This window comes from Solanum dulcamara, chromosome 4 (assembly GCF_947179165.1).
Source record: "Solanum dulcamara chromosome 4, daSolDulc1.2, whole genome shotgun sequence".
Classification (NCBI taxonomy): domain Eukaryota; kingdom Viridiplantae; phylum Streptophyta; class Magnoliopsida; order Solanales; family Solanaceae; genus Solanum; species Solanum dulcamara.
The window spans coordinates 3,742,283-3,806,499 of NC_077240.1; the positions used below are offsets into that span (position 1 = coordinate 3,742,283).

Genomic DNA, 64,217 nt, shown 5'->3' on the forward strand with positions numbered 1-64,217 from the left:
TATACTTATATTAATTATAGATAAAATATTTCTTATGTATTGTTTAGTTTAGTGTATTAAAAATAGCATGCATTGCATAAAAATATTTATTTAAAAAAATATCCTCAATAATTATGGTGAAAAAGTGTAAAAAAAAAATGAGAGGTAATTGGGTCTTTAATCATGTTTATGCATGCATTAAAACTCTTGCATTACTAATACCTACAAATTCATAGTATTAGTAATACACAATATAGTGTATAACTGATGCAAACATTTATTATACATAACATGAAAAAATATACCAAATAAGATACTATTAATACACTAAATTAATACATATATTAATTTTATTAATATACTGTACCAAACAACCCCTTAATATATTATTTTATGTTATAAATTAACTAACTTGACAATTTTATAAAGGAAGAAGAACAAGAGAATAATATAGAAAGTATTAATAGAAAGAGTAGTAATATAGAGAGAGTAATAGTAATTCTCTTCTTTTATATGTTTTGTGTGTTTTTACAAGAGAATCCTTGTATGCTTCAGGCACTTTGAACCCTTCGAGAATTTTCATAAAAATGTCGTGGTCCAATGAGCCATTAAGTGCATTTCAAGCTTTTCATGAACTGCCAAATTCATTAGATACCTGAAAGTAATTGCATCCACCACAGGGGAATATGTTTCCATATAGTCAATGTCAGGTCTTTGCGAAAAACCTTGGGCTACAAGTCGTGCTTTATATCTTACGACTTCACCCTTTTCATTTCGTTTACGCACAAAAACCCATTTGTGCCCTACTGGCTTGACACCTTCAGGTGTTCGAACTATTGATCCGAAAACTTCACGTTTTTCAAGTGAAGTTAACTCTGCTTGAATTGCATCCTTCCATCTTGGCCAATCATTTCTCTGTCTGCATTCATCGACAGATTTTGGTTCAAGATCCTTATCTTGTTGCATTATTTCAATGGCAACATTATAAGCAAAAATATTATCGACCACAATATCATTTCGATTCCACCGTTTTCCTGTCGAGACATAACTTATTGAGATTTCTTCATTCTCATTATTTTCAGGTACTTGAACCTCCTCGGTGGTATCACCATTTGTTGTGTCTCTGGGCTCTACTTGAGCACTCGCCTCAGAATTATGATCATCTTGATCATTTATTCCTTTCCTTTTTCGAGGATTTTTATCTTTGGAACCAAATGGTCTTCCACGTTTTAAGCGTGGTCTAGACTCATTTGCCTGAACAAGTTGTCCTACCGGGACATCAACTCGAACTTGAGCATTAGCAGCTGGGATATGCGATTTAGTAACCCGTGAAAGGTTAGTAAATGCATCTGGCAGTTGATTTGCAATATTCTGCAAATAAATCATCTTTTGAACTTCTTGCTCACATTGATTTGTTCGAGGATCTAAATGAGATAGTGACAATAAATTCCAATCTATCTCATTTTTCAACTGCTTATGTTCTCCCCCTAATGTTGGGTATACTGATTCATCAAAATGACAATCAGCGAATTTTGCCGTAAATAAATCTCCAGTCATAGGTTCCAGATATTTTATAATTGAAGGAGATTCATACCCAACATATATTCCCAACCTTCTTTGGGGACCCATCTTTGTGCGGTGCGGTGGAGCAATTGGGACATATACCGCACACCCAAATATTCTAAGATAGGATATATTTGGCTCCCTTCCAAACGCCAACTGTAATGGGGAAAATTCATGATAATTTGTTGGCCTTATGCGCACAAGTGCTGCTGCATGCAAAATAGCATGCCCTCATACTGAAATAGGAAGTTTTGTCCTCATTAGCAATGGTCTAGCTATCAATTGGAGGCGTTTAATCAATGATTCTGCTAGACCATTTTGAGTATGTACATGAGCGACCGGATGCTCAACTTTTATTCCAACCGACATACAATAATCATTAAATGATTGAGATGTGAATTCACCAGCATTATCAAGACGAATTGTCTTTATTGCATAATCTGGAAATTGTGCTCTTAACCTTATAATTTGAGCTAACAATCTCGCAAAAACCATGTTGCGAGTTGATAATAAGCACACATGTGACCATCTTGTAGATGCATCTATCAAGATCATATAATATTTAAATGGTCCACATGAAGGGTGAATTGGCCCACATATATCACCCTGTATACGTTCCAGAAATGCAGGGGATTCAATCCCAACCTTAGTTGCTGATGGTTTGATAATCAGTTTTCCTTGGGAACAAGCAACACAAGAGAATTCCTTAGATTGAAGAATTTTCTGATTCTTCAAAGTGTGTCCATGAGAATTCTCAATAATTTTGCGCATCATATTATAACCGGGATGACCCAACCGATCATGCCAAATGATAAAATCATTAGAATCAGTAAACCTTTTGTTTACAATGGCATGTGATTCAACAGTACCAATATTTGTATGGTACAACCCAGAAGAAAGTGCAGGTAATTTTTCGTGCACAATTTTCTTCTCCATATTTATTGTAGTAATATAAAGGTATTCAACCTTTCCTTCATTTGCAGTCTCAATATGATAGCCATTTTGGCGAATAACCTTGAAACTTAACCAGTTTCTTTGAGACTTACTACAATATAATGCATTATGAATTACCAATATCGTTCCTCCAGGTAGTAATAAGGCTGCTTTTCCAGAGCCTTCAATTAATTTTGTACTACCAGATATTGTATTGACATAGGCCTTTTTCATAATCAAATGACAAAAATATTTCTTTTCTTTTAATATCGTATGAGTTGTGGCACTATCCAAAATGCACATATCTCCATTATTCATCTTGAATCCAATTGAAGACTGATAAATTTATGTATCTTCATAAAATAAAAATGCATTGTAAGAAATAAAATAAGTAACAATTTTGCTAGAAAAACATAAGTCCCTTTTTTTTTAAAAGTTAAATTATGGTAATTTAGAATTTAAAAAATTATATGATTCAATTATGATGAATGTTACAATAATTTAGTTTATGGAATTATATACTTATTAACCTTAAATAAATATTATACACAAGTATTAAAAACAAATATAAAATATTATAAAACATTAATATAATATTATTCATCATGTATAGATAATTTGTTTATTGACAAAAATAATACAATCATTATATATTATTAATGTCTAAAACATTAACAAGAATAAACAATTAGTATAATGACATTAAATAAGGCGAATATTATTTTTAGTAACAATATGATATTAAGATTAAATAATAGCACACTAATAGTAATTAATTACAACATTGTAAAATAGCACAATGTAATAAACAATATACAATTATCATAAAAATGTGACCTTGGTTATTATTTTTTTTCTTCTAATACATAAACGTAAAAACACAATAATTCGAAGTACATGATAACATATTGAAAAACATGAAATTAAACATCAATTAAGATCCTTAAAAAAATCTTCAACCTCCAAATGAGTAATATCATTGAGGTCATTAAAATCATCATCCCTTAAGGCCAGATTTGCTTCAATATTATCATTATTCAAAGGCCTTGCCTCAATATTATTTTCGAACGTCAAGTGTGACTCTATCCGAGCATTAGAAGAAGAGGCACCACCTCTATTTGCCTTTCTTTTAAAAGAATTTTGATAAAGTCTTACAAAATGCTCAGGCGTTCGACATTCATTTTTCGAGTGGCCTTTCATGCCACAACGATGACAGTTACTTTTTGAAGGGCCATTTTGAGAACTGATATTGTTCTCTCTTTTATGTTGACCACCACCTCGACGATTATGAAATCGTCTTCTGTCATTGCCACGTCCACGCACATTATTGTGGCCATAAATTTTATTTTTTCTTCTTTCAAATTGGCCATGTGCCTTTACCATATTTACCTCCGGTAACGGAGCAGTTCCAGTGGGACGGGCTTCATGATTTTTCATTAAAAGAGCATTATGTTGTTCAGCCACCAGAAGGCATGATATCAATTCAGAGTATTTTTTAAAACCCTTTTCACGGTATTGCTGCTGTAATATTACATTAGAGGCATGAAAAGTAGTTAGTGTCTTTTCTAACATGTCCTCATCATTTATAGTTTCCCCACATAATTTTAATTGGGAAGTTATTCTAAATACAACAGAATTATACTCAATTACGGTTTTAAAATCTTGAAACCGTAAGTGCATCCACTCATAACGAGCCCTTGGCAATACCGTTGCCCTGAGGTGGTCATACCTCCCTTTTAAGTCTTTCCACAATTCAAGTGGATCTTTCACTGTCAAGTATTCCATTTTTAGGCTTTCATCTAGATGATGACGAAGGAAAATCATAGCCTTTGCTTTATCCTGACTTGATGCTGTATTTCCTTCAATTATAGCATCACCAAGACCCTTAGCGGTAAGGTGAATTTCAGCATCAAGTACCCATGACAAATAATTTTTACCAGAAATATCAAGTGCCACAAATTCCAATTTTGACAAGTTTGACATGATGAAAATTAATTTGAAAGTAACAAAGATAACTTAAAAATTAAATTTCTTTAGTAGATATACCTGATATAGAAGTTAATTTTCTGAAAAATTAGAGCTTCGTGCTGATAACGTGTTATAAATTAACTAACTTGACAATTTTATAAAGGAAGAAGAACAAGAGAATAATATAGAAAGTATTAATAGAGAGAGTAGTAATATAGAGAGAGTAATAGTAATTCTCTTCTTTTATATGTTTTGTGTGTTTTTATATTGAAGTTTAAGGCTATATTTATAGTCATATTTACAAGTGGAGGAAAATATTAGTGGGCAATTTACCCACTTAAAAAGTAAATGGACTATCCACCATTTTAAGTGGACAACCATTTTACTTGGTTGATAATATTTTAGACCTACTCCAATAGTTCAAACAATTTATACATTTTCTCATTAATTTGACACACATATCCATCCTTCATTTGCTTGGGGCAATGCATAATTAGTTTTTTTTTGTACTGAAAATATCTAAGCAATATTTTTTAAAATAAAAAATTCGCGACGTTATCCGATTAACGTCACCCAAATTCTTGTATACACATTCCGGCCGGCGACTAGAGCACAATCTCCGGCTACCAAAATCCAAATTTTTACACAGTTACAATGAAGTCCATATCTCCATTGTTCTCAGTTCCCACTGCCAAGTCTCCGATTTTCAACTTCAGTCCTATTTCCCATAGACTTTCGTCTGTCAAATTTGCAGTTCCTCCGCAGAGAAATTCATCAGCTATGCAAAAACCCTCAGCTAAAACCCTCTCTGCAACTCCTACATTAGACCCCATAACTACTACTGCCGCTTCCGCATCTCCCAAAAAGGTGGAGAGTCTCATTCTTTCTGTTCAGTTTGTTTTGTTTATTTATTTGCTTCGTATGTATGATTAAAGAGGAAAGTTGCGTTACGAACTAGAAAAAAACACTAGTGCAGTAGAAATACATGCAAGAATATAAGTTAATTGATTGATTGACATTAAATAGTGAGGTTCATTGAGTTTTGCTTTTTCTTTTCATTTTTTGAGGTGTTTATAGGTTCTTGTGCCAATTGGGTTTGGCACAGAAGAAATGGAAGCAGTAATATTGGCTGATGTTCTGCGCCGGGCTGGTGCAGAGGTAACAGTGGCATCAGTAGAGCAGCAGTTGGCGGTTGAAGCATATGGAGGCACTAGGCTAGTTGCTGATACTTTCATCTCTGCTTGTTCCGCCGAAACATTTGATCTTGTTGCATTGCCGGTTAGTATCAGCTTTCCTTAGTATATTTGATATCATCTGATCTTTAATGAAATATCTGTTACAAACTGTGAAGATTTATCTGAAATGCATTTTCTGAAAGTCAGTATACTGGCTCCACTACTTCTTTTACTACCATCTAGATTTCATTGTAGTAATGTCCCTTCCCCATATAGTGAAATGAGTTAGTTGAGGCTGCATTGTTACAATTGATGTATGAACTTGGAACTGATTCAACTGTGAAAGATGTGCCAGCACAGGGATACAATGATTCAATGATTAATAGGCTTCACACTGTTCTATTGATGCATTTTCGTCCTTGTAGAGACTTTTCTTGCTCTACGTAGACTTCGTATCTTGTATCTCTAATTTAACTTCAGTCTTTGATAATGTAGCTTACAGTTATTTCATCATATTTTTATCTCTGTGTCAATGTCATAGGTGGAAATTTAATAACTGATGTATAGATTTGATATAGGGAGGCATGCCAGGTTCTGCTCGTTTAAGAGACTGCGAAGTTCTCCAGAAGATCACAAGCAGGCAAGCTGAGGAGAAGCGACTTTATGGTGCCATATGTGCTGCTCCAGCAGTCACTCTTTTGCCTTGGGGTCTTCTCAAGAGGAAACAGGTGACTGTTGCATTTAGTTTATAGAGTTTGCTTTCTGCACAGTGTCTATGTTCCTGGTTTGGTTAATTGATGTAGTGTCCGTCAAGACCACTTGTCATCCTGCATTTATAGACAAAATTTCTTCCTTCCGGGCGGTGAAAACTAACACGCAAGTCTCTGGAGAGCTAACAACAAGTCGTGGTCCTGGCACTTCATTTGAGTTTGCCATATGTTTAGTGGAGCAGCTGTTTGGCGAACCGGTTGCCAGAGAAATTGGAGAACTCTTGGTGAGTGAATGAATTATTGATATTCTTAATTGCTATACTTAACTTCTAGTCTAGACTTCCTCTTCACATAGAATTTGTTTTTAAATCTCAAAGCTGAGCTGACTGGTAATTGGATCATTCGGGGGGTGTTATTTAGTCATCATTCTATCTAGTTCGTATTGGGTTGAGGTACTGGAACCAATTTGATCATGAACTATTGCTAGTTAGGTTCTGAGGATATGTATAACTAAGAGATGCAACTTATTTGTGGTTTCCCCATTGCTTCCAGCATTGACTTGGAGGTGGCAAATGGAGTTCTGTTCTATTTCTAGGATCAAATATGAAAGGAGTGTTAAGAGAAAGTTGTTTCTTGACTCAGTTTACAAGTTCAATTGTACAGGATACAACTTAAGTTCAGAGGGCTTGTGCACAACTTGCAATTGTGAAAAACCTTTTGTGAACACTTCATTCCTATTTTGCCTTTGATTTGGTTGTATCTGACTTGCATCGTTTATCTGATTGGGTTTGTTTGTTAAACTTAAATTGTGCTCATAGAACTTCTGTCCATTTGTGTAGTTAATGAATCCTGCAGGTGAAGACCCAAAGAGACAAGAATTCAATGAAGTTGGATGGTCTTTTGATCGCACCCCCCAAGTAAGCCTGCCTTGTTTTTGCTTTATATAGCTGGAACTTAAACTGTAATTGCAGAATTAATTTCAATAACAATGTACACACCCCTATGAGTTCTTTATCTTGTGGCATAATGTCAAAAACACTGTTTAAGGGTCTTATTTATGAATGTGCATTTTTCTTATTTGGTGCTTATCCAGTCATCGTTCTGGCATAATGATGATGCAAATTCGTGTTTTACGAACAATCCTTCTTTCAAGTAATGCTGTGCTAAAAACATCACAATGTCAGTGGTCATCTTCCGTTGTTAGGAATTCAGGAATTGGTTTCTTTATTCTTTTCTTCCCACCTTGGGTTATCAATTTATTCGTGTTGCCTTGCAGCTCTGATGCTGGTACTGCTCTAGTTGTTACCTTGTAGGTAGAATATGTCTAGCAAGTCACCGTGGTTAATGTGAAACTTATTTTTGACTTTGCGCAAGGTTTGTTGCGAATGTTATCAACCCTAGGGGATATACTCTTTGCACATGGAATTTGTTCTTGATATATATATATATATATATATACGCAGGTGCTTGTCTGACTTGATGAGAGATTGGACTTTTGTCCTAGGATTAATGATGTTTTCGTGTAAATCCGAGACATGTCAATGTTCTCCATCTTCACAATTTTGTAGGTTCTCATTCCAATAGCCAATGGGTCTGAAGAGATTGAAGTAGTTAGCTTGATAGACATTCTAAGACGAGCAAAGGTGAATGTTGTGGTGGCTTCAGTGGAAAAATCAGCACAGGTCTTGGCATCAAGTGGAACAAAAATTATTGCAGACAAGTTGATCAGTGATATTTCTGACTCTGTATATGACTTGATTATCCTCCCGGTGAGGCTAAGTCTTCTCTTTATATTTACCTAGCATTTCCACGAGTTCTCCAAAAAATTTAGGCAAATGTACCTATTACCAACTCATAAATGAGATGATTTTTGTAGGTCCATCACTTGTTTTGATAATTAATTGGTTCTGATTCTTTAGGGAGGAACTGCTGGGGCTGAACGGCTGCACAAGTCAAAAATTCTGAAGAAGTTGCTTAAGGAACAAGAGTCATCTGGAAGAATATTTGGTGCAATCTGCTCTTCACCTGCAGTCTTGCAGAAACAGGGGTTAATAAAGGTATGATGTTACCCATTCAAACGTCTTAATTTTGAGAGAAGAAATTCCATTTACGCTTCCTTCCTTTAACAGGATAAGAAAGCCACTGCACATCCTGCTGTCTTAGACAAGCTCAAATACGGGGTAAATGATGCTCAAGTTGTTATCGATGGTAAACTCATCACAAGCCAGGGACTTGCTACATCAACACAGTTTGCACTGGCTATTGTGAGCAAGCTTTTCGGGCATGCAAGGGCAAGGAGTGTAGCAGAAGGCCTTGTCTATCAGTACCCTAGGAGCTAGAAATGCCAGTCCTGAAACCTTCAGAGTGCCCAAGTATGTAGAAGGGGCAACTCAAATTGATGGATTACATACATACTTCACCGGCGATTACAAGAAAAAGCAAGTTTCTTGTCCTTGATGACTTAGTAGCAGATATAACAAGCTTGAGAATGAGCTTTTCCCAAGTCTACCAAAGGTAGTCGACTCATTCCAATGCATTAGCCAAGTCAGCATTCATCTGCAATCAGGGCAAACTAGGTGGATGTCTCAATACAAGATGGTTTATACGTACCACTTATATCGTTTTCCCCTTTTCTTGACGGGATTAGTCCCAACCTACAATACAGAGTTTCTACTAGATTTTTAACTGGGATTAGGGCATTTACCATCACTCTGCCAGGCATGCATTGGAAAGAGTGATGATCACAGTAATGACGCCAGTTATGGGCAAACTGTTCTTTGCCTCATCTGGACGCTATACATGATTATCGCCATCTAGAGCATACATTAAGAGAAGAGTGTTGCGCTCGTGCGTTGGATGGTGATCTTGGTGCGTACTTGACAATAGATTCTATTATGGATTTGTTTTTGTTTTCATTTCTATGAGGATTCTTACAATCCGGGAGGAATACTAGATTACTGTTCATTTTGTTCATGAGTATTTTGGAGACGAGACGAGGCGAGTTGATTGTTGCAAGAGTAAGAAAGTAGAATTGTTTTGTTCATAGATAGCTTATTATTTTTACAGAGAAAAGCTACCTCCAAATATGTTTCTTTTACTAGCTATGGGACTGATACATCCTACCTGCATAGTGCCTCTCTGACTAAAATGTGTGAAGCAAATTAAAAGTGCACATAAGAGGAAATTCATACAAGCAAATCGTTTATAATGTACATAAATGGACACCATCTAATTCCCACACACAAATTTACCACACATGTGAAGAAGGTAGATCTGAATCAGATCATAAGTAACAATTCCATCCACCTAACTATTCCTAAGCTTGTACTCAGCAATTTTTGCTTCAACTCCTCGTTCTTCTACCAAGGTCCTGTCAGTGTCCTCCTCAAGCATCTTAATTTATATCCACATGGCATATTCCTTTTATCCATTAGCTGCAATTGCACAGAATGGAATGGTTAACAACGAAATCTAGGGACGACACAGGCAACCTACCAGACAGTAGACAACTTAGTTTTTAATCAACATGTTCAAGTCGAGCCTGAAAAAAACTTCTAAATTTATGCATCTTCACAGGTGATACAGATTTCACAAGAATGTGCAATTACTCCATCCACTCAGGCAATTGATGACATAAATATAGCTCGTTTCACGGAAGCTTTACCCATTTTGTTGATTAGTAAGCTGTGTACTACTACTGAAACTAAAAGAATTCCATACCTGATCTTTCTGCTTCTCAATAATTTCAGCCTGCATGAACAATTCAAAAGTGAAAGTTACAACATGAACATTTTACAATGACATTGCAGTAATTTTATAATTTCCGACCATTTGGTACATACCTGTTTCTTCCGCAACTCTTCATTAATCTCTTTAAGCTTTGCAACTTCAGCTTCCAACTCTAAAGTATAGGCCTGTCATATGACAGATAAAGGTGTAACTAAGAAGTACATTCACGATATAAACATTTAACAAATTCAAATTGTTATTCATGGGAAACCAAAGTTTATAAACGTGTTACAAACAACTACTATACTTCCTCTTTCTCACTATCAAATTTCCCCACACTTGTAATAAAGATCCAAAACACTAAAGCTACAACTGAGTGCACGTGCACCTTCCCAAAAGCCAACCACATTCAATGTATTATTTGCTTCGCCAAGTAAATTTACTAAGTTCATGAATGCCTCTCAATCTTTTTCCGGGCTGGTTATTAAGATTATTATCAGCTTGATAAAGCATATAAGAGAGCTGTTTTAAACAGATGTAATAATGTGTGAAAATTTAACAGCCATAGTTAGATCTAAGAGTAATGAAAGAAGATCGTCATCAGGAAGTCTACATTAAACATCAAGATAATGCTGTCAAAATCTTCAGCTCTGTCACTCAAAATAGCATGAGTTGGTTTCATTATACAAAGTTTTTGACTGTCATATTAGTTAGAAATTTAGGGTAAATCCTATGAATGTAATGGTCCTCAAGAATCAGAAGCACAAGAAAATATTGTAAATCATCAGATAATAGCTCAACATGTGAGTTCACCTGCTTCCGAGCCCTTGATCTAGCTGCAGATTCTCTGTTCTTAATCATCCTCCTACGCCTTCGCTCCACAACTTTTTCCAAAGAACTACTGGATCTCCTGCCCCTTCCACCTTCACTAAATGCATAAGGGGAAGGTGAAAGAGACGATGTATCCACATTGCTCCTAGCAACAAAGTCGCTTCCAGGGGATCCTCCTTTTGCTGGCGAAACTCCGTTATGAAAACCTGCCATCCCCATAACTCCTCCTTGAGCCATATTAGTATTTACAGAAGGACTGGACATTCCAACAGCAGGAGCCCTTGTACGAGGGCTAGCCAGGTGACCATTGTTCGATAATTGCATAGGAGATGCAAATGCCACTGTTGTTTGCTTGGGGAAAAGAGGCTGTTGCTGCTGAGGTGGTTGTTGCTGTGAGGCCGTGGCACCAACCACATTCAACATGTTATTGGCTGCAATTTGATTAATCAACAGTCCAGTGTTTTGAGTTGGTTGCTGAAATGCTATGTTCAAACCATTGTTGTTATTCTGTTGACTTAAACCATTGTTAAATGTAATACCATTTGAGTTTGAAGTAGATTGCATATCTTCTCTAACTACACCTGCTTTCACCAAAAACTCCTCCAATGTCATTTCTCCCAAGGTAGATTGCCTCTGCCCAAAGTTCGATTTCCCAGTGTCACTTCCATCTTTGGTACTAATAGTAGTTTCTTTCTGAAAGTCTCTCCATACTTCATCAACAGTTTTCTGACTAAGTGTCCTAGGTAATGTCAAAGAACCTTGCCTCTGTAGATTTCCTACAGGTGCATTCCCATCTCCTCCTCCACCAGTAGAAGATGTCACAGCTTGAGACTCTTCAGCTGTCCAAATGCTTTTTAACAGTTCCTCCATATTTATTGATCCAAAATCTTTTCCAAGTCCACTAAATGTAGTTTGAAGCTCATCAAACGTCAACGAGTATATGGAAGATTGCCTAGCCAAAGGGAAATCACCATTACCCATTGACTCCCCCCCGTTGCTCTCCAGCTGTGGCGTGTCAGCAATGTTATTGAAGTTCATGTAAGATCCCATGGTACTAGAACCCAAAGAGTATTTGAAAATCTGATAAAAAAAATTCATTAGTAAGAATTTTAGCAGTTAAAGTAGATCAGTAGCAGCTGACCATTGGAACCTTTTTCTTCTTTCTTACCTAGCGTTTGACCATACATTTTAAGAGTAAATTTGAAAGATTTATCTTCATAAATTTGTTACGTCATGAATTTTGATCAGATTTTGAATCTTCAAATACTTCAAGTTGAGCCACCTTTTGGATTTTTGTGCTTCCACTCACAAAACTTCAAATAATTTTCAAGTAAATAGCACGTCCAAACAACAACAAAAAACCCAAATTTTAAAAAATGGGATCGGAAAAGGATAGGTAGACCATACACGGACCTTAATCTATGACCAAAAGGAAACTTAAATATATGTGTCAAATCCAAGAAGAAGTACAATTAAACCCATAGCTTCAGGAGACATAATATTCACCAAATTAACAAATAGCAGGACTAATTGAACTGACAAATGTAAAGGCTTTTTTCATAATCGAAAAGAGCAAACGTTAAATTCCATTAGTGTCTCCAAAGAATTGAAATCATTCTTGAGCTATATTGAACCATCATAGATAACTTATATGATAAGACCATATTAATTACAAACTCAAGGATAAACAAATTGTTCTGCTCCACCAACAGAGGACTTTTTTTTTGGGGTTTCCTATCTGGAATCCATTACTCATATTAGAACCTAATCCAGATTCGGGCAGCGTAGAACCCATTCAAGAAATCGCTTCCTACCAAGGATTTTTACATACAACAAAGCTCGAAATCAAAACCTCTGCCTATTGAAGATGCCCACTGGAGGAAAATGCAATCTTTAAGATTTCACTTTACTGTAACCTTTGATTGACTGAAAAAATCATGATCATTATCTGGTTTTAGTTAAAACCCCAGATTAGTTTTAGCTCAATTCAGTATAAAATAGAGATAGTAGCCTAGATCAATTTTTTTTTTACCTGATTCAGTCCAGAAACAGTCTTTCTATACAATGGATCCAAAATTTAACCATCCCCAAAAACTCACAACCAAAAATCATTCAACCCAGTATCATCTATACTTAAAATATACTTTATCAATAATAGAATCTGCATATTAATCCTGTTCAAGTTCATTTAAACACCAAGAAAAATACAAAATATTTGCCCCAAATCCCAATAATACAAAGATTTCAACTTTATTAAATCTAGAAAAAAGATTGATAATTTCTTGAGATGTTGTTAGGATAGAGACAAAAAGAAAATAACAAGTGGAGAGACAATTATACCCTTGTATTTGCAGAGAAGGAAGGGAAGCAACCAGGAGAGAGCAGCAGCGTGTCGTCTCCTTCTTCTTCGCTGATTTAGGGGTTGCTGGAGTCGACAAGTGTCTCTTCTTACACCTTGCTCACCCTTTTAAAGCCCACCTCTTTCTTCATTCTTCCTCATTGATTTTATAGCCTAATTTAATTTATGTGATACATTTTTTAATTTTTTTTTGATGAAATGAATTTATAACTTACGACTTAAAGTATAACATAAGATATAAGTTATATTTTTTGTTATTTGGCTCATATACTTCTTTTTGGCCTTACTCAAATTTTAAAAATTATTTTAACTTAAAATCATCTATAATAAAGTCAATGAGAATAGATTTTAAGTCTATTTCAAAACGTATATCATATTTTATTAAATAAATTAACTTTTTGCATTTTTTTACTTAAAAAATGACTTATTACTGTACAATCTCTAAATTCTTTTAATAGTCAACTCAAACATATTACTCCCGGTATTTTATTTTATGTGACACTTTTTTTAAATTCATTTCAAAACAAATATCATCTTATTATAATTAGAAAAAAAATCTTTAAAATCTTTTTTATCCTTGATAAAATGATTTACAACCACATAAATATTTAAAAATTGTTTAAGACTACAAATTTTAAATTTTATTTTGAAAACACCATGTCAAATTCAAGGTGTCAGATAAAATGGGACGGCCGAGAGTAATTGAGACAAAATTACTACTCTAGCCTTTTAATTTATTTCTAATTACGTGTTGATGTGCGATATTGAAACGTGGACCAATGAGAAAGCTTTGATTGTCGATGTGTATTTGGCGAATGAGATATATCAAACTGGAATACCCTTTCTTCCGCCCCCTAAGGATGGAAGGGGTATACAATGAAAAAAAGGATCGCAAAGAACACCAACGGTGAAAACACTCTGGACTGGGTGCCGTCAATTCATGCTTTTCCGACAAAGAAACAGATGGCGCTTGTTGATTTGTCCTATTACTCCTTTCGTCTAAGCACGAGGGTTAAAATTATATTTTCTGAATTAATTGAGAATTATTATTTTTAATACCTTAAATAAAATTGAAATTATAGATACTACGATAAATTTGGTAGTACTAATTTTCTTAGAAGTTCATATATTTCGTTCATATTTGTATTAATTCATGCTATTTTCATAAAAGGGAAATCCCAAATGTATTTCATACTTCACTTTTGAAAATTGACATATGATTGTTGTCTCTTGGTGACAGACTAGTTTATCATTACAAGATTGATATAACTTGCATACCTGCTTTAAATCATTTTAATAAATTTAACTGTAGGTAAAACCTAATTAGAGCTACAAAGGGAAAGTTAAAATTCGAAGCTTATGGATTTGGACAAATTCTTTTTAAATTATTGGATACTAAGTTAAATAATTTTTATATATTTAATAAATTATTTTAATCAAATTAAAATTCGATTGAATCTGCAAAATCTATACTAGCTCACACACTTCTTTAATTCATGTAGGAGTACATAGAAAATGGGCAGCCAACTGTTTATTTAATTATATTTTTATAATAAGATGGAATGACCTGAGAGACCCTTATACTTGACTCCATTTATCACGTGGATCCTTCTATTCACGATTTTGACAACTGAATACTTAAAGTTATTTTAAAGTTTTATTGGCCAACAACATTAGAGTAATTGATACTCTTCTTGCATTGAATACTAAGAAGTGAATCTGTGAAAAGAAACAACAAATCATAGCATGTGAGGATAAAGAAGAATGTGGTGCCAACACAATATAGTAGATTCGAATCAGGTCATAAATCACAAATATGGTAAAATCTTTTATCTAACGTGCACTAAACTTGTGGCTTCTAGGTAAAACATGACACATTTTCACAGACACTACTGATAAGTTGATAACAAATAACATGGGGTAACTTTTAAAGTTCACAAAGTAAAAGATTTTGTGTCCCTTCGTTCATGATATGTTTTAAAAAGTTTTAATACCTAACCAATATCGGATATTATATTTAGACATTTGAATTAAGTCTTACTTCAATTGGAACACCTCAACTCCTAATAAAATGTTCTAATTAGAAATTCTCACTTCAAAATTTGTAAACGAAAAAAAAAAAGTGTGTATGTTTTCTCATTTGTTTATTAGGTAGTTAAATTAAACACATAAAATCCTAGATGTTTTCTACTTGAGGTTGATGCGTATGATTAAAGAAGATGACATATTTTATGAGGTTAACTAAACTATCTAACAAACGTGCAAAAAAAAAAATTAAATTTAAATTAACAGTATTTAATTGAAAATTTTTATTAAAAATTAAGGTATTCGAATGAAATAATTTAGTTTGAGTATCTAAATGGAATATCCTTACAAATTTACTATGTATTAAACCATTAAAAAAGTCATGCAAAAGTTAACATGGACATGTGGCCATCCACTTAGCTCCTGATCTTCCTAAGAATAAAATACTCAAAATGTGGTTGAGAAATAGGTATTCTCCCATTCCTCTAATTAACAATACAATATTAAATTGGTCTTCCTGTTTATCTCCTCTATATATATAATAAATATAAAATAAAATAAAAACTTGTTAACTCAGAAAGAGATGCCATGCCCTATATTTTTTGTTTTTTATTTTTTTGGAAGGAACTTTGATTTTAGTTGGACTCACGTCTTAAATTCCCACTGGGCCATTTAAATGGGTTAGTTAACAATTGAACTCTTGCAACTACACAGCCTTTGGGCCTAAGCCCTTAATATTCTGTACAGATAGTTTCAGACGCCAATTACCTATTCTTTTATGTTCAAGTAGCAGAAGTACAGTAAAACATGAGGAAATTTCACAAATAGCTATTATAAATATCTTAATTATGCTTTTTAGTTACAGTTTGACTAATTACGATCTGTAGCTGTAGTTTTGTTTGCTATAGGTATTTTCGTTTGTATATTTCGCTTGCCAATATATAAACAGGGTAAGTATATACAAATTCTGTATTAATATATTTAAGAATTTTTCAGAACTCATACAAATCAAAATGTATCAACAAATCATATACAAACATAATAATTCTATATAAATTCTGAATTTATATAGTAATGAATTTTTCATAATTATACAAATCAAATGCATCAACAAATCATATACAAATAGCTAGGGTAAGCATATACAAATTCTGAATTTATGTATACGATTAGGAACCGAATTATATAAATTATGGATTTATACAATTAGGAATCGAATTATACAAATTAAATAACAAAATTAATTAAACTGTAGCCGTGTTTAATAACTGAAACTATAGCTTAAATACACTAAAACCATTAAATAGTTGTCATTTCCCATAATTTTTCCATAAAACATCCACTTCTATGTGTCAATATAACAATTTGATGGAAACTTTGGATCAACATTTAAATTTTAACCTCTTGATTAAAGTGTCATCGACATAAAATAAAAAATAAAAAACACTGTGTAAAAATATTCTAACACATGTCACATATTCTTACTTGTTTTTGTTTCATAATTTACACAAAGACCTATTCAGTAACACATCGTTTCATATTATATACGTACTTTTATTTTAGGGTCTTTAATTTCGTGTTAGGATTTTCATATCATAACTGTGTTTTACATCTTCTCCGGCATGATCCAGTCTTTGGCGGTTGCAACATACAGTGTACAAAGGGTTGTATACTTCCTATCCTTTCTCTATCTACCCAAAAATAGACATCAAAAGCTTTATCATTATTAACCTTACTTGGGATCTTCATTATCGATACACAACGTGTTGAAGAATTAAAATGTCCCCCATCGATGGTTACTGAGATAAGTGGTCTCCTTCCTTTGAAAAATATATTTTTATGTTGTTTTAAAATATGTCTTGAGTCCGTCTTCCAGATTAGGGGGGACTTCGACGATGATGTCACACATCGCATAGGGGCGGTATGGATAAAATGGAGGCTTATTGCCTCTAAAGTCTTGTGTGATAAAAAGGTACCACCTAAACTTAAAGTAAGTTCTACAGAGTGATGATTTGACCGTCCTTGTTATATGGGCAGAGTGTTGGCCAATCAAGAATCTCATTTTCAGAAAATGCATGTTGCGAAGATGAGGATGTTGAGATGGATGTGTGGACATACTAAGAGTGACAAGATTAGGAATGAGCTTATTCGGGAAAAGTGAGAGTGGCATTTGTGGCGGACAAGATGAGGGAAGCGAGATTGAGATGGTTTGGACCTGTGTAGAGAAGGTTCGTCGACGCCTCAGTGAGGAGGTGCGAGAGGCTGGTAGTAGGGGGTACGCGGAGGAGTAGGAATAGACTTAAAAAGTATTGGGAAAATAAAGTTGATTAGACAGAACATGAGGCAACTTAGTATTACCGAGGACATGGTTTTAGATAGGAATAAATGAAGGTCGTGTATTAGGGTAGTAGGGCTAGAGTGTTGTCTTGCCTTGGAAGGTTTAGTGCCTGGTGCAGGACTAGTCTTGCCCTTGTAGTTCTTGCCATATGTTGTTTATTGTATTTTGATTATCACACTGTTTTGTTGTTGTTATTGTTTCACTCTTGTAGACTTTATAGTACTTTTTTTTATTAACCATTATGCTTTCTCCGCTGGTTTTCTTCTTCTTTTATTAAGGATTGATGCACTAGAGCCGAGGGTCTTTCGGAAACAACTTCTCTACCTCCACGAGCTAGTGGTAAGGTCTGTGTACACTATACCCTCTTCAAACCCTACTTCATGAAATTTCACTGAATATATTGTTTTTGTATATATAATTTGTATGTAATTGTTATATTGTTTTATATATTCCTTTTTTGGTGGCTTTGCATGTGGAGTTTCCACATGATTGATTATTGATCGATCATCATATTTATTACTGGAATCTCTTTTGGATTAAGAAAATAAATTTTGGTGTGAATTCCAAACTTAATATATTTACTCATGCACTTAAGCTGGCATTAAGTATTAATTAATTAAATAGGTGTAGTTTGGGCTTATAAATAGGATCCTTGTGAAGGAAAGAAAAATCACACACAAATGCACTAATAGTAATAGCTCGATCGATCTTTGATTATTAGCAAAAAATAATCGAAATGGCTGCGCAATTGCTATCTTCTTCTTCCTTGTGCTCTTTGCCGCCACCACTACTGACGGTACGTAAATTTTGTTCTTTCTTAATTAATTAATAAATATATAGCGTTGTTTATATTATTATTTTTCGAACATGGCTCGTGATCGATGAAATATATATATATATATATATATATGCAGTTATGGGAGCTTGTGGTACCGGATGCAATCATCATTCTAAATGTACTGGCTGATTCACTGCGTGCCAGTGCTGTAGTGCTACGCAATTCGAGCACAATGGATTTCGCGGAAGCTGCACGATTCCTAAGTATGTACCTTGTTGCTTGTGGAAACGAGCCCTGATCGAGTCATATGGACTCATCTATATGCATGCTTTAATTTTTAGTAACAACAAATAAAGTACATATTTGATTTCATGTACTAACTTCCAAGTGTTCCATTGTTGTCTTTGTATTTTGTTCTATGTTACGTACGTACGTTTGGAGTGAAGAAATAATATATAGTTGTGGTATCAAGATTTGTGTCGTTGATTACGTACCTTCTATGACATATGCACTCCTTAACGTTAAATATATGCATAAAGCAAATATAGAGTCTATATATTACTCAAAAGATCACTAGCCAGTAAAGTCACGTTTTCTTTTATTTGTAACAGAAAAAATGAAAAAGAAATTTAGACTTGGAACGTGGCTATTTGATCTGTTACTAGACATATAAATTAGACACTAATTAATTCATAAATAACGGCTGTTTGAGAATAGGGGGGGGGGGTGCTATTGAGCCAATTTGTAACATTGAGGGTCCAATTATTAATGAAGGGTAAATGTTTAAACGGAAAAGGGTCAAAATTACCCCTGAATTTTGAAAAATAGTTTATTTATGCCCTTCGTTCTACTTTAGGGTCAATTATACCCCTACTGTTATACTTTGGGTCAAATATGCCCTTGAGATTAAATCTGTTTTTTTATCTATTTTTTAAAATCAGTTTATTTTATTTTATTTTAAATTTGTTTTTAAAATCTGTTTTTTATATGTTTTTTAAATCCATTTTTAATCTATTTTTAAATCTGCTTTTTAAATTATTTTTAAAAAAAATCTGTGAATGCAAATTTATTTTAAAAACAAATTTAAAATAAAATAAAATAATCATATTGTAAAAAATACATAAAAAAACAGATTTAAAATTTTTTATTTTAAATTTGTTTTTAAAATCTGTTTTTATATGTTTTTTAAATCCATTTTAAATCTATTTTTAAATCTGCTTTTTAAATATATTTTTTTAAAATCTGTGAATGCAAATTTATTTTAAAAACAAATTTAAAATAAAATAAAATAAACATATTGTAAAAAATACATAAAAAAACAGATTTTAAAAAAATAAATTAAAAAGCAGATTTAAAAATAGATAAAAAAACGAAATAGGTTTTTTTAAAAAAAAATATTTTAAAAAAATGGTTTTAAAAATAGATTTAAAAAAAATTAAAAAAACATATTTAAAAGGAAAAATAAGTTGACCACTGAGAAACTGACACCTGGCATTCTGTTATACTCAAGGGCATATTTGGCCCAAAGTATAACGGTAGGGGTATAATTGGCCCTAAAGTAGAACGAAGGGCATAAATAAACTATTTTTCAAATTTCAGGGGTAATTTTGGCCCTTTTCCGATGTTTAAATGTAGATAAAGTTCTAGAGCAATTATTTTTAGAAGCTCTTTTTAAAATAGCTTTTTAAAAAATAATAATTTATTTTTGACTAATTCATTTGAAAAGTATTTTAGATAAGCATATTGTATTTGACTAATCTTTTTTTAAAAATGCTTTTGAGAGTCAAATTATGAAAAAGAACAAGAATTCATGAACTTTTAAAATTAAGATTATTTTATAAAAAGAAATTATTTTAAGTGTTTATAATAAATTATTTTTTTATCATTGAATTAAAATGCACATATTCAAATTTTCAATCAATATTATATATAGATAAATTAAAAAAATTAAATATTGATATAATATTAATATAATAATTTAAATATAATTAAAAATATCAAGCAAAATAAATTTAAAAATCATTCCACAAATTAAATCACCACATACGAAAATTCACCACAAATTAAATAAATATAAGAGATATATTGGTAAATATGTATATATGGCAGGGATAGTTTGGTCTTAAAAAAAATAATTTTCTGCTTCTGCTTCTGCTTCTGCTTCTACTTCTGCTTTTTTCAAGAAGCAGAAATTTTTAGCTTCTTCCTATGAGTAGAAAAACTGTTTCTGCTTCCAATTAAAAATAATTTTACTGATTAGCAAAAATACTTTAATTTTCTCAAAAAATATTTTTATCTTAAAATAAATATTTTTGACCTCTCAACAAATGTCAAACAGGCTCTATGTTTATATTACACAAAAGGTCACTTAACTAGATTTCTCAAACTTTTCAGTTGCCAAATACCTATTTCACCTTCTAAATTATCAACCTTTGTCCTTTTTTAATATTGTAATTCTTATTCTCAGTTTAATCTTGATTATTAACTTATCTATAAATTTTATTTATGAAGTACAAAGGTGAAAAAAGAAATTCAAATATATATATAACGTTGGAATATAAAATAATTGAGCACTTGTTTCAAATATTAATAATATATTACTTTCTTCATTTCAAATTCATGTGGAGATGCTCTGCTGTCTATGAAGTTTGAAAAAAATTACAAGTGAGACGACAATCATTAATTCTAGGGTGAATTTATAGGACAAGTTATGCAGCATGTAAGCTTGTGATTTCTTCGAAAAAATAAAAAATAAATATATAATAGCTATGCCGATCATTATCTTTTTAATGGGTGTGCCAAGTTCAAATATGATAAGTAAAAGTAAATGAAGGAGTATTTATCAATCTAAAAAATTAAGAGAAAATTAATTATTTTTTCTATGTTTATTCTTAACATTAATTTATTTTAGAATTAACAGACACGTAAATGAATAAAGATTAAATGATTTATACAGAAAAATTAGTCAAATTTTATTTATAATAATTTTTTTATTAGAGATTATGCAAGAAAACTATCATGACAGTTAAAAAGGAAGCAAAGGAGTATTAGGGGAGAATATCTTGAGATGTGGAATAATTTTAGGGAAATTGATATGGTACAATTATAGGTAAGAGAATATTATTGTGTATTTAGATAGGAGAGATCTTAAACATAAATATTGGTATTTATGTAGAACTAATTTTTTGAGAGTAGTAGTTATACAATAATTTTAAAAATATTGTATTGGTGTAATTTTTTCTTATTTATATAAGGAAAAAGAATATTTGTACCCCAAAAAAGAGAAATTATTTATAAGTAGCTGTTTTCTTAATTTTATACCCCTTGTTTTTAACTGCTAATTTTGATATCATCGAAGTATATTCTATTCAGTTACTCCTTGATGTAGTGTTTCAGTGAAAAAATTACTCAATTACTTTCAAATATATATATATATATATAAACTCATGCAAGCACGGGGCCAATATATATTATTTTATTTATCTCATTTTATGTGGACACAAATAGAATTAGGAGAGTTAATCAAATTTCTATATAATTTAATTATTATGGTACTTCAAACGTAAATTTTAAATAATATATGTTACTCACTTTGCCGCAATTTATGTCGCACCTATGAAACTTTGAGAGTCAATCAAATTTTCATATGTTTTTTAAATATTTTAAGTTGTTAATTATTGTCATTTATAATACTTTTAACTAATGTAATTGTCAAATAATATACGTTCCCCTTTCTCTCGCGCAGGTGACACATGTGAAAATTTGAGAGTTAATCAAATTTAATATTTTTTTTAAAAAAATATTTTAAATTTGTTAATTAATTATTGTGATTTATAATACTCTTAACGTAATTTTTAAATAATATATGTTATTTCCCTGTTCCAATTTATGTGGCACAGTTGAAATTTTGAAGGTTAATCAAAACGTAATTTCAAATAATATATGTTACTCTCTCTGTCCCAATTTATGTGACACATGTTAAATTTGAGAGTTAATCAAATTTTTAATATGTTTTCAAATATTTTAAATTGTTAGTTATTGTGATATATAGTACTCTTAACGTGATTACGAAATTTTTAAATAACATATTATATTATTATTTTTTCATAATTTTTAAATACATAACATAATATAAAGAAAAGTAAGATAAATAAATTAAAATAAAAGAAATAATAAGTATATAAATAGAAGAAATTAAAGGAGAAACACAAATTTATCAAATGACTGATTGATCCCGAGCTCCTTAACATTCGCTACTATTAAAATGTATATTACTCTAATGATATTAAGAATAAAAAAAACAGTGATTCAATAAATAGAACAAGAAAACATGCAGATAAATAATTTGATCATAGATCCAACTCGAATAAATAATTATGAATCCAATTCGAATAAACAATTGAAAAAATTACCCTTTTACACATATTCTAATACCATATTTACTTATATTCCCTATTATACCAAAAAAATTCCAAAATCTCTCTTTTTCCTTTAACTCTATCTCCCTCACTGATACATCACTCTTCCTCCCTAAATCCTCGCCCTAATTCGCTCCTCTTCATCAGTTTTTGAGATTTTGAATTATGAGTACATCTATTACTCAATTTCAAGGTTCTAACTAAGGTATATTTTAATTTTTCCTTATATGGAATCTCACTTCATCCTCATTCAATTTAATTTCTCCTAAAATTTGTATCGTTTAATTTCTTCTGTAAATCTTTGAAAAATCTTCTAAAATTGATATCATTTGCTTTCTTCTGTAAATCTTTCTGTTTTTGTAACTCATATCTTCAATGATACATATGGAATCTGTTCATGGTCTCAAATAGTCGAATAAAAATCAAGAAATTCTTGTTTCACCTGGTTCTGATTCATCTTGGAAAGGTTACGACGAGGTTAGATTCAAACATCATAACGATCCAGCAGTGATGGATAAGCTACGTGAGAAATTGAAGTCGAAAGCTCCAGTTAAACATGCACCCAAAGAACTAGACAACAAGATTGAAGGAGTTACAACACGCCCTAATCTCCCAAAGGTATGAGTTCAATTAAGTTTTTTTTTAATGAAGTTTTTATGAAGGTTTTTTGATTCTGATACATATCGTTTATGTACCAGCTTATCATGTATCAAGCGCTAACTCTTCTGATACATAGTGTTTTTTTAAATGCCATTTTTTTGGAGATTTACTATTTCTGATACATCGTATTTAAGTGTCAGTTTCTATTGTATCAAATTTTAATGATTCTGATACATCTATATTTATATATCGAATTATAATTTATATAGTCTTACTGCTTCTGATACATCTTCTGTATGTATCAAAATCTCATGTATCAAATATTTTAATGCATATGATACATCGTATTTATGTATAAAGTTCAAGTTGTATTTAACCATTTTTTATGTCAATGCAGGGAATGAAATACGTCATCAAGAAGATCCCGTCCCACCCATTGAGATTCGGCACGACATATAGGGCTAATTTTCTTGATGATTTTGAATCATCGATTAATTGATGAAACACGAATGTTGTTTTGAATTGATGCTCTGTTGTTTTCCTTGGAGTCGATGCTCTATTTTTTGGCTTGAAACTTCATGTACATAATTGTCGCCTTCTTTAACCAATTAATCCCATTAATTAGATCAGTAATTGATTTAAAGAGCCAATTATACCTTATCTCAATCTACTATCCATAAATAGCTGATGTGCATTAACTATTTTACAACTAAAGTTGATGTATCAGATACATAACTTATGTATCAGCAAAACTGAAAAAATAATTGAAAACGACTTCGGTTTGAATTGATGCTCTGTTTTTTCCATTCGAGACGATGCTCTATTTTTTGGCTTGAATCTTCATGAACATAACAATTGTTTTTTTTAACAAATTAATCTCATTAATTAGATCAATAATTCAATTAAAGAATCAATCATACCTTACATTAAGATACTAACCATAAATAGCTGATATGCATTAAATATTCTACAACTAAAGTTAATGTATCAGATACATAACTTATGTATCAGCAAAACTGAAAAAAAAATTGAAATCGAATTTGGTTTGAATTTATGTTCTGTTTTTGGGCTTGAATCTTCATGTATACAACCATTATTTTTTTTAACCAAATTAATCCCATTAATTAGATTAGTAATTGATTTAAATAACTAATCATACCTTATATTAAGATACTATCCATAAATAGATGATCTTCATTAATTATTCTACAGCTAAATTGATGTATCAGATACATAACTAATGTATCAGAAAAATTAAAAAAAAAGGAAAGTCGGATAATTTTGATACAATGAAGGATATATAGTAATTAGACTTTTCCAGAATTTAAATAAAATATACTAAATAATTTGATTATGGATCCAACTCAGGTAAATAGTCCAGTTTGAGTAAATATTTGCCTAAGGGTATTTAATCCCCAAATATCGTGCACGTTTCTTACTTTCTATCTATTTACTTGCTGAGGCGCGTCCACGGAGGATCGGATATGCATTATACTGTAGGAGTTTCCCATTTATAAGAAACTTCAAATCCAAACCAAAAAAGAACAAAAAAGACAATCAAAGAGAATGCTGCGAATTTGGACGACGACGCGGAGATTAGCTTCAGAATGCTCGACTCCATGGCGGATGTACCCGGGTACTCTCATTTCGACCCGAAATAGCTCCATCGGAATCCTCCCAGACACTCTCGACCGGAACTCCGACTCGTATTCTCGAAACTCAAAAGTTATGGATGAACTTGTTTCACAGCTTCATTCTCACATTCTCAAGGTCATTTTACTCTTTTGCTTTCTCACTTATATAGTGCTAAAAGTTTCTACTTACTTCGAGATGTGATTGTTTCAAATTGTGAATTCGTTTTGTGTTGTTAGGTTATGGAAGGAGGAGGATCAGAAGCTGTGAAGACGCATCGGAGTAGGAATAAGCTTCTTCCTAGAGAGAGGATTGATCGCCTTATTGACCCTGGTTCTTCATTCCTTGAGTTTTGTCAGGTTGACATTTTCAACCAATTACAATTTTGATTGCTAGAACTACAACAAAATATCCTGCTTGTGAAATACTTTAACAAGTCAGTTGCACTCATTGATAGGATTCACATGAGCAAAAAAACACTTGCAAATTCGACAAGTTAATATGTTGATATTGTGAATGATATGAAGCTGATTAGTAATCTTATTCATAACTAAATAGGTTGCCTACTTAAGTACTTATAGTGTCATATAGGATGGTATGACATCGAACTAACTTGTCATGTTCATAGTGAAGTAGAAGGCACATAACTTATTACATAACTAAATAGGTTGCCTACTTAAGTACTTATAGTGTTTAAGAGCCTTTTCCAGACTCCTCCATGTGGAGCTTTCCCTTACCTTGTAGAGTTGGATTCGGTGTACCAGTTTTGCAGTTGGTTTTCATTCTTGCTGTTTTTTTTTTATCATGATCTAAGTATAGAAAATTGTGAAAAGAACCAGATGGAAAAACTATTGTTTGCGTGATTATCATCATTCAGATAGTATACTTGATCCAGCTTGTTTCATTCTCAAGTTCTCGTGAGCTGAATCATGGATTTCATAAGATACAAATGGTAATTACATACTGTCTTGAGGAACTAAATACTTAAGTTTATGCAAAATATTTGAGAGTAGATGGCTATATGATTCCTTTCTGATAAATTGGGTACTTGAGAATTCTGCCTGCCCTTCAAGCATAAAAAATACCATTTGTCTTCTGTTTATTGGTCACCGTGATTGGGGCTGAGTATACTTGATTTTGTTTAAATTATATTCATAAAAGTATTCTGATATATATTTTTCTCACTCTAAATCATTATGATAAATTTAGCTTGCGGGTCATGAATTATACCAAGAGTCATTACCTTCTGGTGGGATAGTTATTGGAATTGGAACAATACACAAAAGACTCTGTATGTTGGTGGCAAATGATCCTACAGTCAAAGGTGGAAGTTACTTTCCAATAACTGTCAAGAAACATCTCAGGGCACAAGAGATTGCTGCTCAATGCAAACTACCGTGTATATATCTTGTTGATAGTGGTGGAGCTTTCCTTCCAAAGCAAGCCGAGGTTTTTCCTGACAAAGAAAATTTTGGGAGAATATTTTACAATCAAGCTGTGATGTCCTCTGAAGGTATTCCTCAAATCGCACTGGTGTTAGGTTCTTGTACTGCTGGAGGAGCTTACATTCCTGCAATGGCTGATGAGAGCGTTATGGTCAAAGGGAATGGCACCATATTTTTGGCTGGACCTCCTCTTGTAAAGGTTAGCAGTTAACCTTCTTGTCCTCCATAAAACATTGATATCTAAGAATAATAAATTATTAGAGGTTTTACTATTCAGTTAAATGCCTTCTCTGAGCATAATGTCTATCTGATAGAAAACTTTTATCAGGCAGCAACTGGTGAGGAAGTTTCTGCAGAAGACCTTGGAGGTGCAACTGTACATTGTAAGACATCAGGGGTTTCTGACTACTTTGCCCATGGTAAAATCCCCTCGTGCTACTAAGTTTTCAGATTGTATTTCCATTTTCTGGATTCATACTTTTCATTTATGCCTGTGGTGTCTTCTGCCTATCTTGATGTTTCCTGACACAATGATGGCATCTAATATCCTGTGTTGCAGATGAACTGCATGCACTTGCTATAGGAAGGGATATTGTTAAGAACCTGCATATGGCAGGTGGTCCAGAAGTATCTGGACAAACTAGAGCTGATTATAAAGAACCTTTGTATGATGTGAAAGAACTTCGCGCCATTGCACCAACAGACCTCAAACAACCCTTTGACGTTCGATCAATTATTTCTCGCATTCTTGATGGAAGTGAATTTGATGAATTCAAGAAACTGTATGGCACTGTGAGGCCCTTATATTCCTTAACAAGTCACAGCGGTCTCTCAGTTGTTTTCTATTATTCATTCATTTGTTTTCTGAGCATACTCGTTGATACATACAGACACTTGTGACTGGATTTGGAAGAATTTGTGGACAGCCAGTAGGGATCCTTGGAAACAATGGGATACTGTTTATGGAATCTGCTCAGAAAGGGGCACACTTTATTGAATTATGTACTCAACGTAACATTCCTCTGATCTTCCTTCAAAATATTACTGGATTTATGGTGAGCATTATTTTTTTTCTCCTCCTGTGATATAAGTGTTTGATACAAACTTGCTTTAATCAATTGCTATTGACTTATAATTTGGGGGGTGGGGGGGAAGCAAGTAAACTCAATTCCACCAGCTCTAGTTCCTCTTGACAATTGTTGTATAGTCATATGAAAGACCTACTTATTGATATCCCATAGATGGATTTACGGTACATAATGAAACACTTCATGAAATCTTGCAAGGCCTTAGCAAAATTTGTACAAGGATTCATCCAAATTATCTGTTTCTTTTAAATGACCTTTCACTTTTTATAGCCTGTGTACATCTGAGCCATGTTTCACATGTGATTTGAAAGCCATTACTTCCTAATGAAAGAACAAAAGGAACAGAAAGAGAAAAAAGGACATTAGGCCAAAATAGAGTTAGGCTGACTTAAAATTCTATCAGCATCTTGAAACACATTCAGTTGGTTGGGCGATCAGATGCTATAAGGAGGAGTAAGTGGTTTATGTGGTTTCAGGGGTATTTCTGGTCGGCATCCCACAATGGGTTTTGATGTCTGAAATCTGAATGTGCTTCTTAGCTATGTTTTATTTGAAGATTTTCATTTGGATACAGGCCTGTCTTGAAAATAAGGTTAACATGTTCATTAATTGGTAGGTTGGTTCCAAATCTGAGGCAAGTGGTATTGCCAAAGCTGGAGCTAAAATGGTAATGGCAGTCTCTTGTGCGAAGGTAAGCTTCAACTTAGAAATGTCATAAATTTGGATTTATTTTGGCCTTTGAACTCAAGCTGGCAAAGCATCATCAGAACATTTTGTGGAACTCTAGAATCTTCAGAGCAACTATCCATATTCTATGATTCATTTTAGCAGTAATTTTCTTTGATCATTTAAGCTGTTCTTTTTTAAAGTAATGATTTCAGTCTTATTATTGTGGAATATACTGAAGAAATTAATGTTTCTTGCAATTATATGGAATCAGGTTCCCAAGATCACAGTAGTTATCGGCGGAAGCTTTGGAGCTGGCAATTATGCAATGTGCGGACGTGCATATAGTCCAAATTTCATGTTCTTCTGGCCAAATGCTCGAATATCTGTAATGGGAGGCCCACAGGTATCTCTTCAGTGACACATTGCTTCCAATAAACTCAATATCTATAGTCAGGATGACATTGTTTTACTTTCACTAGTTCAACTTATTTGAACCCAAATGATTTTTGCTAGATGCATTTGATTGTTATGTTCTTTGTGTTGCTCGAATAGTGTGAATAAAAAACTATGCTTATCTGTGAAAGCATTAGCCCCTTTCAAATTCTGAACATGTTGCTATGCCTTGTAATTATTGTTACTTTACTGTGGAATCTTGTAATTCTCATTTTAATCATGGATTAATAAGGCTGCTGGAGTCCTTGCTCAAGTTGAGAGAGCCACCAAGAAAAAGAGGGGAATTCATGTAAGACATTGACACCTATAGTTCTATATGTACATCATTTTGATTGTGTCCAGTAATTGACATGATCGTGTTGCAGTGGACAAAGGAAGAGGAAGAAAAGTTCAAGGCTGAAGTTGTAGAGGCGTATGACAAAGAGGGCAGCCCCTATTATGCCACATCTAGGCTTTGGGATGATGGCATAATTGATCCAGCTGACACGAGGAGAATATTGAGCCTGTGCCTCTCTGCTTCCTTGAATCGTGGACCAGAAGCTACGAAATATGGTGTCTTCAGAATGTAACACTGCAAGCTCTAGCTGAAAAAAGATGTTACTGCCTGAGGGCTGTTGATTTCGTCTCCAACAGCAGAAACTCCAACTGCATAATCAGCTAGGTTACAATTAGACTAAGTTGTGAAAGCAAAGGTAAATTGGTTCCATGCCAAGGACGAGAAACTCAATGATTTACTAAAAAAAATAAAAATGATAGTTGGATTAGGTAGCACTTTAAGTTGAGCATAGTCGATGGAGCTATGTTTCTTCATTATTGTACTTGGTTCAGGGAGCTAATAACTGTGGGTCTGTGGCTGCTGCTAATGTTATTAACTGCATTAAAATGAGACACTTGATACAAAATTGCCTACAATAAACATGGAGAGAAAAGAAGCTTAAATCCCTTCAATTTTCACTTCGTAGTATAATCTTAAAATCGAAGAGACGACCTTAATATTAATACGAAGGACAGTAGCCAGAATTGAATTCAATTAACAAAGTTAATTGAAATCAATTCTCTGTTTAATTTTTTTATTTTTTTCAATTTTGGATAATGATTTTATATATATATTATAAGAAGAGGTTAGGTGGCAATAGATAAAGATGTTTGTATTCCAGGTTTGGTGGGGATATCCACATGACAAGATTGGTGAGTGGTCATTGGCAGTCACTATCAGCGTCCCATAACAAAAACACGTTTTTCGTGACTTCACTCTTAACTTGCCCAATTGCTGCACTCAATCACCTACCGTGCTCTACTCATGCTCCAGTTTAGATAAGAATATTTTCCCACCATAATTTTATTTATTATTTTTTGTAAAATAAATAGTGAAATCTCCACTCTATTAATGTATTTTCGGTTTTTTCAGAATTCTTAGTAGTTTGGCTACGCGATCTTTTCACCTTTTACTAAAAATACACTCTTATCCAACAATAGTGGTCCACTATTAATTTAACATAGGAATTAAAAAAACAGTAAATAATAGATGTAATTTATCAAATCACTCTTATTAAATACATGTCATCTAAACATTGAAAAATAAATAGTATTTAATAGTATGAATAAAATAGACCCATTATGATAAATTATGTATTGATTTTATAAACTAGACAAGTATTGTTGGCCATTTCAATATAATATTGTGAACAAGTAAAGATAAATAGAGAGAATACTTTATTTGACGATCAATGTTTGGCCATAAAAATTCTAATATTAAAAATTTGAAAAACACTCAAATTCTGTTTTTACCTTTTTCCTCTTTTAGAAATTTTCTTTTTCAAATTAACTCCAATTTTTTTATTTTTATAAAATAACCTCTTTTAAATTATATTTCGTATTTTTTAAAAATAAATATGTTTAAATTCTAAATATTTATTGCACAAAAATATGGACAAACACAACTTACCCCAATTTTAAAAATTTTAAATTAAGTGTTTTTTTTTGTTTTCAGGCCTAACGGATTGATTGACTATCTAAATTTTTATCTTATTGATGAGATTTCGATTCCCATTTCCATTTTATAATCCTTTCCCATTCTCTCATCTGAAATGACAAGAAGTAGAATTACAATAAGACACTTTTTTTCGTTCTTTATAACATGTGACACTTTAATCCCCCTCTCAATTTATATGAGTTAGTTAAACTTGACACGAAATTTAAGAAAATAAATAAATAAAATTTGTGGTATAAAATAAATCATAGATATTTGTGTGACTATCATTTAATTAAGGATAAAATGTGTATTTTAAAGTTAAATTGTTACTAACAATAGAAATATATATTTTTTTTAAATTGACTAAAAAGAAAAGTAAGTCATATAAAGTGGGACAGAGAAAATTGTACTATAGCTCGCTTTAGCAAATAAAAATGAAATTTGATGAAAAACTTTATACTAGCATTGCTCTATAAGAATTTGTAATAGTATCGAATTTTAGATTTTTTTTTAATTGAGGACATATATTTGAAGTTATAGTTGGTGTACCTATCACCAATAGAAGAATGAGTGATATATTTTTCTGCGGATCATGGGCTTATCATTTGGTCTTCAATAGCTAGCGAAGGATTCAATTTAGCAACTCAGGTTCGTTTTGCGTTGCATGATCTCGTTGAATTGGATACATATTAATTGTACGAATTATAATTTCAAAAGTGGTTTCAAATTCGCTAATTTAAATTCAACTTTTCTTTTTACATTAGTATACCTACGGTACATTACTTGCTCTTATTACGATGTTAGTAAAATAGGATTTGAAGCACTCATGAAATATTGAAAAACTCCCCATTCATCAAATTCTAAGACTATTTTAAGTGAAATAACTGATTTCATTAACAAATATTTAACTATTCCATCCGAACACACCTTAAATATCAATTTTTTTGGGGGAACTTCCCACAAATTATTGTCTAAATGTCTATTAAATATTTCACATTTAAATCCTCCCACATATATTATTATTTTATCTGTCTTAATTTATATGACATAATTTATTTTTTGAAAGTCAAATGTTTTACATTTGACCATGTATTCAGATAAGAAAATTTTAACTTTTTTGAGATGAAATTTACATATATAAAAACTTTGTAAAAAATACTATAAGTCAAAATAACTAATAAATTTAAAAATAATTAAAAGGCATATAAACAATTTATGATCATAAATTCATTTGAATCTCAAAATTTAAAAAATGTCATATATATTTGAACAGAGGGAGTAATAATTTACAAATAAAACTAGTTCCTAAATTGAGAATATATGGTGATACCTAGCAAATAATTCCCAGCAAAGTCATCCTTTTATTAGAATGAACGTTCACGTTTGGTACACTAGACGGATAAGCAAGAATATCTCATGAATTGAAATATCTTATTCACATATTTTATTTTAGTCCTTTTAGTATAAAAGTCTGTTTGAATTAATTTATTTTAAATATTTTTAAGTTAAAATAAATTTTAAATATTTTTGAAGTATTTAAATAAATTAAAAAGTGTTTATAATGACTTAATTTAAATCACAAGTTATGATTTTTAATTTATGATTTTTGACTTATAAGTAAAAAGCAAAAAATCAATTAAATTATGAGATAAAATAATTTTGAAATTAGGTAATACCCCAAATCAAACATGGCAACATATTAATTTCAAAATTTATCTGGAGATTATTATTATTATTATATCCTTATTTCTACCTGCCAAATGACGAATATATAGAAATTTGGACAGATCTCTCTTGCATTGCCTTTGTTGCAAATGGCTGCGAGTGCGAGCTGTGCTACTCCTTACTCCAACGTTTCGTCTTCTCTCTCAAGCTCTTTCTCTCTGCAATACCGCGAGCTCTGTAACTTGCCATACAAGTGTAAGCGTCACCAGAATGTTCGAATCGGTCTCTCATTTCAGAAAAATAAGGGCTTCGGAACACGGAAAACCTCTTCTCCTTCGTCTCTGCGCGTTTTCTGTCTCCGCGATACCAAAGGTAATATCTCATATTTTATGTGTATTTTTCTGTTGATATGTACTACTTTTATTGAGTATTTTGTGGTTATGCTGGTGAAAATATGAAGGAATTGAGTTTTGATTCGCCGATTTGAAGTTCAAAGTTGTGATTAATGTGCTCATCGATTTTAAAAATTGGTTCGATCTGGTCTAAGAGTAGGTCCTCGGTTTAAATATTAATGTCTAAATCAGAAATATTAGTGGAATATCTCTCGGATCATGATTGTTTGTTTAATTGTTAGAAAGTAGTTCTACATTTGTTTGAACTCCGTTCTCCTTTTTTTTTTGGTTGTCTAAATTGTACGATGCGAAATTCTCAAATTCGTACAGTAGAAATTCGGTAAAATGGAATCATTAGGCTTTCCTGTCAGTGAATCTCCACTTGGTAAGAGATCTGAGAGCAATTATTTCTTCCTCGGTGATGCCGTGATGCACCAAACTTGTGGTAGTGCGTTGAGCCAATGAAGTAGTCAACCTGCTTTTATGTCTAAATTATAGATGGAGCTTTATAAACAGTGATTGTATGAGCTTTTCTACTATCTTCAAGCTTCGTTATGAAAACATCACGGTGCTATAAGTTGTAAGGATGCTTAATCTTAGGTATCTAATGAAACCACAGTTATTAGTGATTTTGTATGAGAATGAGAAATGCAGTTCGGATTGATGTAACTCGCTCTGTTTATTCATTTACTTTATTCTAATCTAAACTTGTTATTCCAATATTGAGAGGGTTACTTCTTGGATACTAGTATTGAGCACTTGCCATTGCCTAGATATGTCTTGGCCTGGTCTAGTTGGCAACAGTTCTTTTCTGGTTTTCTGTTTGTACAGGAGTCAATATTTCTTTGCACATCAATAAATAGTAAATAAATAAAAATATTCTGTTGCAAAAGTTTTTTGACCTCCATCATACAAGAAGTATAGAATAGGAGCTAACCAGAGCTATCTCTTTCTACGTATGAATTGGAATGCTGTATGTTCTCCAGCAATAAAAAAAGAAAGAAAAGAGCTTCATATCATCTAAGGTTCTCCTTTTCCTCTTTCTCCATGTTGTCTATTACATGTGCTATCACTTTGCAGCTCATATCTACCTCTTGTAATTCCACTCCAGCTACACAAAAGGTTCTTCACAATGCCTGGCATATCCAATTGAATGTTACCTGTTCTCCTAGCAGGCTAGTTGGATTAGGTAGAACACATGGGGAACTTTTTGGGGAGTGCAACGTATGTCCTCTTGCTGAAATACTTGCATCACTATTAAATTGTCTCAGGCTGCATGTGCGAATTCAGTAGATTTGAAATCCTTCATATAGAAAGTATCACCAAATGCTATTTTGCAATGTGGAGATAAATATGAGTATCACTAACAGTTTACCCTTGCAAGGTCCAAAACTAATCTGTTTTGTTTATCGTGAATGGATTTCATATGAGACTTGTACTATGCTTTTATGTTTGAGTAAACTCCTAACAGAGAGCAATTAAAAGATCAAATGTTTGAGGTCTAGGTGCATCTTATTTGGAGCTTACGAATCCCTTAACGGGAATACCTAGAGATGTGCTTTTATCAGTCTAATTGTTTCCATTTCAAACTTCTCCATTTCTTTTTGTCTGGTTGAAAAAGATGTGTATGGTTATGAGGCAGTTGAGAATTAAGTACATATGTATCTCTATACTGTTTTTTTGGTCATGGCTACTGCAAATGTCACAGATGCCATGGAAGATTTTTTTTCTGTTCTTTACTCTGTCAGTAGTATTACTCCTTTGTAATTTTTCTACAGCACCTTCTCTTTGCTGGATTATCAATATTACAGCCTTTTAGCTACAAAAACAAGGTGGCAGTCGAGCATATGTTGGTCTCTCTCGTCATTTTTTTACATTATCAGTTATTTCTGTGTGGGCTTCTTTTTCCTTTTTCGGATATGTTTACTTGTTAGTTTTCTTTAAATGCTCTGAATTAGACTCAGTTGCAGGAGTACTTTATCTCTTTGGACGTATTAAAGAGATTTAGTATGTTAAGATCATACTGCAATAATTACTATCTGTAATAAAGAAGTTTGACATAATTATTTGTCACAATGTGATGCGTTTGTCATACTTGCATTACCTATCAAAAAATGTTATGAATTTTTTAAAATATTTATCATAACAAGGAGCAGGAATAATGCTCATATATCATCCGTTCTCTGACTTCTCTCATTTTGCAACCTTTGATTATACTAGAGATATGGATGTCCAAGTATGTTAGGCATTCTGTTGAGTTTTAATATCTTTGAATATGACTGAGTATATTTGTTCAAACAGATTTATAATATGATTAAGTTGTGGATACACTCTTGAAATTTCAAAAACCAATTACACTTAGCCCTCCTCCTTTCTCAAATATAATGAAAATCCTCTACAAATATATACAATTTCTTACTCCTTTATTAATATGTTATTTCACATACAATAGCTGATATAATACACACACATGACACTTCCTTTTTCACCACTGCCAAGTTTTGAAGGCATGTTATGGTGGGTATCTATTGATCCAAGCCTCTAGATATATGTTATAATACCAGTGGATGCTTGAAGATCCTCTAAAATAAGAGAAATCTATTAAGTGTGCAGTATTGTGAGAAAATGTTTTTGTATGACAGATGAAAATCGAAATCATTTAACAACTTTTTCTACATCCACTTTACATTTGCTCAAGAGATCATATTTTTCTCTTAAAGGACTTCTACCAGAAGTAAATAGTCATATAAATTAATGTTATAGGGGTATCTGAAATAATCTAATTTATGATAAAATGTCTACAGGAGCGGAATCAACTAATCTGTGGATTGCAAATTAGTGATTGATATATAAAAGGTCTACAGGAAAATGTTTGCTTGAGAATGCTTCTGTATACTGTGCTAAGTATTTAAATTATATTTTGAGTTCTTTTCATTTGAACTACTGGTGTTTGTATCTTAGGTTGGCGCTTTAGTGTTTTGGATCATTAGTGTGCAGGAAATGCATTCTAAATGGATTCATATATGAAGCATATTTATGGTGGTTTTTTTATCCAAGTTGAATTTTGAAAGTTTATGCTAATACTTGCTTCCTAACTTGCAATGTGCAGCTGCACCTGTCACTGCTAAGTCATGGGAGAAATTGATATTGAGCAGTGATACTCCTGTTCTTGTTGAATTTCATGCCACTTGGTGTGGCCCCTGCCAGATGGTTCACCGGGTAATTGATGAGATTGCAGCTGAGTATTCAGGGAGACTAAAATGCTATGTACTCGATGCAGATAGTGAATCAAAAGTTGCTGAGAACTATGATATCAAGGCTGTCCCTGTGGTCTTACTGTTCAAGAATGGGGAGAAATTTGAGTCTGTTATCGGAACAATGCCCAAGGAGTTCTATGTGGCAGCCATTGAAAGGCTTCTATCTTCATAGATGTGGTTCCCTCCATTAATGAGAACGTCATGGTAGCATATCAAGTTCAAGGCACAAATTGGATAACTCTCTACTTCCATTTAAAAATTCTCTTCCCCACTAGTGCGTTGTAATTGCATTTTCCTTTTCTATGAATCATTGGCTCATTTTCTTCAACATTGACTGCTCTCCATGAAAGCACTTCCTGCTTCTTCACAATGAAATTTGTATAGGGTCGGTGAACTTGTGAATAATGACTACATTAGTTTACTAATGATGTTCTGTTTCCTGACGTGTTTTTGTTGTTGTGACTAGTGACTAGCCTTGAGCTTTCTTGAGATGAATATTAGTAGTAATATTTTGAAATCCTTATAAACGCCTTATGATATGTGTACGTGTATCTCTGCGGCCAGAAACTATGAAGCATTATAGAGCTTCCTACCGAATTGTAGCAGTTGCTTGCCTCGGGGCTTACAACTCTCACGTGGACAAAAAATGGGTGTTCAATTGAAGGAGGATAGAGGAGGTGTTCTTATCCTACTAGTTTTGAACCGTGTACCACTGTAGCTTAGAGCTTTCTTTGTTCTCCCCTAAAAATAAAACTGTAGCACGACGCAGGAAGAGTAATTTGTATCTAGAGAAAGGATTAAATGTGCCCTTATACTAAGCCAAAATGGAGTAATTTCGTACCTTATGTTAAACTTTGGGAATCTTATCCACACTATTAGGATATGGTTTTTGGCTTTTCACTTCCATGGAGCTCATAGCTCGCCCTTACTTAGGTTGCCTTCCTAAGCTAACCTTCTATACCATGTTTTTATATGTCATTAGGAGTAAGTTTGCGTAATCTGCAATCCAAGAAAATAAGTTTTTTTTCACTATTAGAGAAAAAAAAACTTTGTGGATGCATGGGCAACACTGGCCTAATTTGAAATATAATGGAATGTAATTTAAATTTATAGTCAAACGTAGAAGAATAATTTAGAATATTTTTACTTGAAGTACTTAGACACATGATACCTACACAAATACAAGACGATTTGCTAACGGCAAGTGTATAAGTGAATCCAAAGTATAACATATGATAAAATTGACCATTTTTGGAGAATTTCCTTTATGTCTAATATCATTTTAAAGAGCTGTCACTAAATTACCGAATTTTATTTCTTAATCATAGTTAACTTATTGTTACTTTTATCTTGTTTTGTTACTTAACTGTGGTTGAGTCAACAGTCTGTGCTGAATGCTTACTCCAAATAGCACAATTTATTATGATCAATTCATAAAATTGGTGTGATAATATGAGTTATCGTAATTAATTATGATTAAGCAATATCAACATGTATAAAGACTAATATTATGTATTCATTAGATTAACGTTTGAATTAGGTGTGAATAACTTTTTATGAATGCATGTTTAATGACAAATTTTAAAATAATGAAAATTAACTGTAATCACAAACAAATATGATGAAATAACGTTGTGTTTTTTAGAACTTTAGTAGCATATTTTTCGAACATAGAATGTTATGGATCTTTTTGTGATATAGTTGATCATCGAATAGGCTTGAGATAGGCAATATTTGATATTTTGATTTTTTTGTGAATATCTAAGATTTATGAGATATTCGAGAATGAATATTTAATACCTTAATCTCTTTATGAATATTCAGAAATTTATGTATATGCAAAATTCCTTTTCAAGATAATGTGTCCGGTCTGAGTTAGGATGTAGGATAAAGTAATTTTCAAGAAATCGGACTTTAAATTTGAAGATGAATTGGACTGTCTGTAAAATATAAATATATACCATTTAACTTAGCATCAAATGACATATATACCCTTTAATATTGGAGTTATTCAAATAGATACATAAGTTTATAAAAAAATTGAACTAGCGGAGACACGTGCCAACTGCCAACCGAGTCAAAATATGTTAGATGTATTTACAAGCTGAATGTCGGTTTAGTAATATAAACCGCAACAGTAAAGCAGCGGCCCATATTCCAAGTCCAATGTGTGCCTATTTCTCATGAAGAATTTGCAAGTGTAGTGAAGACTCAAAAACAGTGTCTTTGGGGTTTCGTACTGAGAAGAATCAGCATCTCTAATTTGCAGCTTATCGATTCTCTCGTATTCAGGTACTCTCTCCCCTCTCATATACGTATTTGCTAATTATATGTAGGGTTTCCGTATTTGAATTGCATCCCACTTTGTGGGATCTCACCGGATGTGTTGTTATTGTATGCGCAAACACAAAATCATAAAAGAACTCTTTTGGTAACGTTATTTTCTTGGATACCCTTGAATTTAACCATTAGCGAATTCAAAAGCTTCTAGTTATACTTGGGAAAATACTGTTTAATTGTCCGGATTGTTGGAATTACCTTAATAAGAGCCAGGTGGAATCATGAGATTCATATAGTTGATCCGAAACTAGTTTGGGATTGGTGTTTAGTTTATTGTTGGAATTTCTATTTATTCATTTTGTCTTTTGATCAGATCAGTTTTTGCTGCTGCAGGAAAATTTTCTATTTTACTCTGGAAATTCTTCAGTTTTTTGGCTGGCTTTTACTTAGTATTTGATGTTTGGGGAATTCAAGATGGGTCTTTTTTTTTTTCTTTGTAGCACTTTAAAAAAAAAAAACTAATTTTGAAGAAACTTGGGACACCAAAAGCTAGATCTCAAGGCTATATAAATCCATCATTTCAATCAATGGTTCTCATGTGGGTTCCAAGTCCCATAATCCATTATGTACTGAGAACTAGAGAGCCCATTGCTAATCTGTTCTAGCTTTTACATTGCTGAAAATCGTTATTGTTTTTCGTCCTGAGTAAGTTGTGATGACTGCTTGTGAATTTATTATTCTTGAGTCTGCTTCAGTATTAATGAAATGTTTGGAAATACTTCTATTTGGATGGAATGTTGTATTTAGTGATTCATCTAGCTTGTTGGTCCTCGCTCATTTTGTTGGCCATATACAGGTAGCCAGGGACTACACAATCATTAGCTGAAACACTGATGGAGCTTCCTCCTACATCATCTTTTGGATTGTCATCAGAGTCCTTGGAACAAAGTGGGAAGCTGATGGCAAACACAAATGCGAAAGCACTAGCAACTTTCTCCCTGCAAAGCCCAAATTCTTCACAGGGACCGGTGGCAATTCTTTGGGACATTGAGAACTGTCCTGTTCCAAGTGATGTACGCCCTGAGGATGTAGCTAGCAACATCAGAATGACTCTGCGGGTCCATCCTGTGATCAAAGGAGCAGTTACACTGTTTTCTGCCTATGGAGATTTTAATGCTTTCCCGAGACGATTAAGGGAGGGTTGCCAGAGAACTGGTGTTAAACTTATAGATGTCCCCAATGGAAGAAAGGATGCAGCTGACAAGGCCATCTTGGTTGACATGTTTCTTTTTGCTCTTGACAATCCTCCACCCTCGTCCATTATGCTAATATCAGGAGATGTTGATTTTGCTCCTGCACTTCACATTCTTGGTCAACGTGGATACACTGTGATCCTTGTCATTCCTGCAGGGGTTGGTGTTTCGTCTGCTCTATGTAATGCAGGGAGGTTTGTATGGGACTGGCCAAGTGTCGTTCGAGGCGAAGGTTTTGTGCCTCCTGCAAAGGCCTTAATGCCTTGTCGTGGTGGTGTCTCAGACATTACTGGGATTCTAATGGGGTGTTGCCAGATTAATGACAACCCAGATGGTCAGCGTGAAGATGAAGCAATACTGTATAGGGGCCTCTCACAAAGCTACTATAATGCAAGGGAATTCTCAATGATATCACATTCTCTGGCTGAATGTAATACCACTGCAGTTTCCATGCCATGTTATCCTACAGGTATGAGAGCTCATAATCTTCCATCTGGTTTAATAGTTTCAGCTGGATGTCCATCTTCACATGACCAGAGTGACTTGACATGGGTGCAGCCTGGGGATATAAATGGTTTGACGGGGCAGCTGGTGAAGTTGCTTGAATTATCTGGCGGCTGTTTGCCTCTTACACGTGTTCCTGCAGAATACCAGAAAATTTATGGGAGGCCTCTTTACATTTCTGAATATGGTGCAGCTAAGCTCGTGAATCTTCTCAAGAAGATGAGTGATGCAATTTCTGTCGGGGGGAAAGGCAAAAAGAAGTTTGTCTACCTCCATAATTTATGTGCTGTACCAAGTGCTCCCCCCTTAACAATATTAAAAAGAGATAACAAAGGAAAAGGAACACAAGAGGGAAATGCCGATATTGTGACTGGGGTTGGATCTTCAGATGAGTTCTCTGATGATGAAAGAGGACTCATAAAAGAGCATGGGGAGAGCTGTGAGAAATCTAATATGGGTGCAATAGTTGAAAAAAACCTTGAAAATTTCAAGTATGAACTTCAAGAAATACTTGTTAGCTACTCTTGCCGGATTTTTCTTGGTTGTTTTGAGGCAATATATCAACAAAGGTACAAGAGGCAATTAGACTACGAGGGCTTTGGAGTGGTTGAACTTGAGCAGCTACTAGCAAAGGTGAAAGATGTCGTGATTGTGCAAGAGGATCCAGTTAACAAGAGGAAGTTTCTGGCTGCTGTTGGTGCCTAGAAGTGATTGCCGTTTATTTCTTGACTATTTACTATCTTAACTTCCTCGGGACTTATGCTGAGGTATTTGTTGTTGCCACTTTGTCCTTGTCATTTTTTGTTTTTGTTTTCTCTTCATTATGACAAAGAAAAGCTGAAGTCATGTTTGTCATTTCTTCTTCATCATGACTTAGTTTGTTGACTTTGTTCTATAATGTCAGAAGTTCCTATGTAACACCAGAACAACGGGAGATTTATTTGTATATTTGTCTCTTGTTGCTTTCATCTAAATACATTCTAGAAGGTGTACATTATTCAAGCTAGTTTGCGCAGGTGTGTTTTCCCTCTTCATGGTACATGTCAATAATGGGCAAGATTGTATATAACTTGGATCTGAATTCTGCTTCTAAATTCAGTGTGATGCCTATCTCTTCCCCATTTCTTACCTAAGTCTATGGAATTAGCCATAGTTTTCCATAAGTGTTTTTGCTTTGGGAAAACACACTATGAGCCTGTTTGGATCGACTCATTTTAAGTGTTTTTAAGTCAAAATAACTTTTAAGCACTTTTGGAGTGTTTGGGTAAATTAAAGTGCTTATAAGCACTTAGTTTTCAGCTAAAATGATAAAAATAAGCCAAAATTCATTGCAGGATTTTGGCTTATAAGTCAAAAGCTAAAAGCCAATCCAAACAGGCTCTATAGCTCATCTCATGGTTCTTCAAAACTCTTTGCCGCAAAGAGACCATTTTCAAAGGTTAAGCAATCTGATTGTCCGATTTGACTGAGCTTCTGTCCTCATTTTACTTGAAGAGCTTTTCTTAGATATTATATTATTTTGTTGTTATTTTTTTAGACAGATGAGAATGATCTCTTTCCAGTTTGTTTGAGTCAATTTGGTGGGAGTAGTGACAGTCCTACCCTTTTGTCAAGGCTTTTAAGCTTAGCAGGGGAAAAGAGACGAGAACCGTATCTAGTTTGCTCCAAAAAGTTTTTGGTAATTTTTTAAGTAACTTATCAGTCTATATGCTGACACTTACTGAAGTTATTCTTTTCTTTCTAATATGCGGATCTAGCTAGTTGCATTAAGCTGCTCCTCTCAGGTAGTTTCCATATGTTGAGAGTTCAATGAAAATGGAGATACCAAATCAATTAGCAACATTTTCGAGACATATTAATCCATAGTTCCATTTTTTATTTTTTACATTTAATTTCTGAGCACTATGAATTCAGTTGTTAGGGAGAGAAGCAAGCTTCCATGTCAGAAAGCATTGTATGCTGGCCATGTGTCTGAATTACAGATGCTTGCCAAATTTATATGTCCCGGCATAACTTATTGCTAATGTGAAATTCTTAGTATTACTTTTTGGTGCTTATTTCTTAGTTATATCCTTGTTGCGTATCTTATTCCTATGTGGGATTTTTTGCGTTACTTTTTAGTGCTGCTTTCATAGTTAACATCTAACTATATGGCATTTCCAGCTTAAGCCTTGTCGCATTGGAGGGATGTTGAAGTTAGAGAAGGCCCCGTCTCCATGCAAAAGCTCCCACAATGGTGTCAATTATGGTAGTTCAGTCTTGCAAAAGTTGAATCATTTTTGCCACTTCTTTCAATTTGTTTATGGTTTGTGTACCATATTGAGGCTCCTGCAGAAGTCTGATGGCAAAGATAGTAAACTTCCGATTGGATAATAAGGGATAAAGTATACAGGTCCCAAATGTGATTGATAGCCTTATTTTACTGTTATCCCAAATGAACTTCAGGTGCAAGTTGGAGGCAGCTATAAAGGATTGAATCTGGTCGTGTGAACATCTAAATGGATGGAGATGCGCAACGAGCATAACTGTAACAAGACTTAGTTGGACATCAGCATCAACAGCATATAGTCATAGGGTCCATATGATCATGTCATAGGCAGTAACTTGAACAGTCGGTCAAGGACTTGAGTCATATGGTTGCATGCGCTTTGATGTTGCTTCTTGAGGTGTGAAGTTTGTCATGGAACTCCAACTGTTTTCACCCTTTGGATTGTTTCATTCTGCGGAGAATGGTGGCAATAGTTTAATCACATAGTTTGGGTATTTAAGCTAGACGTGGGCTAGGAGCACTTGCTCCATGTAACAGATGCTTGCCACATGCAGAAGCATCATAGAGAGGGTTTCGAAAGAAAATTCTTTCCGAAGGTTCTGGTTTTTCAAGGAACGTGGTTTTAACAGCTTCTGTTGTTGTTTGTCAATGTTAGCTTGGAGCTATTTGTTTGCTTCTATGTGATTTGTTCTGTAAGGCGGACTATGCTGTATATTTGATTGGAAGGATTGTTGTATCTCCCTTGCAGATGTTCATTTGTCAGCAAATTTTCATATGGTCTGTATTTCTTGAACATTAAACTGGTTTCTTCTTTCCTCCTCCCATTGCAAGTTTATTATGTACAACTTATGCAACACCCCTCCTTGTTCAGGCAAGGCTTGAGAAACCTTTTTCTATACCCATGTTTGACTGTATAATACTAATGGCTTATTTGTTAGCTTCATGTTGATCTTTTTTATTTTATTCTGTTTAAAACATTTGGCCTATTACCTGTCGGAATTGTAAGGTATTTTAGTTCAAGTTTTGAACTTCAATTTTCTTCTTGTCGACCGTGGAGTGACCATAATACTCTTTATGTGCAACAACATAACAGATATCTTGTAGAGAAATCACTCTTAAAAGAGTTTTTGTTCTTGACTGATGTCAATACTCAGTACACACCAGCTTAAAGCTATCAGTATGAAGCCAACTTATGGATAGAAAAAAAAAAAGATGGAAGGGAAGACAAATGAACGAAGAAATCAACATTGGCAACAATTAATGAAGAAATCAAATTGCACTTTGAAAATGTGATAAGCAGCAAGCTTGGCAAAATGTATCTAACCCACATCATCACTAATGTAAATGTTTAACTAATGTCAACAGCTGTTAGATAAAAGCTTTCTTTTATTTCCAGATTAGCCGCGAAAGCCGCAACTTCTTCTGATGTTGGAAACATACAAGTAAAGAGAGCACAAGCCAACAAGTTCACAGTCCAATAACTTACAAGAAATAACAGCCCCGTAAAGTGCTAAAGAATGTTAAACACAACAAACCAAACCAAAGAGAAAAGGAAAACTAAAGTTGTTCGTTACTACCTCTCCAAAAAAATTCATGGAGGAAAAAGAATACAACTCTTATAGCCACTGGCTGCTTTGCAAGGAAAAAGTCGAACTGAAGCAAAACTTCATGGACCTATGGATTACAGCCTTTGGATTGTGTGCTCGTGCTGCTCATCAATGTCAGGATGGTGAAGTCAGTAACCTTAAAACTCTGATATGTAATGGCTTTACAGTTAAAATCTGCACAAGAGATAGTCAACAATCTTAAGGGTGGAGGGTTGGGTCTATTACCGACTGAGTTTGAACGATCATCAGCTGGCCCTCGGGGATTCTTCGGTTATAAAAAAAGAAGTTACTTAACAGTCAAAGCAGTGATCTCAAATAGCTGGTACATTAGAGTGGAGACTGGGGAGGACTGGTTTCAACTAGGAAGCTCCTGCTACAATAGGACCTCGACGTACTTGACGAAGAAGCTAGACACCTTCCATCACCACTGTGAAATATTCCCTCACCTTTGTGCAGCCTAGACCTACTTGTTCTTCCCCTTCCTTCAATCTCATCGTAGTCTTCATCATCCATGGATTCAACAAAGCCACTGTGCATTGGGTCTGCACACTCATACAAAAGCCTAAGGACCTGCTTGATTGAAGGCCGAGCCCGTCCTTCTCTCTGAGTACACCATCTAACAATTGCTAAAAGGGTCTGAAGTTGATCAAAGTCATAAGAATCTCCAATGTTAGGATCGACAAGCTCAGTTATCCTAGATTCTAATGTCATGAACATTTCGGCCCACTCTATCAAATTTTTGTTATCTTGAATTGCCCGTCTCCCTGTGATTAATTCCAGCAATACCACTCCATAACTATATACATCACTTTTCTCTGTAAGCTCTTGGGTGATGACATATTCGGGATCCATATAACCTAAATAACAAAGCAAAGTTCCCTCTACATAATCAAAGTAATGAATGATGCTTGAATTTTACTCATAAGTAGACTTTTCCCCAACCTGGAGTTCCCTTGATATCAGTGTTTACCGGTTCAAAGCAAATAGAACCATCCTTTGAAGCATGTGCAAGGCCAAAATCTGCAACCTATCATATTACACGAGTTAAAAGAACAATCTGCTCTGCCAACAGATCTCATAAAGCAGTAGGGAATGTTTTAGAGTTAATTTTACCAATTCAGAAGGCAAGAACAAAAGAAAGATTTGACATTCGTCCTTGTAGTAAAATGAAACTAGGTTCACCCTTGAATTAATGTAAGTTACCTTTGCAACAAAGTTCTCATCCAATAATATATTGCTTGATTTGATGTCCCTATGGCACAGTGGAGGATCACAATAGAAATGAAGATATTCCTACAGGGAGGCAACAAGAAATAAGGCACACTGAATGTTAAGCAGCTTATAAATTATATCAATTGGATAGAGTGTAATAAAAATTGTACCAGAGCATTTGCAACATCAATAGCTATTTGAATTCTACTACGCCAGCTGAGGGGAGTTGTACCTGGATCTTCACATATATTTAGAGGAACAATCAAGCAAATCAACAACTACTTTAAGATGGAATAGTAGTCAAAAATGCACTGTGTTTGTCAACATTAAATAACTGACCAATTGCTGATTTTAAAGGCTAATTTTTTGTTAATAATAGAATCAGCAAATAAGAATCGAAGATTAAGAGCATACTGTGAAGCTGATCCTTTAAGCTTCCATTTGGCATATACTCATACATGAGAAACCTGCTCCATGATAAATGTTCAGTATCGAAAAGAAGATATTAATACGTGAACTAGTTAATAGGTCACCTTACATTGAAAGCCGGACAAAGACATAAGAAGGTAGAAAAAACAAACAAAGAAAGTTGTAGGTATGATTCGCAAACCTCTCGTGCCTTTCAGTGCAAAAGCCCCGTAGAGCAACGAGATGACGATGATGCAATCGAGCAAGCAGTTCTATTTCTCTGCAAAACTCATCCTCGGCCTGCTCAGAAACCTTGTTCATTCTCTTCACTGCTACCACAGAACCATCCTTAAATTCAGCTTTGTAGACTGTGCCAAATCCTCCCTGTCCAATAGTTGTGCTGAAGTTGTTGGTTGCTTTCTTGGTCCCCTTATAGCTGTATTTCGTAAATATAGAAGCCGTACCTGCGTGCAGTTTGCATAACAATAAGTAAACAGGATAAGAATCCCAGATAATAAATGAACAGATCTTGCAGTGTCCGCTTCGATAAGGACACAATTAGTCCAAAAGAACCACAAAATTTACCTTCCTGGAATCTTTTTGGTTGCTGTGTGAAGGATTTGGAAGATATCTTATCATTTGCATCAGAATCTTCCAGCTCTTTGCTTTTCCTCCAAATCAGAACAATTAAGATGAGCAGCATGAGGACAGCCACGACTGTAACTACTATGCCAATAACTGGTACTAATGTAAGGTGGTAAGGATGGTGATTTTCCTTAACAGGGGTATTCAAGGAAAGTTGAGTGGGACTAGAAGCAATAGGAGGGCTTGGAGATACCTCTGGTGAAAGTTGTGATGGAGATGGTCCTGAAAGTGGTTAGACGTACAATGGAAGTCAGAACTTTTCATATAATTGAAAGTGCATTACATCACTAAAATGATCCATGTAAATATTATTTATGTGCAGAAGTACAAAAACAAACACCAACTTCCTGCCTAAGAAATTAACATTAGTAAACATACCAGAGAAAGACACAGGACCAGACAAAGGTGCAAAATGAGGATCATAACAGCAGTTTTCTCTGAGTGTGAGGTGAGAGACTAATATGACACTAGGAAGGATGTTGCTGGAAAGAATCTGAAAACGTTCAAGTCTAGGAATAGAAGATTTAAGGGTTTTACGACTAATTCAGGGCAAGTTAATGATTAAGCTATAAAAGACACTGGAATAAAGTTGTGTAGAGAAGTAATTACTTCAGGAGCTATGATAGGACAAAGAAAACAAGTAGAAGTAGGTTTCTTTTTCTGCTTTCTCCGTTTTCTTTCTTTTGTTCTTTATCCAATATTTTGATAGTTATAGAATAGGCTCGGCACGGAATGGTTGTGCAATTTTATGTAGCTCACACTTAGACCTGAATGGAATACCTTATATAAAGAATATGGAAAACTGAAAGCAACTCACGGGAATTTCAAGAAAAGGATTCAATGTTGGTAACAAATGTTCCAATGCATAAAGCATTCGGTATAATTCCTGTAAATGTTCTATCTAGGCTTCAGTGGTAATGAATCCCAGCACTTCCCTATTAAGACGTACCTGGAGGTATCACAAGGCCTTTAACCCCAAAGAAACAGCGAGCAATATCAATAGCTGATGCATTGTCAACTTGGCTTGCAAGAGCAGCAAAAGCTGCATCTCTACAAGTACTAAATGTCATATTATTAGCTGTACCAACTAGATTGCGGAGATACAAGATGCCAACATTGAGGCATTTTCTGCATTTACTTTCCCCTGAGAGGGGGACTTGGCAGTTTTTGGTAACACTTGAAAATTGTGGAGATTGAATCATCTGATTTACAGTTGTTCGACCTTGGCAATCATAGTTGACAGGAATTTTTGTCCCAAACCCGCAGAACACTGATGCATTTCTGTTGACTCCATGGAATTGGAAAATTTCTGCTATTTTGTCTAGGCAAATCTGTGATGTGTCAGCATTAACCCCCAGGTTGCTTGTTGCATTTGCATATCGAGCAACAGAAACTGCAATCAAGGCATTAATGTAGCGGCAACATTTTCCTCTGTCTTCTTTGTTGGAGCAGATTGAAGCAGTCAGAGTATAGTTGGATCCAGTCATGTCTAAGGGGCACACTACATGTGTAGAAAATATAGATAGTCATTGTTCTGATCTCAATTCGTTGAGACATGTTTCAGCATTACTCCAATTCATATAAGGCGAACTTGAAAAATCACAATGGAGGTAAACTAGTGCATAGAATTGATACATGAAACATGTCCATGCTATGAAAATCCTACTTCCTTTTTCAGTACACTCCGTCAATGAACCCCCCACCACACCACACACACAGAGAAATATAAAAGGGAAACAACCAACTTATAATTAACAACAGCACTGGTATTAACAGTAGCATACAGATAAAAAAGCTTTGAAGAAAATGGTTAGATGCAACATGTTAAAAATACTCATTTAAGCTCAGTTAGTGGAAAGCAGGAGCTCAAAGCTATTTACGTGTGGACGTTCGGGGAGGGATGTCAGCCTGAATATCTCCAAATATACAGACATTGATCTTGTACACCTAGACTACATAAGAAAATTTGGACCATTAGACTTCAGACAGGACAAGTCCTAGTTTGATTGTACTTTCCATCAATTAACCATCATCTACTATCTATCATAGGCTCAATTGCACTGATAAATATAATTTTTTTTACACAGTCATTGTAAAACTGAACTAACACAATCGTTAAATGAAGTAACGCAAACTAGCAATATTAAAACTGAAGTAGGAATTGCTGTTGTATCGAATTTGAAATTTGAATGTTATGAAACTTACAAGCAAACATAAATTGGATTAGAATGAGCTTCACCAGTGACATTGTCTAGCTTTCATTCACATTTCCAAATTCCAACAAAATAAAAGAGCACAGTGTGTCTGAAAATGGGCATGCAGGCACATTAATCACATTTCCATAAATATCTTTCTTGTTCCAATTACCAATTAAATTTTCATGAACCCCAAACACAACAGAAACAAGTACAATACAAGTACAACCGCCGATATTATTCAAGCAGCTTCAAGCTCACTATAACTTATTCATCAAAGAGTCACAAATAAGCCCAAATTACAATAAAAATGCCATCTTTTTCCTTTACCCTGTGAAGAAGGAAAAGAGCTCAAGAGAGGATGAAAACTCAAATTTAGCCCAAGAAAAAGGGAAGCTCCCAAAACAAGATGTAATTGGAAGAAATCAACAAGACAAAGATGTAATAATACCTGAAGCAGCAGTTGTTGAAAGAAGGTGTATTTCAAGAAAGATGAAGAAACCCAGAAAGACGGCTTGTCCGTACAATGTCATTGCAGAATCTCAACAAAACTTTAGGAGCAAGAAGAGATGCAGATATGAGTGAACAATAGAAAAATGCCTTATTTTAGCAAGGCCTTGTGAACAAACAGAGTCCGAGGAGGAGGAGCCACTGCGGATTTTGACTGACTAGAGACCCCCACATTTTCTTTCTATTATTTCTAAGACGCATTTTTCAACTCCTGAAAAAAAAAAAAAAAAAAAGTCAATTCAAACAGGCTATATCTCTCCACAACACAACATACCACATTTTTTAGTGTCCAATAATATTATTTATTTGTCGTACTTCAATATAGATATCGGACATCAAGTACAAAAATAAAAAAGGACCTGAAATATTTTTGAACTATTGATAATGATATAAAAATGACTTTCATTTATCTATTGAGCCTAAAATGCCTTTGACATGCACCTTTAGGTCTAAAAAATGACCTTTTCTTTAACGGAAAAAGGCATGAGAGATATTTTTGTACTATTTTCAATAGTTTGACGGTATTTTAGGTCCTTTTCCGTAATAAAAAATCTGTTAAATAAATTTTGATTTATCATTAATTTTAAATAATTAAATTATAACCAATAGATGGCGACACGTGATTTAAAAAATTATTTAAATTATTTAATTAAAATTATGTTAAAGAAATTTTGATTTATAATTAAATTGTAATCAATAGATGGCCGCCACATGTTTTAAAAAATTATTCAAATTATTTAATTAAAATTATTTTAAAGAAATTTTGATTTATAATTAAATTGTAACCAATAGATGACCGTCATGTGTTTAAAAAAATTATTCAAATTATTTAATTAAAATTATGTTAAAGAAAAGGTCATTTTTTGAACTAAAGGTGGATGATTATCATATAAAATTCTGAAAATTAATGCCCTTGACATTCACCTTTGGATCCAAAAATGACATTTTTTTAACATAATTTTAATTAAATAATTTAAATAATTATTTTAAACACATGACGTCCATCTATTGGTTATAATTTAATTATAAATCAAAATTTATTTAACAAAATATAAATTAAATAATTTGAATAATTTTTTTAAATACGTAGCGGCCATCTATTGGTTATAATTTAATTATTTAAAATTAATTACAAATCAAAATTTATTTAGCAGAATTTTAATTACAGAAAAAGACCTAAAATGCCATCAAACTATTGAAAATTGTATAAAAATGCCCCTCATGCCCTTTTTTGTTAAAGAAAAAGTCATTTTTAGACTTATTGGGAAACCATAGTTAAATTTAACGGCACTTTTTACTTTGATACTTAATTTAGGGCTAAAAACCAAAATAATATCTTTTTACATACATTAAGAACTATTTCAATAAAATAATATATATATATATATATATACACGAAAGATCAAAATAATTCTAACCCCTATAGATCAAGGACCATGTTGGTCATTTTCTCGTCAAAAGTCAGTAAATCATCAGTGACAGATATTTAATAAATGCAGTACAAGCCAAGTCACAAGTATAAGGGCAACATTGTAATAAATGTCTATTTGACAAAATCGCTGTCGAAGAAGATCTTAATGGTCCTCAAAATAAAATGTACCCTTCACGTCGTTTACAAATTGAATAAAAGAAGTAATTTTTTCAATTTTTTATATGTTAAAAAAAAACTAAAATGAAAAATGAAAATAATATATAAAATAAATTCTCCCTTCACTTTGTGACATCGCACATAGAAATAAAAACATTGTTGTATTTATGCATCAAATTTTCATTAATTTTAATTTAGAAGGGCAATCAATCACAAATTGAGGTAAGTTTGGTTGGTTTTGATTTTCTCTCTTTGACTAAAACAAATTACAATGAATTTTAAAGCATTTTGATATTAAAAAATATTTTAATATATTTGACATAATTTTAATTAAGATTACAAAATTAAAAATTATTTTTTATTTTTTAAAATTTCATGTCAAATTAAAGATTATTTTTTTGAAATGAAAGGCATAGAAAATAATGGAGTTTGAGCTATATAAATTGAAGGAACACGTGTACATATTTTCCAGAATTAAATTATTACCAAGGCAAATCCATGAGAGAATATTTTTATTTGTAAATTTTAGATTCGATAAAAAGAGGATAAAAAGATGGGGCGCATAAATAGGGCAGCAGAGTCTTGCTTGAGAGAATAATAGAGTGCTGGCCACAACGAGACAAAAGTTGTTAGGGCACGGGTTCTTTCTACCTTCTCTTTTATCAATTTGCGTGAAACCTTTTAAATTTTAAGATTTAGTAAATATTTTTTAATCATATAATATTTTTATTTAATTTTTTAATATATAAAATTTTATTTTTAGAACTTATAGATTTTCTACCTGCATTCAAAATTAAAATTAAATTGTTTGACTTTCAAAATTTGAACCGTAACACATAGATTTGAAGTAAGAGAATATCTTTCTTCTTCCTCCTTTATATGATTTAAATTTCTTTAAATATATATATATATATATATATATAATATGACAAACTTTTTAAACATAATAATTTCATATGAGTATCGTTTTCTTAATTACTTATAATGGCAAACATATGTTTATCATTATACAAACGCTGTAGCGAATTATACAAACGTCATATCTACGAATTATTTGTATATCGAAATATACAAACACTACTAATTGTATAGCAAATTATACAAATGTTATATACGAATTGTATAGCGAAATACAAATATTATACAAAAAACTACGAATTGTATAACGAATTATACAAACGCTATACAAAAATTGTGAATTGTATAACGAATTATACAAATGTTATTGTATAGCGAATTATACAAATGCAGTACACTAATTGTATAGCGAAATATACAAATAAATTCTAGCAAATCTCAGCAAAATATACCCATGAATAATAATAAAATGAAACTATACTCATATAGAGTAATAAACTAGTAATATTTGTCATCTCGTGTAATTTTCACTAATTCCACATAAAAGAAAACTTGCTTGTGGGGCAGCCAAAGCCCAAGTACAGCCGAACCTATTTAAAGCCCAATTCTATTCTATTGGCGGGGCAGGTCCATAAGGAAGGCCGATCCAGTCCAAACGTCCAATAAACAATCGTGGCCGTGGGCTTCTATGAAGAAGAAATAAGTTTTTGCTCCTATTTTATGACTTAATTTGCTCGGCACAAATTACATGGGAATTAAGTTATGCGACATAAGTTGTGTTGTTCGGTATAAGGTTAGAGAATTTTTGCCTCGATCTACTAAATTATATTGAATTTAGTTATTATCTTTTACGGCATAATTTATGAGTTTTGAAATTAAATTTTTATTTCGCTCGGCATAAGTTCTGTAAGAATTACGTTATGTAGCAACATCATTACTTATTATGTCTTATACGACATAATTTGTGATATAAACTTATGCAGAACGAGAAATATCATCTATTAATTAGATCAGATCAAATCTGATTTCCAAATTTTAGAATTTAAATAATACGTAAAATCCAATTTACATATTTGACATTATCTTAAATGATAAAAATATTTGTATTTTTGTGACACGATAAAGAAGCACTGAATGGCAAAAAAGTAATTAAATACAACATTATTACTAGAAAGAAAGGCCTAATGTTATCCAATTTAAGAAGTTTTTCCAACCACAACACTTTGCTTAAAGTTTGCGCATGCATTTCTCAGAAAGGAAGAAGGCAAAACGCACGATAAAATTTTCATACTTTTCTGTTAAGCCAAGTTTATTAGATTTAGTTTAAATTATTATGTGAATTGTGATCATTCTATATTTAATTGTAAATAGCAAGAGAAATTTTCAAATTAACAACAGTTACTACATTGAAAAGATTTTGGAAGAGAGAATTACTTGCAATGAGAAACAAGTTTCAATGGTGTCTATTCATATGCCCTATTCTACTCCATTAATGTGAACACTGAACAGACTTCTACATATCTGATTTTAGTATTTCATTTTGGGACATACTTGATATTTGATGGACAAAGGGTAAATTAATAAAATTATTCATTTTATTTATAACTTTTTAAGAGTCGTATAAAATAGAAAGTGGACAATTAATATGGAATGAACCAAGTAATTCTGAATCTCAACTAAGCAGTACCTATATGACAAATACCTAAGTTTAAAGGCAACTAATGTTTTGCGTCCACATTTACCTCCCGCAAAAACGTTCATATGCTTTATTTAATTATTATTTTTTCTATTTTAATTTATATAACACGTACTATAGATTACAATAATTGACAATTTAAAATATTTTTAAAAATATAAAAAAAATCATGATTAAAGTTAGATTTATTTAAATCTCGAAATGAAAATGATGCATAAACTGAAATGGAAATGGAGGGAGTAATTTTTTTTTGTTTGAAAAATAAGTTGGATAATTCACAGAAAGAAAATTTTTGAAAAAAGAAAAGGATAAAAACAGAAAAACCGCCGTGATATGAAGTTGTTGGCGCGGCATTATATAGACAGAGGGGCATAGGTCCCCTGCAGTTACTTCTTCATTTCTTCTCTTTCTTTTCCTTTACTCACGCAGTTTTTCCCTTCAAAATGACCAACTGATTCTTCGATCGACGCCATTGATAAAGGTACTTGTACTAGCCGATTCACATCTATATTGTAGATTTATGTGTTTGTTTAAGTGTGTTACAGAGCGTATAATTTGATAGGCATGAGATGTGTTAGAATAATTGCGCGTGTTTTGTTCATATTATATGTGATCTGATCCCTAATTTCTACGGAATTTTCCATTGCAGAGCTTGAATTTCGCTATGAATTTTAAGTTTACGGTTACTCTGTTTCTTGCGGTTACTCTTGTCTTTGCTCTTTGTGAAGCTCTTAAGGTAAGTGATTACTACTTCATCTTCATGCTCGATGCTTTTGTAGGAAACAAACGCCGATGCCTTTTTGGCTTTGTTGATTGTGTTTATGTTTTGTTCTTTTGGTGATAGGAAGGACAAAGTTGTGTAGCCAATGGAAACTGTGATTCAGGGCTACATTGCGAGACTTGCCTTGCAAATGGCAATGTCCGTCCGCGTTGTACTCGACTTCTGCCTGTCAATCCTCTTTCAAAGGTGCATTTTCTAACAGATTTTGATTTTTTTCAGATTTACTTGTGTTGTAGGTAGTTGTATATACCCCTGGATTATCTATAAATGTCACATTTTCAAGCGACCTGATGTGGTGTTGAAGTTGAACTGTTAAATGTATGAATAATTGTAGGTGAAAGGATTGCCGTTTAATCGGTACTCTTGGCTGACGACGCACAATTCTTTTGCCAAATTGAAAGCGAAGTCCGGGACAGGAGGTGTAATATTAGCTCCAATGAATCAGCAGGACACCATCACCGAACAGCTAAATGTAAGTTTACACCTCCGTGATCTCTTTCTTCAATGCTTCAAAAATATAGAAATCACAAAGGGTTTAGCTCTTTTTCCTATGATGCCAAAACCAAGCACTAAAAAACAAAGGAGGATGTCAAACAGCATTCAAACAAAAGGATGTTAGTTAATCCAACGGGCGAAACAGTCCTTTGAATTAATTATGACAAACTGTGAACTGGATTGATAATTATATATTACTGCTAATCTATAGGAAAGTTCATGAGGTATTTCTTTTATTATTTTATATTAATTTATGTCTATGCCTCGCACATGGCGAAGGTCCAAAGTTGAGCGAGTCAGCCTTGTAGTTGTTAGCTGTTGCTGACTCTTGTTGATTTTTGTGTTTCTATGCAATTTAGTACGTGGACTTCATCATATTATGCAACGTTAGGTATGGGCTAGAAGTGTGTCAGATTTGAAGGAATGTCAGCAGATAGATTCCTTTTCCGTGTATAGTCCATAGTTTATTATATCTGACTTTATGAATTATTATTAGCAGCTATTGCTAATATTTCAAGTAGTTTTTGGCCCTCTAGACTACTGTTTTGTTTTGCAAGGATTAATCTATCACCTGTTTCTGCAATTCTGGTAAAGAATGCGTTGGAAAGCTTCATTTTCTGATAATGGGATGAGGGTTCTCTTTAAGGTAAAGTAGTTGGAATTGCTCCAGAAGAAATCTGATTGCTTAATGCAGCACACAAGTGTCATTATTTCAATTAAAGTGCCAGGGTTTCAAGGGTTGATCTTTTAGCTTCTGAGTTCTAGCCGGACTTGTATTTACTCCAGCAGAGCTATCAACTAGGTTTTCTTGGCTCATAAATATTTTTCAGAACACCCTTAGTCCCTAAATTAATACTATTCAAAACCATTTATCTAGGGATGAATATGATTAGGATATTGAATAATTTTCACTTTACCTATACACGTTGTGGGTATTAAAATATATCCTTTACCCCGTTCCTGCGTAGTGCTAAAACATTCATCCTTACCTTTCATATTATGATTTTACCTACAAATATCTGTAATATGTATAGGAAGAAAGATACATGTTAATGTCAATAAGCCAACAGGATTTTACAACTATCAACATTTGAATCTTTTGATTTAGTCTTCACCTATTTATGCCTACAGCAGGTACTACGATTTTAACATTTAAGGTGTGTTTGGCATGAAGGAAAATAAGTGATTTGATTACTTATTTCTTTGTGTTTGGTAAGTAAATAAAAAGTATTGTCCCAAGCATTTGTGTATAATCTAGAGAAACAACATTATGAATGAGGCGGGGCATAGGGTGTGGGGGTGTGGTCGGGATGGCTTACTTACACTATCCTTTGAGGTAGAATTGGTGCTAATGTCTAATTAAGGATCTAACAATGACTGTCATCCCTATCCTTTCCCAACACTTAAAAGATTGATTACAGGGGTTTATGTATCTCAAACTATTCCACTGAATTTTATTGTACAAGTACACCACTAAACTAGCAATTGTTGTCTTGTCCAATTAGGTGAGCTGGGACTCGGATATTCATCTCCTTGAGGTTAACCATCACTAGGATATTGAGGAATACAGGCACCTTAAATTTGTAACTATGAGAACCAATAGGAAGTTAAGCTTTGATACTGCAAGCCTCTGGACTAGGAAAGGACTCTATAAAACCTTTCTTCCTCAGTGTACATTTATTTTTCACTTGACTAGATTCTTAATGTTTGATGACTTGTATGAGCGCTAAACGTTTCATAATATTTTGGAGAAATTGCTTTTCACAGAGAAAAGGCAACACACCAGTCGATTCTGCAATACCTACTTTTTATTGTCTCTGTTTCTCTATTGAAATGTTTTAAAATTGTGATTTAGAAGACATGAACTGCTCTGTCGGTTTTCAAATTACTTGTATATGTGGTTACTGATGAGCTTCTTTTGACATGAATTGACACAGAATGGTGTTAGAGGTTTAATGCTTGATATGTATGACTTTGACAATGACATCTGGCTATGTCACTCATTTGGAGGGCAATGCTACAATTATACAGCTTTTGTAAGTTTTCATGAATCAGTGATGTTACTCAACTTCCACACTTTTAGCATATTTACAGGTTTGCAGATGTTCATTGTTTTGGCATATAAAGCATTTCTCTTGCTTAGCAGCTTTAGGGAAAAGAGGATATAATTCATTTTTGTCCCTCTTTTACTTGTCATTACAATAATAATTTTGATGGAAAATGGAGAAAAATTGACTATTTTCTCATTGGTCTACAACATTTCTAGATTCTTATCACTTAAAGTTCCTTTCTTTTGAAGCTGATTGGAAATTTTCTGTCAGCAAACTGCAATCAATGTCTTGAGGGAGATAGGAGTGTTTCTTGAAGCAAACCCTTCAGAAATTGTTACGATTATAATTGAGGACTACGTAAGATCGCCGAATGGCCTAAACAAGGTGTTTGATGCGGCTGGGCTTAGAAAATTCTGGTTTCCAGTTTCTCGGATGCCTAAAAATGGTGGAGAATGGCCAACTGTAGCTGATATGGTTCAGCACAATCAGCGATTGGTTGTCTTCACATCTAAGTCTGCCAAAGAATCCTCAGAAGGCATTGCTTATGAGTGGAGATACTTGGTAGAAAACCAATGTCAGTTCATTTTCCGATTATCTCTAAAAGCAGTTTTTTAGGTCTATTAAAATTCTTTTTGAGAAAAATGATAAAAAAATACTCTCAAGTATAAGCGCTTTGGATTTGCAGATGGAAATGGTGGCATGAAACCCGGTTCTTGTCCAAATCGTGCAGAATCATCTGCTATGAGCGATAAGTCAAGGTCGTTAGTCCTTATGAACTACTTTACTGATGCCCCAGATTTTGCTCAAGCTTGCGAGCATAATTCAGCCCCACTCATTGACATGATGAACACATGCAATGAAGCCGCTGGTAAAAGGTGGCCTAACTTCATTGCTGTTGATTTTTACAGGGTATGCTTGTTGTTTGAACTATATATGAAATGAGTCTTAAATAAGATTTGCTTTTCTCTCTTCGACTAATTTTACTGATTGTGGACTTTGCAGAGAAGTGATGGAGGTGGAGCCCCTGAAGCTGTAGACTTGGCAAATGGACATCTAGTCTGCGGGTGTGCAAACATTGCCTCTTGCAAGGTACAAATGAGCTACTTATTAAACTTTGTTTCTACTAGTCCACTTTGAGGCCATAAATAGTAATTTTAGGCTTCAAAACGTGCAACTTTGTGACCTTTTGGATGCCTTTAATTCAATATACAGGAGAATATGACTTTTGGAGCATGTGATCTACCTGAACCAAGCATTTCTCCAAAAACACCAGCAGCGGCAGATAAAAATGTAACGAGCTTTTCAAATTTGAATTTCCAACCAAAGCTGCAATGGTTGTTGGGAACAACATTAGTATCTTTTTTCTTATTGTTAAATTGAGGACCAGCAGCCTAAACAAGTTTATATTTGCTTCTCAAGCATTAAGGATTAGATTTTACTGAAAGCATCTGTAGAGAAAAAGGGAATATTCTGTAGTAGGTGATTATCACCACCACACAAACTAATTAGCAATAGTTAATCTTCTGACGTACTTTCGGATTTTAGAGAATTGGAGCTAAGGAGTCTGAATGGTGTGTGGATCAATTGTGAAAAAACTGTGCATCTTTCCTTTAGTAAAACGGTTGATGTGAAGTTAGTTTAGCTTATATGACGCGGGTATTTGGATATGGAAAGAACTTGCTGAAAACCTCTACTTCTAACTGATTCTGGTGATCCAGTCTATTTTGCTATGTTGTCTTAAGTTTCCAGAGTAAACTTCTATCCAATTATGGTTCAATACTGTCTGAACTTTTAATATGTTCCATTGTTCCTAGTAGTTGATATGTTATTTTATTAATCACCTATAATTCTTATTTGTTCCAAATTTGTGGCATCCACTCCCCACGAATTCTTGACTTGTAAGGAACTTAACATGTTTGGAAAATTTGAGAAAATATCAGGAATCTTGTCGCGTGAGTAAGTTCCAAAAATACTCCCTTTTAAAAGTTCCTTGCAAGTAACATATTCTGTAAATTGAAGATACCTGATTTGCGTTAAGACATCAGCACCAAACAAGAAGGTGGCTTAAGATGGGTATATAACAGCAATCTATCCCATCCCACACATTGATGCCCAATTTGAGAATTTACTTGATTTAGTCCAGATAAAAGAGTCTTCAACGTTTGGCCCATGTCTTTGTTAGGTACTTCAATGGAAAAGAAAATTCATTATTTGAAGTTGCTTACTCAACAACAAAATTGGAAGTGGAGAAAAAATAAACTGCTAACCCTTCAACCAGAAAGTCAAATTTACCACTTACATGGACGAGGGCAATGGGTGATCAAGATGGGCCATGACCTAGGTTAGTGAGCCTAGTGGTTGACCCTCCATCATATTTTGTAGGAAAAGAAAATCAATCTCAGCCAGTTATGGCCTTAATGTCACCCTTCAGAATTATGACCTTAATTCAATATTCATCTATATTTTGACATCCAAAGTGGGCTTGAACCATCCATTAATAAGCTAACAGCTAAAACATCCAAATATAGAAGATCTACTAGGCCCATCAAAATAAGCAAAACCAAAGTATGGGCCAAGAGTATAGGCCTCAAAAAAACCCTAAGATTCTAGCCAATAATCAGTTTTAATTGATAGATAGATATTTGGGGAACTTACATAAATTTCACTAGTTTAGGAGTTAATTATTTAGATACAATCTAGCTTGCAATATTACGTATCTTACCATATGTTTGTGCCTCCAGATACATTCAAATACGTTCAATATACATTGTATCCAAGTGAATTCACATGTATCTAGGATACATAACAAATCTCGTTGGCTTCCCTAGCTTCTCTCCCATCTCGCCACTCTCGCATGTATATGGTATCTCACATACATTTGAATTACGCCAGATACATACAAGTACATGTAACTAGTGTGATTCTCACTCGCGTCTCTCCCTATTTTAGTGTATCTGATAGCAAAAATACATGTATCTGGTAGAAAACTTTTAATTAGTGGTAAGATACGTAATATTTTGAAAATATAGATAATAATAGTAAATATGATAGTGAAGTATGTAGTTTTTCCTAGATATTTCGAAATATATTTCTTTTCCCAATTTCGATAAGAATAAATTGTGATTGGTTATAAAATTTCGTTTTGCTTTACTAGTACTAGATAAGTTTTATACAACAACAACAACAACCCAACAATAAGTTTTATAAAATAAACAAATTTAAACTGATTTAGTTCAAAAGAGTATCAAATTGGTCGCCATAAGAACACACATTTCAATTAAATCGAGATGAAAGAATACATGCTACAAACGAATTTTTTTAACTCACGCTCGATATTTACTCTAAGCTAATCTATCCAACTCACTAACTTCTACGTAGTATGAAAGGTAGGTAAATTATTAATCTCCAAAATGCTTAAATTAACAAGCTACTTGTATTAAGTTGGTAAAAAAAAAAAGTTATCCTTTAAAGAATTGAGTAAAATACAAAAGGTTAGTGGCTCAAGGCACCGTCATTGGTTGAAATCTCACGAGTTTCTAAGTTTAATGTCTTAATGATATGTATTACCTGCAGGAAACTGAACCAAAAATTTCACAATGGCTCCAAAATCTACACTAAATTGTTCAACCTTTTTTACTTAATTAATCCTAAAGAGGTTAATTAAGATATTAAGATGATCAGAGTTTGTAGGTTGGTAGGGTGAAAATGTTGTCATGTGGGGAGAATATGTTGCATGCGTTGTGACATAACCAACAGAATATTCCTATTTTTATTCTAATTTATACTTCACTTTCATGTCTTATCTTTATAATTAAATTATATCCAAGTTACATTGTATTAAAAATGTGTGGTGAATGACTCGATATTGACTTTACTCTTTAGTTAGCATTATTGCTCATAGGTAATAAAGTAATAGGAAAATTCTAATCGAACTCGTGATATTGTGATTTGAACTGTGGGCTCTTAGTCATTGAAGTGTTAGAGGACATTAACTACATCATTTACTTGGATCATATTTAAAAGAATAAAATTTTTGATATCGACCATTCAAAATGCTACCTAGCATAGACGTAGTTATATGAGGTGAATTTTCTCTTTTGTAGGTAAATGTTTGAACATATACAATAATTATTACTACACCAAATATGATTTTTAACGGTAATCAATTCTAACATCATTGTCACTGAACATATATTTTTAGAGCCAATTAAAACTCTTTGTAAATGTCGTTAATGTTTATATCGATATTGAATCCAATGACTATTAACTAATGCTGATAAACGCTTTAGTACTACGCTGTGTTAATATACATATTTAATGTCCCTAAAATTAAAGGTATTTTGTTGTAGCGTACATGCACGTCTTCCTTTATGTTGTTGCCAACACTTTTCTTGGAGCGGGATTTTTTTATTTTACTAAATTTTTTATGATTTTTACTTCTACAAGAAGATAAAGGATTTGTATACTATGATAAAGTGAAATTAGTAATCCGAAAAATAAAATACTTCACGATTATAGTAAGATAAAAGTACACGAATAAAGTAAAAGTTTCTTGCACTACCATAAGTGTATGTTAAATCTGATTTTGTTTAGAACACGTTTGAGTGTTTGGCTGACCAATTTAAAGTTATTTTGTGCTTAAAATAAGCCCCAAAAAATAATTGAGTCTGATTGACTTAGCTTATCTAAAACAACTTATAAGATGGAATAGCATATAAGCCAAAAAAATAAATTAAGCTATCTAACTTATTTTTTTTGACTTATAAGTTACTTTCAATTTATAAATTATTTTAAATAAGTTAAATCAATAGGGCATCCAAACGGGCAGGAACTCACAAATGTATCTTAATAGAAAAGATGACCAAGTTTCACAAGAATACCAATATTCTTTATTCTATCCCTTTTGCCACACAATTTATAATTATAAACTATTCATACATCGGAATAAACATGTCATATCTCCACAATTGATAGTATTCTAAAACATATTGATTGGACAAAAAATAAATAATATCCATTAGTACTAAAATTGTTGAATTGGTTTACAATTACGTCACAAAGTGGGAATGACAGTTGCCCACACAAATTCATAGTGGAGAAAGAATGTCTACTACATATACTTTTCTGAATTTATTCGAAAATAGAGTACTCAATTCTATATAATCTTGCTATATCACCCTTAAAGAATGATAATTTTGCTATACTTCTTAAGACGTACTAATAAATAGAATGATAATTTTGCTATATCATTCTTAAAATATAATAAATTTAATATTTTAAAAAAAATAATCAGAAAATAACTATATAGTTAATAATAAAAATAAATTAAAAATTAACTAATAAATTATTATTTGTTTTTCAAATTGGCAAAATAATAGTGAACGAATAAATAAAAATAAACTAAAGAAAATATACATGATGAATATTTTTTTACTGGTAGCATGTTGGGTTTAATTATTTGCTTGCTTTTAGGGCGCATGATTTTCAGAAAGTTAAATTTATAGAGTAAAGTATAATATAATGTCAACTTGTACATGAAGATTTAGGAATTCATGACATTGGATTGCTTAGCCAGTAAAGTTATCCCCACTTTTTACGGAGCACAAATTTTCACACTAAAATTATAGTCTTTGCACATATTCTTTAGATAGGTTTGACCGCATGGCTTGCCCTAGTTTCACCACTTTTTTACTTTTTATGAGTTTTTTAGTCGTCGTTAAATATTATTATTATAGAGTTCGATTAATTCAAATTTTTATTTAATACTTTTTATTAAAATAATTTTATTTTCAATATTCAATCATAAAATTTTTAATTAAAAATGAAGGATTAAATATTTACTACCCAACCACCATAACTTCATGTCGTTCGGATAAGAACTCCTCTTTGTCTGGTTTGAATTATTTCAATCTAATATCTTTTAATAATTTATTACTTCTTTTTTAGTAGAGAAAAATATTTTTAATATCTAAATAAAACAAGAAATCAAAAGTTGCAATAAAGTTGGACGTCACAATACTGATTGGGGCAAGGACTACCACATCAGATTTGAAATATTGAATATGAAGAACAACAAAAAAAATATTTAAGATATTATACGAAACGTGGCAGATAACTAGATGTAACACGTGGACTCTAAATTATTTAGAATGATAAAAAAAATACAAAAAAATATTTGGACCACCACCACCAAAGTTTGCAAAAGGTAGGTCGAATCACAAAGACAACTAGGCTTTGCCTCTTTTGCACTCTAAAAAAAAACACAATTATCTTTATATCTTGACTCTCTTCCCAATTTACCCAATAGGATATCATTTTTTCTAAAAAGAAAGTGACTCAGAAGCTTCCCTAGAATTCAATCTTTTACAACCACTACCCATTCCCCTCCATATCCCCCACCCCACCTTGCAGGAAAAATAATTTATCATAATAATTTACGCTTCTTGAGTGTTGATTTTTAGAAAATAATATTTTTATCTTCAAAAGATAGAAGTAAGGTTTAGAGTCTAAACATACTTTATTTGTGAGTTTTGAATATATTATTATTGTTATAATTCCGTATTATGTTGATAGACTCTAATTTACTTTGAATTGAACCGTACTAATAAGTGTCGGATAAAAGAGATAATATTGAGTGTATTATCAACGTAACATGACTTGAGTTTAAAAGGTGAACTTACATATATATTTGTGTTGTATAGATAATAGTTACTTGATTTTATACCAAACATTTTCTAAAGATACAATGAATTAAATTGTCTCTATCATCAAGCTGTACGTAGTGTGGCTAATAACCATCACATATTTATCCACTTAACCTAAATGAAGCATCTTCATAATAAAAGTTGATGCCCCAATTTCCTCCTTTGTAGGAATCAAGCTAGTGACACAATTATGCTTCAAAATTAGAGAACTTGCTAGGTGATTAGTTGGGGTGGGTGAGGGGCAACACGATTCTTATGATTTATAAGAATAATAAAAATGCAAGATATGCAAGTCAATAAAGGACATGAGGCTAGAGGCGGATTCAATTTTTTTTAAGAGTTTGAACCATAATCTTTTTTTGTCTAGATTTTGAATGTATTATTTATACATATTAAATAAAAATTTAATATAAATACTGAAAATCAAAGATATTGAGTTCTGTCGAATTCTTTATAAGTCGAATTCATAAACAGGATAATACTACATCATCTTCTTCTAAATCAAAGATGATACTCCCGTGACATCAACTAAACAAATTAGATTAATATGGATGATAGTGGGATGATTCGAGATTCATTCATCATTAATCGGATATTTTGAGTTCAAACCCTTAAAATAGAAAAAAAAATCGAGAGCTTTGCCACAGAAAATAAACCGTGTAAATTTTAGTTTAATCTGTCCCAATACAAATGACGAATACCGAATAAGAAACAAAACATGTTGGAACCACGTCAATTTTTCATTTGATGAAATGCCGCTTTGACACTGCACCTTGCAATTTTTATTTTTTAAAACTGTTTTAAAAAGATTGACATTCCAAGCCAGAACTTATAACATACATAATTCTTAACCAGTTTTTCACTTTTAAAGCCTTTTTTTTTTAAAGCAGTTTATAAGCTGAAAACTGTTTATTATAAAAAAAATGTTGGGGTAACTCAATTTTTTTTTTGGCTTATAAACTTGTTTTAGATAAGTTAAGTCAAACAAACTCAATTATTTTTTGAGGCTTATTTTAAGCACAAAATGACTTTAAATTGACCAGATAAAAATTTTAAAAAGCTAAACAGGCTTTAGTAACTTTTCCATTAGCTCTCCTTATAAAGATGCTTTGACAGCGAATTATTCTAATTAAATATTATATGTTACACTAAAATCAAACTTGTCCTTATGCTACTTTACAT

The 64,217-nt window shown here is 33.0% G+C and overlaps 7 protein-coding genes across 14 annotated transcripts; 5 read left to right on the plus strand and 2 right to left on the minus strand.

Annotated features, from left to right (window-relative positions):
- Nucleotides 1-4,935: 4,935 nt before the first annotated feature.
- Nucleotides 4,936-9,316, plus strand: LOC129885559 (protein DJ-1 homolog C). Its single transcript, XM_055959875.1, has 8 exons — nucleotides 4,936-5,310; nucleotides 5,521-5,721; nucleotides 6,197-6,346; nucleotides 6,433-6,612; nucleotides 7,168-7,245; nucleotides 7,897-8,097; nucleotides 8,248-8,385; nucleotides 8,458-9,316. Exons 1-8 carry the CDS (start codon nucleotides 5,098-5,100, stop codon nucleotides 8,665-8,667), a joined length of 1,371 nt encoding a protein of 456 aa, XP_055815850.1. The 5' UTR covers nucleotides 4,936-5,097; the 3' UTR covers nucleotides 8,668-9,316.
- A 160-nt stretch (nucleotides 9,317-9,476) lies between these two features.
- Nucleotides 9,477-13,379, minus strand: LOC129885560 (ABSCISIC ACID-INSENSITIVE 5-like protein 7). Of its 2 annotated transcripts, none has more exons than XM_055959876.1 (5): nucleotides 13,229-13,379; nucleotides 10,871-11,968; nucleotides 10,171-10,242; nucleotides 10,049-10,078; nucleotides 9,477-9,762 (listed from the first exon to the last, which is right to left on the minus strand). In XM_055959876.1, the coding sequence occupies exons 2-5, from the start codon at nucleotides 11,936-11,938 to the stop codon at nucleotides 9,688-9,690; spliced, it is 1,245 nt and encodes a 414-aa protein (XP_055815851.1). In that variant the 5' UTR covers nucleotides 11,939-11,968; nucleotides 13,229-13,379; the 3' UTR covers nucleotides 9,477-9,687. The 2 variants fall into 2 exon arrangements, with proteins under 2 accessions (XP_055815851.1, XP_055815852.1); XM_055959877.1 differs by lacking the exon at nucleotides 13,229-13,379 and adding an exon at nucleotides 12,921-13,097.
- An 11,475-nt stretch (nucleotides 13,380-24,854) lies between these two features.
- On the plus strand, nucleotides 24,855-29,641 carry LOC129885561 (methylcrotonoyl-CoA carboxylase beta chain, mitochondrial). Its single transcript, XM_055959878.1, has 10 exons — nucleotides 24,855-25,176; nucleotides 25,278-25,397; nucleotides 26,248-26,682; nucleotides 26,812-26,902; nucleotides 27,043-27,275; nucleotides 27,374-27,538; nucleotides 28,188-28,262; nucleotides 28,512-28,643; nucleotides 28,926-28,982; nucleotides 29,059-29,641. The coding sequence occupies exons 1-10, from the start codon at nucleotides 24,973-24,975 to the stop codon at nucleotides 29,260-29,262; spliced, it is 1,716 nt and encodes a 571-aa protein (XP_055815853.1). The 5' UTR covers nucleotides 24,855-24,972; the 3' UTR covers nucleotides 29,263-29,641.
- Nucleotides 29,642-32,423: 2,782 nt separating this feature from the next.
- LOC129885562 (thioredoxin M3, chloroplastic-like) lies at nucleotides 32,424-36,506 on the plus strand. The gene is made up of 2 exons (XM_055959879.1): nucleotides 32,424-32,702; nucleotides 35,832-36,506. The coding sequence occupies exons 1-2, from the start codon at nucleotides 32,480-32,482 to the stop codon at nucleotides 36,149-36,151; spliced, it is 543 nt and encodes a 180-aa protein (XP_055815854.1). The 5' UTR covers nucleotides 32,424-32,479; the 3' UTR covers nucleotides 36,152-36,506.
- A 1,611-nt stretch (nucleotides 36,507-38,117) lies between these two features.
- Nucleotides 38,118-43,228, plus strand: LOC129885563 (uncharacterized). Of its 2 annotated transcripts, none has more exons than XM_055959881.1 (3): nucleotides 38,118-38,271; nucleotides 39,116-41,694; nucleotides 42,180-43,228. In XM_055959881.1, exon 2 carries the CDS (start codon nucleotides 39,153-39,155, stop codon nucleotides 40,719-40,721), a length of 1,569 nt encoding a protein of 522 aa, XP_055815856.1. In that variant the 5' UTR covers nucleotides 38,118-38,271; nucleotides 39,116-39,152; the 3' UTR covers nucleotides 40,722-41,694; nucleotides 42,180-43,228. The 2 variants fall into 2 exon arrangements, with proteins under 2 accessions (XP_055815856.1, XP_055815855.1); XM_055959880.1 differs by having other exon boundaries at nucleotides 39,116-40,783.
- A 425-nt stretch (nucleotides 43,229-43,653) lies between these two features.
- Nucleotides 43,654-49,015, minus strand: LOC129885565 (probable receptor-like protein kinase At1g49730). Of its 6 annotated transcripts, XM_055959886.1 has the most exons (10): nucleotides 48,804-48,841; nucleotides 48,363-48,461; nucleotides 47,107-47,658; nucleotides 46,098-46,379; nucleotides 45,715-45,976; nucleotides 45,519-45,571; nucleotides 45,275-45,342; nucleotides 45,096-45,185; nucleotides 44,835-44,919; nucleotides 43,654-44,773 (listed from the first exon to the last, which is right to left on the minus strand). In XM_055959886.1, the coding sequence occupies exons 2-10, from the start codon at nucleotides 48,403-48,405 to the stop codon at nucleotides 44,220-44,222; spliced, it is 1,989 nt and encodes a 662-aa protein (XP_055815861.1). In that variant the 5' UTR covers nucleotides 48,406-48,461; nucleotides 48,804-48,841; the 3' UTR covers nucleotides 43,654-44,219. The 6 variants fall into 6 exon arrangements, with proteins under 6 accessions (XP_055815861.1, XP_055815858.1, XP_055815859.1 ...); XM_055959883.1 differs by lacking the exon at nucleotides 48,363-48,461 and having other exon boundaries at nucleotides 45,275-45,336; nucleotides 48,804-49,015; XM_055959884.1 differs by lacking the exon at nucleotides 48,363-48,461 and having other exon boundaries at nucleotides 43,654-44,749; nucleotides 48,804-49,015.
- A 4,213-nt stretch (nucleotides 49,016-53,228) lies between these two features.
- LOC129887982 (PI-PLC X domain-containing protein At5g67130) lies at nucleotides 53,229-57,977 on the plus strand. Its single transcript, XM_055963247.1, has 10 exons — nucleotides 53,229-53,243; nucleotides 53,366-53,485; nucleotides 53,654-53,740; nucleotides 53,849-53,971; nucleotides 54,120-54,257; nucleotides 56,218-56,316; nucleotides 56,602-56,905; nucleotides 57,017-57,240; nucleotides 57,334-57,420; nucleotides 57,544-57,977. Exons 1-10 carry the CDS (start codon nucleotides 53,229-53,231, stop codon nucleotides 57,709-57,711), a joined length of 1,365 nt encoding a protein of 454 aa, XP_055819222.1. The 3' UTR covers nucleotides 57,712-57,977.
- Nucleotides 57,978-64,217: the final 6,240 nt, after the last annotated feature.

Coding starts and splice junctions, on each gene's coding strand:
- LOC129885559 (XM_055959875.1), top strand. CDS start 5,098: ATGAAGTCCATATCTCCATTGTTCTCAGTTCCCACTGCCAAGTCTCCG. Junction 8,098..8,247: donor ATGACTTGATTATCCTCCCG/GTGAGGCTAAGT, acceptor CTGATTCTTTAG/GGAGGAACTGCTGGGGCTGA. Junction 8,386..8,457: donor AGAAACAGGGGTTAATAAAG/GTATGATGTTAC, acceptor TTCCTTTAACAG/GATAAGAAAGCCACTGCACA.
- LOC129885560 (XM_055959876.1), bottom strand. CDS start 11,938: ATGGGATCTTACATGAACTTCAATAACATTGCTGACACGCCACAGCTG. Junction 10,079..10,170: donor AAGAGTTGCGGAAGAAACAG/GTATGTACCAAA, acceptor TTGTTCATGCAG/GCTGAAATTATTGAGAAGCA. Junction 9,763..10,048: donor TTGAGAAGCAGAAAGATCAG/GTATGGAATTCT, acceptor GTGCAATTGCAG/CTAATGGATAAAAGGAATAT.
- LOC129885561 (XM_055959878.1), top strand. CDS start 24,973: ATGCTGCGAATTTGGACGACGACGCGGAGATTAGCTTCAGAATGCTCG. Junction 27,539..28,187: donor AAAATATTACTGGATTTATG/GTGAGCATTATT, acceptor ATTAATTGGTAG/GTTGGTTCCAAATCTGAGGC. Junction 28,263..28,511: donor TGGCAGTCTCTTGTGCGAAG/GTAAGCTTCAAC, acceptor ATATGGAATCAG/GTTCCCAAGATCACAGTAGT.
- LOC129885562 (XM_055959879.1), top strand. CDS start 32,480: ATGGCTGCGAGTGCGAGCTGTGCTACTCCTTACTCCAACGTTTCGTCT. Junction 32,703..35,831: donor CTGTCTCCGCGATACCAAAG/GTAATATCTCAT, acceptor TGCAATGTGCAG/CTGCACCTGTCACTGCTAAG.
- LOC129885563 (XM_055959881.1), top strand. CDS start 39,153: ATGGAGCTTCCTCCTACATCATCTTTTGGATTGTCATCAGAGTCCTTG.
- LOC129885565 (XM_055959882.1), bottom strand. CDS start 48,885: ATGACATTGTACGGACAAGCCGTCTTTCTGGGTTTCTTCATCTTTCTT. Junction 45,186..45,274: donor TTGATGTTGCAAATGCTCTG/GTACAATTTTTA, acceptor GCCTCCCTGTAG/GAATATCTTCATTTCTATTG. Junction 44,920..45,095: donor ATGAGAACTTTGTTGCAAAG/GTAACTTACATT, acceptor GTAATATGATAG/GTTGCAGATTTTGGCCTTGC.
- LOC129887982 (XM_055963247.1), top strand. Junction 56,317..56,601: donor GCTACAATTATACAGCTTTT/GTAAGTTTTCAT, acceptor ATTTTCTGTCAG/CAAACTGCAATCAATGTCTT. Junction 56,906..57,016: donor ATACTTGGTAGAAAACCAAT/GTCAGTTCATTT, acceptor TTGGATTTGCAG/ATGGAAATGGTGGCATGAAA.